This window comes from Orcinus orca, chromosome 1, assembly GCF_937001465.1.
Source record: "Orcinus orca chromosome 1, mOrcOrc1.1, whole genome shotgun sequence".
In the NCBI taxonomy this organism is placed as follows: Eukaryota; Metazoa; Chordata; class Mammalia; order Artiodactyla; family Delphinidae; genus Orcinus; species Orcinus orca.
The window spans coordinates 203,892,505-203,962,989 of NC_064559.1; the positions used below are offsets into that span (position 1 = coordinate 203,892,505).

The 70,485-nt window shown below is 53.9% G+C and overlaps 1 protein-coding gene across 1 annotated transcript; it reads right to left on the minus strand.

Moving 5' to 3' along the window:
• Positions 1-2,271: 2,271 nt before the first annotated feature.
• On the minus strand, positions 2,272-54,670 carry DISP3 (dispatched RND transporter family member 3). The gene is made up of 21 exons (XM_033432935.2): positions 54,411-54,670; positions 33,836-34,934; positions 32,679-32,898; positions 25,177-25,313; positions 24,132-24,266; positions 23,550-23,710; positions 21,938-22,077; positions 20,154-20,302; positions 19,764-19,925; positions 18,689-18,850; positions 16,635-16,745; positions 15,338-15,474; positions 13,995-14,179; positions 12,059-12,189; positions 11,809-11,981; positions 10,683-10,809; positions 10,016-10,161; positions 7,892-8,051; positions 7,211-7,324; positions 6,613-6,779; positions 2,272-5,718 (listed from the first exon to the last, which is right to left on the minus strand). Exons 2-21 carry the CDS (start codon positions 34,929-34,931, stop codon positions 5,356-5,358), a joined length of 4,176 nt encoding a protein of 1,391 aa, XP_033288826.1. The 5' UTR covers positions 34,932-34,934; positions 54,411-54,670; the 3' UTR covers positions 2,272-5,355.
• Between the last annotated feature and the right edge of the window lie 15,815 nt (positions 54,671-70,485).

Below are 70,485 nucleotides of genomic sequence, written 5' to 3' on the forward strand. Positions count from 1 at the left end.
TTATAGCCACAGAGTATCCTATTGTCTGAACGGACTGATCATAACTTATTTCATTTGTCACTGCGCTGATGGACGTTTAGGAGCTCCCAATCCTTTGATATACTAGACAAGGCTTCAGGGAATAACTTGCCCTGTGGAACTTTATCCGCAGGATAAATTCTCAGCGGTGGCACTGCTGAATCAAAAAGATCGTGCCATTGTGATATTTACTGCCAAATTCCCCTCCACGATGGTTGAACCAGTTTAAGCTCCTACCAGCAATGCTTATGAGAGCCTGTTTGCCTACGTAGCCTTGTCAACAGAGTGTGTTACCAAACGTTTAGATTTTTACCACTGAACAGGCATAAGATGGTCTTCTGCTTTAAAAACCCTTCACTGTGTCCCCATCCCCCTTGCATAGAGTCCAGCTTCCTTGGACAGTGTAGGGGTGAGCTCAGCCCTGTCCTTTCTCGAGGGCTCTTTCCCAGCCAGGGAGATGGATGTAGACAGAACTCAACCAGAGCACGGGACTCAGTGTTCCGGTCAAAGAGCAGTGAGAAAAAAGACGGAGGCTTCAGGGAGGGGGTAGCATCTAAGCTGAGCCTTTAGGGACAGGTCAGAGTTTGACAGGTGTCAGTGGGGGAAAAGAGAGGGGGATTGTGTGGGTGTAGACCTCAAGGGAGATGGGCAATGTCTGGGGAGGGTGAAGAGCCCAGGATGGCTGGAGGACCTAGAAGGAGATGAGCCTGGAGAGGGGTCGGGGACAGGTCACGATGGACCTTGAATGTCACGTGAGAGAGAGTTGGGGATGTAACCTGTAAGTGATAGGAGCACAATGAAGGCTTTTGAGAGGGTGTGTGAAGTGGGTGGGTGGAGGGAGTGTTTAGCTAGGACTTTCGACTTAAAGTCGGAGAGAATATTACTCAAAGTGGCTTAAGGAGAAGGGGAGTTTATTGCCTTATTTATGAAAATAATCTAGGGATACATTAGCTTCAGGCATAGCTGTATCTAGGGGCTTAAGTGATGTCATCAGAAATCTGTCTTTCACCCCTGGTTCTGCTTTCCTCTGTGTTGCCTCGTTTCCAGGCAGGCTCCAGTCTTTCCTCCCACAGCCTAGAAATATAGGTCAAAAGAGAGTGTATCTTTCCCAAGAAGATGCTCATGGGACTGATTTGGGTCAGGTGTCAATTCCTCAACCAATCACTATGGCCAGGAGGATGGAATGCACTGATTGGCTGGGTCTGGGTCACATACCTACCCACCTGGTGGAGGAGGCGGGGAGGGATAATGTAAGGGGGTAACGGGAGGAGTGTGTATGGCGAGTTTGCCTCAGCTTCACCCGCATCACAAGGTCTGGATTGGGGGAGGATTCCCAAAGAAACCTCAAGGTGCAGTGTCCAGAAAAGGGAAGGATGGGCTTATGTCGGAGACAATTAAAGGTGGGGAAACCCAAGCAGAGGCTGTAGAGCTCAGGAAGAGGATGAGGGAACTAGAAGAGGTTCCTTTTGAGCTCCTCCCTTGGAGGTGTGGTGCGGGGCCCTGAGCGCCTCCTTGTGGCCGGGAGGCGCACCCCACCCCCTGCTGCAACCGGGTCCCAAGGTGAAAACTGCAGAGCTAGTCTCAGGCAGAGCCAGGCAGCCTTGGCGGGCAGGGCTGGGCAAAGACATCAGGCCCTATGCCAGCCCGAGACCTCCAGGCACGGTGGTGTGTGGACCCAGGGCCTCCAGATGCTGGGCTCCTATTTTAAGTCCGTTTGGAGTGGCTGGGTTTTCACATGACTCCACTGAGCCTTGAATGCCAAAGGCAGTGGTACTTAGCCTGCTGGAGAGGACATGAATGCCACTCTGAACTCCTCTGGAGGCCCCAGGAGGAAAAGGAGACTCGGTTCTATCTGGGCAACTTTCTCTGCAGTGACCGAGGCAGGACTGAGAACTGTGCAGGCCATTCCGTGCCTCTCTCTCGGGTCACCGGGTGGGGGGTGTGTGTGACTCTGAGCTTCTAGAACAGCCAGATGTTCTCTCCTGACCCAGTGTGTTGCCGCTTTCCCTGTCCGCTGCCCCCAGAAGCTCCAGCCTTGTCCCCTAAGATACAACGGAATCCCTCCTTTTATGCCTTAGCATCAGCCTGCGGTAGGCCGTCCTGTGGCTCAAGAAGGCCTGTGTCTGGTGGAACCAACCCCCAGAGGCAAGGGAACTGGTCCTTATCCTTTATTTTATTTATTTATTTTAAGGCATTAACCTTCTGTTTATTTTTTTATACATCTTTATTGGAGTATAATTGCTTTACAATGTTGTGTTAGTTTCTGCTGTACAACAAAGTGAATCAGCTGTACATGTACGTGGTCCCCATCCCTTCAATCCAGGGCAAGGACCCCCCTGCCAGCCCCAGACACAGGGCTTTGTGCCCCTACCCCTCACTCTTCTCCCTCACAGCTCTCTGGTTTGTGGTTAAATATCTGAGGGGTTCTTTTATTAAAGATTTTCCCCACCTCGACTGTAAGGTCCACGTGGTCAGGTCTGGGTCTGTTTTTGCGTTTTCTTGGATGGCTGAGGCCTGGAACAGTGACTGGCACATAGTAGGTGTTCAATAAATTGTTGTTGAGCAGACGACAGCTCCAGTGGGCATCCTCCTGCTTATTGGATGTGAACATGACGAGAACAGGAGAGACTCACAGGAGAAGACGGCCACCGATGGCGGGCACTGGGGCAGCTTGATTTAAGGAGACTCAAATCCTGGCAGCATAGCCCTGGAAGGAGGCAGAGCCCCGGACATCACGCTGTCCCCTGCCCCACTTTGAAGGGCATTGAATCAGTGTGCAGTGGCTTGCTCTAGGTCACCCAGGCAGGGCTGGAACCTAGACTTGGATGCTGGACTCTCCCCTCTAGGCCTGGACTCTCCCTTCTCCAAGTAGCACACAGGTGGGTGACCGTGAAGGAGGGAGGACCCTGGTTGCCCAGTTGGCCTGGGGCTGGCTGCTTCTGTGAGTCAAATCTGCTTGCAGGAGAGGCTGTATCAGAGAGCGAGCACATACTCAGGAGCCATCAGCCTTGGGTGGGAATTCCAACTCTATCTCGCACAAGCTGTGTGACCTCAGGCCAGCTACTTCACGTCTCTGGGCTTCAGTTTTGTTAGCAGTGAAATGGGGCAGAAACACTCCCTGCGAGAATCCCCAAGAATGCATGGGCGGGGCCTGGACACGGCCAGCACTTCAAAGCACCCGGCTCTCAGTGATTTCCTGGCTTCCAAGTGAAGGAGGAAGCAGCAAGGGCTCAGGGGACCTTTGTAGGTGACAGGGGCCCCTCTCCATGGGCTCCCCTCATCGTCCTCTGCCCCTCCTTAGCCCACCAAATGCCTGCACACCCTCACAGACCCCAAGCTAACTGCTGTGCCTGAGCTAATGAAGGGCATCTCATTAATGCTTGGCAAAAGCTCATTAAGACCATGAGCTGTGGACTTCCCTGGTGGCGCAGTGGTTAAGAATCCGCCTGCCACTGCAGGGGACACGGTTCGAGCCCTGGTCCGGGAAGATCCCACACGCCATGGAGCAACTAAGCCTGTGCGCCACAACTTCTGAGCCTGCGCTCTAGAGCCCGCAAGCCACAACTACTGAGCCCGCGTGCCTAGAGCCCGTGCTCCGCAACAAGAGAAGTCACCGCAATGAGAAGCCCGCGCACCGCAACGAAGAGTAGCCCCCGCTCGCCACAACTAGAGAAAGCCCACGCGCAGTAACGAAGACCCAACCCAGCCATAAATGAATAAATGAAGAAAGAAAGAGAAAGAAAGGAAGGAAGGAAGGAAGGAAGGAAGGTCCATCCTCCAGAAGGACCCATGCTGCCAACACCTTCCTTAGGAATTCCAGCCTCCAGCAGTGTGAGAGGATAAATTCCTGTTAGAAGCCACCCAGTTCAGGGCACTCTGTTATGACAGCCCAGGCAGACTGATACAAACCCTGAGAAGGGCGACTGGCACAGTAAGTGCTGTGTCAACTTGTACCATTAATCGCGTTTGGTGTCTGTCTGATGCTCCCTCAGCAAATACTGAGCACCTGCTGGGCGCCAGGCATGCACTGGGCGGGGACACGGTGCTGTGTGTCTGTCGTGCACGCCCAGCACCCCCCGACCCCGGTCAATATTCACAGATGACCAGGTGAGCTGATCTGGAGACAACCCTCAGGGTTGTCTACCCCGCCCTAAGGGTTTAGTCCCAGCTCAGTCTGTGCCCAGCTTCCGAAAGCCCAGGGGCCAACGTCTGTCCCGAGGAAGAAGGTCACAGCACAATACCAGACGCGCTGAAGGGGCCGACGGACGTCCCTGTGGGGAGCCAGACGGGCCCCCTCCCACGGTGCTCCCCCAGTGGTACCCAGCCTCCTGAGCCTGCACAGCACTCTGTGACCCTGCTCCCCAGAGGGTCTGGCACCTTCCACCCCACCTCTATCTCCTTCCAGGCCCGGCCCCACCCCTCGTGCCAGGTTCCGGCTGGGCGGCATGCAAACACTTAGTTATTTCAATTTTAAGAATACGATGGAGCCAGCGATGCTTAAAATGCTCGTGTTAATGGCAGCGGTCTGCAGTTTCATTTCACTTTAATAAGAACCATCTGCTGTGAGCAGGCGGCAGGCACGGCCAGCTCCCCCTCCCAGGGGCTGCCCCCCTCCCCCAAATTCCAACCCCAGAGTCAGGTGGGGGAGGTAGGGGCTCAGATCTGTAAGGAAGGCTGTGCTGGGGCCCCATGGCTTCCAAAGAGCAGGAGCCCCTTGAGGCTGGGGCCAGGGGTGGGACATGCAGTACCCCAGGCCGGTCCCTCCGTGCTCCCCGGCCAGGACTAAAAGCCCTGGGGAAGATCACAGGACCACCCAGCACTGGCCGCTGTAAAACTGATGGGGAGGCGGGGGCAGGGAGTGCGAGGCCCTGCCCTTGCGCCCACTGTGCTCTTCCTGCAAAGTCCCCGAAGGAGGCAGCTCTGGCTGTGCCACCACAGGTCAGTCACTTTGCCTCCTGATGCCTCGGTTTTCACATCTGTAGAATGCGGGAACTGTAACACCCACATCAGAAAGTTCTTGTGAGCACTGAGGCAGTGTGCGAGGGAAGCCCCCTGAAAAAATCACCTGACCCTCACGGTGACCAGGCACAGGGGGATGGCTGGTCTCTTCCGCCGCCAGGCATAGTCCAGGGCGGCTGCCAGCTTGACCACCCAGCGGTGGCTGGCACTGAGATGAAGGCAGTGTGCGTCACACAGGTGAGTGTCGCCTGGCCCAGGCCTGGGAACGTAACTAGCTGTAGCCAAGCTGGGAACAAAGTGCCCCTGGGGTCAGAGAACGAGCATCTCGTCCCCGACCCACTGGACCAAAGGTGTGCAAAGCCGGACGTAGTGCCAGGGCTATAGGGAGGTCCCATCGGGCAGGGGGATCTTATAGCCGCTCTGGAGGAGCAGCAGGCAGGCGCCCAGCCCCAGGGCCCCTGCCAGGAGCACGGCACCCAGGGCTTTGAGGAAGGAAGTCCTGGTCCGGGTGAAGGAGCCGGGCGCCATGATGCCGAGCAGGGCTGTGCTGACCGTGAGCGTGTACAGGATGGAGACTCCAGTGTTGAGTGCGACGATCTTGCCAAACTTGGCAAACGGGGCGATGATGCAGAAGAAGAGGGGCACCGTGGCGATGACTGTGGTGAGGGCGCTGGAGACGATGGCCACGCCCACATGCCGCACAGCCTCCAGCGTCCGCCACTGGCGCTGCGAGTGAGCATCCTGGGTGTGGGTGAGAGAAAGCTGGGGGCCCAGAAGCAGGAGGGGGTGCCTCCCTGCCTGGGGCTTTGGAATGGGGGCTTGGACCCGGGATGAACACGCATCGCTGTCCAAGGCCAGCCTTGCCCTCACGGGCTCCCCATTCCACCTCCGTGAACGGGGGTGATAACAGCACCTGCTCCCTGGGGTTGGCGTGAAGCTGAAGCGGTTCCCCTGCAGCAGCTAACGGTGCACAGCACACAGTAGGGCGTGTTAAATGTGGCTATGACAACCAGAGCATTGATGATCTATCTGCACAGGAGGTCCTCAAACATGTGAGCCGTGATTGGAACTGATTTCCTTCTTCTGACCAAGAGCAGCTAAATGTATAACCGATTTAATTTACATATTTATGAATGTTTCACACCAACACAATTCCAAACTAAGAAAAGCCAAAAACTTTACGAGACCCAGAGCTAGTTTTGGCACTGGTACACGGGCATGTCCTCCCTAAGCCACAGGGTCCAGTGGGGGCAGGGGTTGGTGGCCTCAGGGTCACGACTAGAAGGGCTCAGACTTGCTTCCCGGGCTCCAGAGTGAGACTTAGACTCAGGGAACCGAGAAGCAGGAAGGGCCCTTGGACATCGCCTGGTTCAACCCCTCATACTCACTCAGGGAGACAGAGGCTGGGGGGAGTGGGCCTGCCCACCACCCACCACCCACAGCGATGCTTGGGTGGGGCTGCTTTAGAACTTGGGTCCCCTGGATGTGGAGAATGGCCCTGGAAACTGAGCCTCCTGGAATACATCCTGGCTGGGCATTGGGTACCAGGGGTGTCCAGCTACCCTTGGGGGTCCTCATTGGCACCGAGGGGGGAGAAGATTTGCTGGGGAGCGGTGGGGCAGGCAGGGTGCTCACCTCGGCCTGGTGCGGGGGCAGGTTCTCTCCGGCCAGCAGATAGCCCTCGACCAGATGCACGCAGTAATCCACGGAGGAGCCGACGAGGATGGACAGGGAGATGGCTTCCACGGCGCCCATCTCCCAGCCGCTCCAGTACATGACGGTCACCACGAGGCAGACGCTGCCTACGGGGCGCGGGAGGCGGCAGGGAGGCAGCTTGGACCTGGTCCCACCCATACAGTCCTGGAGGATTGCTGGACAAATTCTAAGGGCCCCTGGGGAAGGTGGTAAAGTCTACAGTGGAGGCCCCAGCTCTGGTGACAGGTGCGATGAGTAGGGATAGGGCCAGAGAGAGCTGGGTTGGGGGGGGGGCTGCTGAAAGAGGGGACAAGTGTAGCAACACGTCCCTGGGACGAGAGCTACCACCTGGTGACACCTGGCTCCCCTCGGGGAGCACATGGTCCTATGAATGACTGTCACAGAGGCGTTTTTTGCTTGGGGTGGGGAGTCGGGAAACCTTCACTGAAAAGACAGGACAGTTAAGGGTGGAGAGAAACCTCCTGACCGGAAGCCACCAGCGAGACCCCTGCCCTCTCCCAACACCCGGGCCACTTACCCAAGATGCTCAGGAGCACGGGCAACAGGAGCAGCACGTGGGTGGTGAACACGGTCACCGCAGCCACGCAGATGAGCAAGGAGAGGGCCAGGCCGTACAGGGCGCTCTGCACCCCTGGAAGGGAGAGGAGGGGGCCCTCAGCTGGGCTGCACCAGGGGGCACCCACAGTCCCCTCACCCTCGTGGACCAGAGGTACTGGGGCTATACAGACGGGCACCGTCACAGCCAGCTGTGCCATTCTGGGTGAGCCGCTTGACTTCTCTGAGCCCCCATTTCTTCATCTGTAAAATGGGGTAATGATAGTACCCACTCCCTAGGCCTCGTTTGGAGTTTAAAGAGATGACATAGGTCAGGCCTCAGCCAGGGCTTGGCATCAAGAAGGGCTCCAAATGAGAGACCTCTGCCGTGAGGGTCATTACCGTTACTTTTTAGATGGCCAAATTCAGGATGAGAGAATGTGGCCCCCAAGCAGGAGGGGACCCAAACTCTGGTCTCTGATCAGTGTTCCCGGCCACTGTGTCATCCCAGTTTCTCCAGGGCTCTCGGCCAGAATTGAGAAGACAAGTGTGGCTCAGACAGGCCAGGTCGTGCCCTTCCTGCTCTAGGTCACCTCCCCGTGTCCCTGCTGCCAGCGCCCACCCCACCGGGACCCCGTGGGGTGCGGGCTGGGCTGCCGCTTGCCTATGATCTCCATGAAGATCCGCTTCCAGTGCTCACAGGTCTGGAAGCCGCGGTGCAGGGCTGAGCCCTCGGGGACCGTCTTCAGCTGCTGCTGCAGGAAGCTCTCCCAGCGCAGGTAGTCCGAGTAGGTCTGGAAGGAGGACTTGCCCTTGTACGTGGTCTGCGGGGACATGAGCCAGTGAGACAGGCGGGCAGCTGTGGCCCACGCTGCTGCCCTGGTGATAGCTGGTCTGCTCTGTGACAGCTGCAGCTGGCCTCTGGCCACTTGCAAAGAGAGTGCGCTGTGTGAAGGGTGAGCCCATCTGAGATCACTTCCCACCAGCCTCTGGGTGCACGTGTGACTCTCACAGCAGCGGCAGGTCCCCATTCAAGCAAAGTCCCTGTCCCTTTCCAACAGAACCACCTCCAACTTCCAGAGCCCCCCAGCTCCGCGTCCCACCCTCGGCCCACGCTGTCCCTCTGCCCTCTGCACAGCTTGCTCCCACCCCTCCTTCAAGCCTCGTAGGTTTCCGTCTCCTCTAGGAAGCCTTCCTTGATGCCCCAAGATGGTCATCTTCTGGGCTCTGCGAGTCCTCGGTGCTTCCCCATCACAGTTCTCGTCACTGCCCGGCAACCTGCCCCTCCTCTCCTGGCTGGACTGTGAGTCCGGGAGGGCAGGTGACCTGTCTGGTTCACGGCGCCCAGCTCTGGAACGTTTATATATGTTACCTCGCTGGTCCAATCCTGCTCTCCCTGAGCACAAACCAGTGTACAGCGTGTCTGTGTGCACGTGTGTGTCTGCGTGCTGGTGGGGGAGCCTGAGCAGGGATTCTCTCCTCCAACTGTCTGCGGCTTCGGCCTTTTTGATAAAGGAGGGAAATTCAGACGCCGGCTACAACATGGATGGATGTGAAGAACGCTGTGCTACGTGAAACGAACCAAGCACGAAAAGAACAGCGCTGTGGGATTCCGCCTCTGTAGTCAAATCCATGGGGGCAGAAAGCAGTGGTGGCTGGAGGGGGTGCCTGGGGAGTCCGTGTTTCATGGGGACAGTTTCAGTGTTGCAAGATAAGAAGTTTTATAGATGGATGGTTTTATAGATGGATGGTGCACAACGTTGTGACTATGCTTAATATTACTGAACTATACACTTAAAAATGGTTTAAATGGCCAATTTTATTATGTATATTTTACCACAATTTTAAAAAGCTACGTGGGGCTTTGAAGTGGTGTCTGCGTTAGCCTGGGGCTCACTGAGGGCTTGGAGGGGGTCTGGGTTCTCCTCGTGGTGGCCAGGGGTTTGGCTGCTCGTGCAGTGAGTGGCACAGGTGGTGGGACAGAAAGTAGGGCTGGGGCCGAAGAACAAGAATCGCCCTTGTCACATGAATTCTCGTTCCCCAACACCTTCACGTGACTGACCTACCCTAGCTTCTCGATGACTGCCAGAGGGCGGGCAGGGAGCCGTAACCCTCATCTTTAGAGGAGGAACTGGAGGCTAGAGGGGATGAGTGTTGTGCTCAAGGACACAGAGCGCAGCAGGATCAGAGCCAGGACTGGACGCCGGGGCTCAGCACGGAGACAACAGGGGCAGACCTGGCAAGTCTCACAGTGCCAAGTGCTAGGGCCAGGCCCACAATGCCCAGGTCGGGGATGTGCGTGTGTGCAAGTGTGCATATGTGTGTGCACATGTGTGTGCATGGGTGTGTGTGCATGGGTGTCTCCTTGGCAGAGCCTAGGGGGTGAGAGAGGAAGCAGTGAAGTGTCGAATGGCTGGTCCCCTGTCTTCCGATCTCTCCTGGGGGGGCCCAGCACGGGGCCTCTGTGGTCCCAAACCTGCCCCCTCACAGTGGCAGAGGGGAGTGTCCTGGACTGTAACCTGCCCCCGGAAAACGATGTGGACCTCGGGCTGTCGGGGAGGGAGGGGGGTGGGGGGTGGGTGGCGTCCCGTGTGGCAGAAAGGCCGAGCTTGGCGCTCACCAACCCCGTGGCCTTGGACAAGCAATTTCACCCCTCTTGGCCTCAGCCTCCCCTCTGAAGAACAGCCACTCTGCTCTGATCTGGGATGAGGTCCGGGGATCCGTGGTGACACTGCACTCTGTGAGGTCAGCACACTGCCCTGCACCCGGTGGCCCACCCGGGGCTCACCGACTCGAAGGCCATGGAGATCCACTGCACTCGGCCATCCTTGACGCCCACGGCCCCGTGTGACAGCTGCCCTGGGAGCAGGTGGGGCTCAGGCAGCTCCTTGCACTCGGGGTGCAACATCTGCAGGAAGGAGGAGATGCTGTAGCCTGCGGGGAGAGGGGAGAGGTGGGTCGGGGCGAGGACCCGGGAAGGGAGCACCTCTTCCCCCGATCCTGCCTGCGCATGTGTACTTACCCATCTGGGTGTGTATGCACAGGGGCATGCACCCTTCCCCCAACCTCCTAGTTTAAAAAGTGTCTGGAACCACTGGCAATGCCATCGAGAAACCTACAACACCTATTAGCCATCAGGGCAGAAACTGACATCTCGTGCCTTCTCAGGAAGAGCCCTGGCCAGACCCAGGTCATTGTCTGTGCCGGCTCCTGGCCTCGCTCCCAGTTCTGGAAAAGCTCCTCCTGCAGGTGCCCCCTGCACACCACACCCCCGCCAACGCCCGTGCGGCTCTGCACCAGTTCACCTTTAGGCACGAGCCCGCTCTCATCTGGAAGATTCGCACGCCCCCCACCCTAGCATGGACACACATAAGCTTGGACACATGTCTGCAGATGCCCTCACGCCAGGCACGTGCGCCCTCGGGGCTGTCCACCCTCGGGTCCCCCACACGCACCTGAGGGCAGGCACTGGGCCCCGCCCGGCTTCACCAGCTCCGAGTTCCCCGCGATGGCCTTGCAGAGGCGACACAGGTGCCCGATTTCTTTGAAGAGGTCAAAGCTGCTGTCGTAGATGACGCTGCCCTTTCCCAAGGAGACACAAGCCAGTGCGACTGCTCAGTGAGTCAGGAACTCAATCCTGGGCCCCACCCCCGGGGAGGAACCTCCGGCAGCTCTTGCTACCGTCATCGCCAGCACTTGGAGCCCTCTGCCTGGTCACCCGCGGTCCTGCCGGAGCCTGCTCTGCCCTGCCCCTGGCAGCACCTCTGCTGCCACTGCTGCCCACCCGCACGGGCCCCCTCAGCCTCCCCTCCTTGATCTTACTCACCACGCGCTCACCTGGGCTCCCTGCCTTCCCCTCTCCCTCGGCACAGCCGAGTCCCACCTGTCCTCCAGCGCGGGCCTCCTCTCCTCCCTGCCTCCCCAACCCTCCTCTGAACACCTGCGGACTCCCGATCCAGACTGGACAGATCTCCTCTGACCCCACCTGGCTCCCGAATTACTTTCTGTCTGAAACCCTGTACACCCAGCCAGGCTGACTTCCCAAGGCAAGGGTCATGACCAAGAGTACCGACGTCCACGGTCCTTCCCACCATGTCTCAGTACCCACCAAGTGCCAGGCACAGACCTAGTCACACCTCCGTGTCAGTTCCTCTCCCGTCCAACGCCCTAGAGCCCAACCCTGGCACAAACACGTACAAGGTAGGGAGACCACCCCGAGCGAGGGCACCATGGCCGAGGCACGCAGCAAGGGCTGTGGGCACAGGGAGGGCCCCGTGCAGGAGGAGGAGGGCAGGGAGGCTTTGCACACCTGTACTGCCCTCACCTCCGTGCCACCCCTAATGATGCAGGGCCGCTGGCTCAGGCCCCACTGTACCCAGATTCCTGGGCGATTCTAAGAGCTCAACGCTGCTCAGTCCTCAAGAGAAATGGTGCCGCGTTGCGGAGCCTGTGGGCCAGGTGAGCAGCCAGGGAGCCGAGAGGGGGTGTGCGGAGCCGGGCCGGCGGGCCCTGGGCTGGCGCTAGCTTGCAAGTCTGGTGTGGCCGGGCCCTCTGGCATCTGCCCAACGTGGGCACGCGTACCAGGTCTCCGATGACATGGTTGTCCACCTGCCGCGTGCGGTTGATGCCAACGATGCCAAAGACCACAAAGACCATGGCCCCCGTGTCCACGAGCGGCCGCACCGCCGGCTTCCCACAGCCCGTGTTCACGCAGGGGTTGAAGCCGAAGGTGGCAGAGGGGCGGGCCTTGGGCGCTGCGGAGGGAGTCACAGCTGTATGGGAAGGCGGGACCCAGCCTCCCAAGGCCCCGCCGCGGCCTCCCCGCGTGTACCTTTCTCGCTGGGCACGTAGAAGAAGCCTTTGGTCGGCCCATCGGGGCTGGAGCCGAGCAGGCAGCCAGGAGGGGCCGCACACACACGCCCGTGGAAAGGGGGCTTGTGGGACTGGGCAAAGTACAGCTTCCTGTGGAGGCAAAGGAGGCGAGGCCAGGACTGAGGCCAGGAAGGCCAGGAGCAGTGGGGGAGGGGAGGCACAGGCGGCTGTGAGCAGGGGCTGGAAGAGCGCAGGGGACGGACTCGGGCTCCCCCAGCACAGGGATTTAATCTTAGGTTCCAGCCTGGGGTTTGGACACCTGTTCTAGTCCCGCCCCTGCCAAGGCCCACCCTGTGGTCCTGCTCAAGGCACTTGCCCTCTCTGCATGTGTCTCCTCGCCTGTGGCAGGAGGGGTGGAAGAGACCAGCAGCTTCCAAACGGTCCTCAAGGGGCCCCAGGGCTAGCCTTGGGGGTCGGTGCTCAGAAGCCCCCTGCCCCACTTTAATCTGAACAGTGACAGAGCCTCAAGATTCTGTTTGAAGAAAGGATTCCACGGTTAGCTTATTCACCACTGGACTTGATGTAGCTCAAGGCTCTTTCTAGAATGTTCTAAGCTCAGCCAGGCAGCCTGACCCCAGTGGCTACTGTGTATGTGCAGCGTGAGCCCGACCATGGAGGGGAGGCAGAGGGACCCCCTCATGCCCCGAGCCGAGGTGTGCCAGGCCAGAAGGGCCCAGCGAGCCCATCTTGGTCATCCCCCTGCCCCAGGCATCAGCCTCGTGTGGGCGTTCAATGTCCCGAGGCCAGGCCCTGTCAGAGACCATGGGTCCCTGGTGTCACCAGTGCAGGCCCCGCGCTGCTGTTCTCTGGACCACAGCAGCAGTGCGCTCTTCCTTTCAGAGCACGTATCGTAATTTGCAATGACACTGTGCTGTCTCCCGAGAGCAGGAGTCACATCTGTCTTGTTTCCCATCCCCAGCACTAGCCCCGTGCCCGTTCACAGTCGGTGCTCAGTGTTAAATGAATGAATGGATGAGAGACAGGCCCTCGGCTGACACAGCCTCAGTGGTCAGAACGTGGCGGGGGGAACCTGGGAAAAGATGGCCCCAGCTGGCTCAGAGACCCCCGGGGCACGGAGTGCGGTTGATCATTAGGTGTTCATGGGGACTTACTTCATGCCAGGCACCAGGTAGGGCGTGCGTATTCAGTAGGTAAAGACAACAGACACGGTCTCTCTCCCATCACCTTACAGTCCAAGGGAGGGGGAACATTCAATAATTGTTTTCTGAATTAACTGTAGGTATCGAGAGCGTGGATAGTGCCTTGGAGAGGAATGCAGAGTGTACTCATTCATTCATTCATTTACTCAGCCAGTGTTTCCTGAGCACCCGCTACCTAGCACCAGGTGAGGGGACACAGCACAGAATGGTAAGCTGCTCACGCAGGATGCCTGCACGCTCCCGAGCAAGGACAGGTACTAAACCAGTAGGTCAGTATGATTCCAGGTGGTGGTAGAAGCCAGAACGAGAGCAGCGGGGTGATGTACGGGGAGAGGCGGGTGCGGCTATTTTCCCCAGGGAGGGAAAGCTTGTTGGGGGTGGGTAGGCATCTGGGTAAGGACCTGAATCTTGAGAACAAGTCAATCCCGGGAGGAGCTAGGGGCAAGCAGCCTAGGCCCAGGGAATAGCAAACGCAAAGGCTCTGCGTTGGGAACTGCTTGGCGTGCTGAGGGGCCAGACAGCCGCTGCGCCTCCCGCGGGAGCCATGCAGAGTGAAGGCAGCACGTGGGGGAGCGAACTGCGGGCCTGGCGTCTTGGCATCCCCGATCCCCAGTCCTGGGCGAGAAGCATCTGAACAGATGGGTAGAAATGGACTGGGGTTTCTGAAAGGTGTCGTGGGAGGGGCACACGAGTGGGCCAGGCTGGTGGAAACCAACTTATCTGCGAGGCTGTTACCGGGTGTGCTGGTGCTCCTTGGCGGCCACGTAGAAGCTAAAGTCAAACTTCCAGCCCCGCTTGGTGTCGCAGGCCAAGGTCGTCACCATCCACCTGCCGGAGGGGCTCGCCGCCTGGAGCAGCCCTACTGTAGACATACAAGCGGTCAGCTTCTTGGTGAAGTTACCAAAAGGCGCTCTATACACCTAAGCAGTGGATTGACAGAGACAAGACAGGTGACTCTGGGAGGCTGCCTTGGCCTGGGCCCAGCCTCAGGCTCGGTCCCCTCCCTCCTCAGAGTGCTCGCCGCCCCCTGCCCCCATTCCAGCCCCCAGAGTCGGGGGTAGAGACCTGGGCAGAGGCGCAGGAGGCCTGGGTTCAAGTTTAAAGACGGAGCAAATCCTTCCCTTCCTCTCTGAGCCTCAGTCCTTCCTTCAACTGAGGATCTACTCCAAGCCAGGCCCTGAGCTGGGCTCTGAGGATGTGGCTGTGAGCCAGACAGGCTTGGTCCCTGCCCTCCTGGAGCTGCCAATTATGATGGCTTCAGATTCTTTGAAGGGCTTTGAATTAAGTATTAGGCCGATAAGGCACAGGACGAATGGGGCAGTGGAAGAGGAGGCCAAACTGGTAAGGATGGTCAGGATAGAGTCCTAGGAGGAGGTGACATTTGGGCTGAATGGGGAGCCAGCCACGCATGAAGCTGGAAGGAAAGCCCTCCAGGCAGCGAGAACCGCAGTGCAAAGGTCAGAGCCAGGGAATGCCTCACACACCCCATCTTTCGAATGGAAATATAAACCCCGAACAAATGAGTTGACATGTGGAACTGTCACCCAGGAGGTGTCACATGTTAAAGAAACACAAATTATTCCTGAGAGGAAAAATCAGAGGCCTGGGTTGGCCCTGGGAGCCCCTTTTCTGGGGCGCTAGAACAGACGGCTGAGAACAACAACCTAACTAACAGCTCCCATTTTACTGGGCACTTACTATGTTCCAGATGTTACAGAACGCACAGGCCTTGCCTCACGTACCTCCAACATCCCTGGCTGGTACCTTTCATGTCCCTGTATCAGATGAGGAAACTGAGGCTCAGAGAGACTGCATAATCTTCCCAAAGACATACAGGTTATAAATGGCAGAGCCAGGACTCGAACCCAGGCCTGGCTGACTCGGCAGCCCGTGCTCTCACCACTCTGCAGGTCCCTGCCACAGGCCTGGCTGACAGTGGGAGAGGGTCCTCACCTGCCTGGAGCAGCTCCATCCTCGCAGGCCCTGCCCCCACCCCCATGTGGCCAGTGCCCACCAGTGTGGCACTGAGGGCCCCCTCCCCTGGTAGTGGCAGCTCACTTAACGACAGCCAGGCTCACCTGGAAGGAGGGCACCTCCCCGTCCCCAGAGGACACGGTCTGCCAAGGGCCAGGCAGGCTGGCGTTGAGGGAGAACCTGTAGACAGCCGGGTGGCCTTTGCTCTTCACCTTGGAGACGTACACAGTGCCTGGGGAGTCTAGGGACAAATGAGGGGAGGAGGAGGGACAATCACCTCGACTGGCTTCCCCTAACCCTACAACAGCCCAGCCTCTGCTCTGTTGACTGAGGAGCTGAGCCTGACCTTGGGGTCATCTCTGAATGGTGGCTCTGTTCCTCTCTACCGGACCGAGCCCATGGCAATGATGGGGGACTGGTTGGTGGTGGTGGACACTGGATGGGGTGGAGGTATAGATGGAGGGGAGGTGGTGGTGGACACTGGATGGGGTGGAGGTATAGATGGAGGGGAGGTGGTGGTGGACACTGGATGGAGTGCAGGTATAGATGGAGGGGAGGTGGTGGTGGACACTGGATGGGGTGCAGGTATAGATGGAGGGGAGGTGGTGGTGGACACTGGATGGGGTGCAGGTATAGATGGAGGGGAGGTGGTGGTGGACACTGGATGGGGTGCAGGTATAGATGGAGTGGAGGTGGTGGTGGACATTGGATGGGGTGCAGGTATAGATGGAGGGGAGGTGGTGGTGGACACTGGATGGGGTGCAGGTATAAATGGAGGGGAGGTGGTGGTGGACACTGGATGGGGTGGCAGCACGGGTAGAGGGAGTGACAGTGATGGTGGGAGCCATGGTGTGGTGTGCCAGTAGGAACTAGGGTAGTGGAAGTGACGCCAACAACGATGCCCAGGCCTGGCATGAACGGTGGGGGTGTGCTGCTGGTGAAGATGGTGGGCACAGAGGGGTGACGATGGCCATGTGATGACAAGGACACGCAGAACTGCCCCATGTGGGGGGTTTATTCCCACATGCATCCTGGCATCCCACATCTGATGGAGACCCCAGCAGGGGTAAGCCCGCCTCCAGTGTTCAGGACGCCCCGCCCGCCCCCAGACACTCAGGATGGATCTGCCACACAAGGCGGTTCACAGTGCACCACACGCCAGGCTGGGGTGGCGGCAAGAAGGGACCGCCCTGTTCTGGCTGAAGAGAGCTGGTGGGACGAAGGACAAGGGCCTCAAGTTCACCCCCGCACCGACCCTTCCACGGTGACCCAAGAACACAGGCTTTTGTTCCCGAAGGAGAATCAAACCATGGATTTAATGTGCTCTCCCCACAGGGCCCCTGCACCCTTGTACCAGGACCTCCCACTGCCCCACCCAGCCAGTGCACACTCCCCACTGACCCTGTAGGGCGGCCTCAGGCCGGCCGGCCCAGGACACCCCTGAGCCCCGCTGCTTCTTCTCCAGGGACGTCCGGATGTTCTGCAGGCTGTGGGGCTTCTCCTGGAACAGACCTACCCACCCCCCCCAACCCCCGCACCGTGTCAGACAGCAGGGCCTCCCTGGCTGGGCCCGGCCAAGGCTGGGAGAGAGACGACCTGAGGGACATGGGCCCCAGGGCCCTCAGCTTGGGAAGGGGGTGGTATCAGGGGTCTGAAAGAAACTAGATGGAACTGAAGAAAGGCCAAATGCTGAATTTACAAGAATCTTGAGGCAAAGGAAAGAACCTGCCAGCCCCGTCCAGAGAAGGACACTCGCAGCCCACCCTACTCATCCTCACCACGCCTCACTTCCCTCCTCTGTCAGGTGGGATGACACCCAGAGGGTACCTCCAGAGGGTGGGTGAGGGACAAAAGGGGATGCTGCGTCTCAGGCGCTTAGCAACGTGTCTGGCTTGCGATGAATGCTTGATAAACAGGAATAATTAGAAACGGCATGTTATCAACCAGCAGAGATAGGGGAGACCTCCTGTTTTGCCCCAAGCAAGCAGAGGTTCAGGGAGGTTACATGACCTTCGGGGGAAGTGAGAGGCACAGCCCCATCAGGATGGGTCTTGTCTGCCCCTAAAGCCGAAAATCTTTTTGCTACAGCCTGAAGGGCCCCTTTAAGAGGCAGTTCAGAGGCTAAGAGATACAAGGGGCTGGGGCTGGACTCTGGCTGGGGTCCTGGCCCTTCTCCAGATGTTTCCAGGAACTTCGGGACCATCCCAGGGTTTGTCCATCTGTGAAGTGGGAGCAGAAAGGCCCTGAAGGACGGTGGGAGGCCCTGCAGCGGCAGTGCCATTGGAGCGAAATTCGATGCCCAGGCAGGTGGGAGAGGAGCGGGGATGTGGCCAATTTAGGAGGGGCTCCTCGGGCACCTCTCCGAGCTGCAGCCAATTATCATGCATTCGGCTAATGACATTTACCAAGGGGAAGGCCAGGTTAATCTGAACGCCACCCTAATTACATGAAGGCAATTACAGCAGTCAGCGGGTCTTCCCCGGGGAGCTGGAAGCAGTCACCCAAGCGTCTTCTCATTTGGTTTCTAACCACCCGGCAAAGCTGTATGACCTTGGGTCGACTTCCCCCGCCCCAACTCCAACCTCAGGCTCCCCTCTGTAAGACGAGAGCCTGGATCGGACTAACTCTAAGGCAAGCAGACATCTTTATCTCACCTCTGAGCTCATCCCCGGCACGCGCTCCATCACCAAGTCCTGTGGGTTTCACCTCCTAAAAACCTCGCGTCTTCACTGTCACCATCGGCCACACAGGCTCCAGCCCCCACTGTCTCTTGTCTAGATGACTGCACGAGACTCCCACCTGGGCTCCCAGCCACGCTCCACGCTGGCCCTCCGACCACACAGCAGCTGGCCCTTCTCTGCTTAAAGCCCTCCACTAGCTTCCAGCGCCAATTACGATACAATCCAGACTCCTCACTGTACCCCAGCAGGCCCTGGCCCAGCCCGCCTGGCTAGCCTTAGCTCCTGCAACTACCTCCATCAGACTTGGCCCTGGTCCCTCCCACTCTGGTGCTCGCCTCTGCCTAGACCGCTTCTCTCCTCTCCCAGCTTGGTCAACTCCTTCCCTCCCTCCCTGCCACCCAGGCAGGCTCAGTCTTGCCTTAGACATTCCCTCCTCCAGGAAGAAGCCTTCCATGATGCTGAGCTCCCCAGTCACCCTCCTTTTAGTCCACCACAGCTCAGATCTACTATTATATGGCTTGCCCCAGCAGTGGAATGAACTCCCTGAGCTCGAGAAGTCTGTCCTGCCCACTGCGGCCTCCCCAGCACCAGCACAGCTGGCACCCAGTAAGTATTCGTTTAATGAAACGTGAAAACACTGAGGCTTAGAGGTGGGGTGATTTGCCTGAGGTCATACTGTGATGGGGAGCCTGGATCTCACATCTCTCGTCTTGGAGACATGGACTCCAAAAGGGGCAGGGGCCCACAGGGGACACCCTGGCAGGAAACCCTCACCTGAACAGGTGATGCAGGAGATGCCCTCGGCGCTCAAGTTGTACTTGAGGTCTAGCAGCACCTGGATGTTGGTATCCGGCCGGAAGAGCAGCGGGGCCCGGCTGGCGGGGCGGAGCCGGCTGGCGAACACCAGGGACAGGATGAGGATGGAGACAAAGAGCCCTGCGAGGAAAGGATGCTGCGCTAGGCAGGGCTGGGGCCAGGGGTGGGGTGGGGTGGAGGCATTCGCAGCTGGGGCTTCCAGAGCCCTGGGAAAGAGCTGCTCCCTCTATGGGGACGGGATGGGGAATGGGGGGGTGCAGGTATCCCAAGGGAGCAGGCAAAGGCCCAGCGTGCCAGCCTGTGGGTGAGGCTGCTAGGGGTCCGTCCCTTGGAGGTAGGGGCCGGTTGTTACATGTGTCATTGGTGGTCAGACTGTAAGCTATAAGCTCACATCCCTGGACAAGAACCAGCCACCACCTTAGAGCCCTTAACAGTTTGTAAACAGCCAGCATATCCACTCGATCTTACACAGACCTGAATACAGGCAGTGATGATAATAATGCTAATAACAGTAATAGCAGCACTTAACTTTCATTGAGCACTTACTACATGCCTTGCGCTGGGCTCAGTTCTTTACATACACTGTGGCTTGCCTCACAGCTGCCTTAGTAGATAGATACTATTCTTATCCTCACTCATAGGACAGGGAATGGAGGCTCAGACTAACTGGCACAGTCAAGGTGACACTGCTAGTACACAGCAGAATTAGGATTCCAACTTAGCCAAGCTGGTCGAAATCCAGAGCCCAAGCACTGGGCGCTCTGCTCTGCTGCCCAGCCTCACGACTGGCACATAGTAGGTGCTCAATAAACAACAGCTATCGTGGAACCAGCTTTATTCTACACAGGAAGCAGGGTAAAGCTCCGAGAGTGAGGGACACCAGCCCAGGTTTCTGACCTCTAGCTCATCTGGGGAACAGGAGTGGGCTCCCAATGCCTGCACGTTCTTTGCATGGGGTGGGGTCTGTCCCCCACGCCTTAGGCACTGGGAGAAGCTGCAAGATGGGGGAAAGGAGAGTGCAGAGCCCACTTACCCACAATCACCCAACGGCTCTTGACGGCCGACCACAGGACCCAGTGGTGCAGCAGCTCCTGCAGCTGGGCGATGAGCTGCCCCCGGCTGCCCCCATCGGGGGCTGGCTGCAGGCCCTTGGGGGGCACAGACACCAGGGATGCGTCTCCCAGCTCCAGCGACACTGCCAGGGCAGAGCAGCGGCCTGTCAGAGGGCCAGCCCAGAAGCGGGTCAGAGCCCACCCTGGTCCCTGCCCTCTCCAGGGAAGCCCAAACGCTCGATGGGGATCTCGTCCTGCCCTCCCCTCAGGACCAGCCTGTCCTCATACCAGCTCGCCAAGGGCTACTTCCCCTGGCCGAGGCAGCCCCTGGGTCCCGGCAGGCTCAGCGGGAGGCCCGCACCAGCTCTCACCTGGCTCCTCCTCCACATTGAGCAAGGGGATGTCATCATCCAGGTAGGGCATGGGGCCCTGAGCAGGGCTGCCCCCAGCCCGCTCAGCAGCAGCAAACACGTCCCCGGGGAAGTGCAGGGAGCTCCTGCAGCCGCACTTCTGGTGGCAGCTGTGGAGACAGTGGGAGGAGGGGGTGAGTCCTGGGCGTCCAGGGAAGGGGGCGAAGGTCCCGGCTACATGTGAACCCAGGTATCACACCACTGCCGACAGCTCGCATAGGACACGCATCACAGGTTTCCAGGAGCCTGCACCTGAGTCCTCTCTAGCCCTGGGGCCCTCGGGTGCCACTCTTCCTCTGGGGACACAAATGGTGACAGCAGCCATTACCCAGGGAGAGGGGATGAAGACTCGCAGCCCAAGCATCAAGGTGACCAAAGCAGGGGAATCATGTCTCCCACATCGTGTGCCCAGGGCCCTGACACCAGGAGGACGGGGCAGCGGGGCTGGGCTGAGGACGTAGCTGAGGCCTCGGCTGGAGTGAATGTGAGGGAGACAAGGCTCACCCTAGGGACTGGGGACAAGAACAATGCACACGGTGAATGTGCCAGGAATACTACGTGCCAGGCGGTGAGTAAGATTGTCTCATTAATCCTCACGGGGTGACATGTACCCATTTTATAGAACAGGAAGCTGAGATGCAGAGAAGTTAGGTAACATGTCCAAGGGTCCGCAGCCGCCAGGCAAAGAGGCTGAGGCTGGAGCCCAGGACTGGAAGACTGCTGCGCCCACTGCCCCCAGACTGGGGGGCGGGACAGGGCGGGCTTAGTTGGGGTCTCTGTAGAGATTAGAAACAAGGAGCCCTTTACCCGAGACACTTTGCTTCTATGTCACAAAACTGTCACAGAAATAGTCAAATCTGAACGTCTATCGTGCAGACCGCTGTGCCTCGGCCAGAGTGCCCTTGTCCAGTGCCCAACCCGTACCACCATACATGGTGGCCCTGAAGCAGGGGGTGTGTGTGGGAGAGCTGAGTGTGTCCCAGGCCCGAGTCTGAGCTCCTCGCTGCCCCTCCTTGGCTCACCATGGTCAGGTGGATGCTGTCGTGGACCCCTGACAGTCCTGCCCATGCATGCCCTGCCCCAAGCCCAGACCCTCCATCCTTCCTCAGGACTCCCAACCCAGGCAGCCACCCAGGCTGGATTCCATTTGGTCACTGTCCCCGCCCCCCCACCCCCCGCCACTGACCACCTGGCCCACGAGACCCCCAACCCCTAGACCTTCAGCAGCGGCTCCGGGCTGATCCATTCAACTCTGCACACCACTCACTGCACCTAAATATTGTTCCTCTCCCAAGATGAGAACCTCGAGGACATTTAACGTGGCGGCTAAGAGCATGGGATCCGGAGTCAGATTATGTGGTCTAAATCTCAGCTCCACTGCCTATTAAATGGGTAACCTTGAGAAAGTTGCCCAACTGCTCCAAGCCTCTGTTTGCTTGTCTATAAAATGGGTGAACTAAGAGGACCCAGCTGCCAGGGTCTTTGGGGAGGGTGGCAGTCAGATCTCATACGAAAGCTCATTGCCCACTTCCTGGCACATAGTAGGTGGTCAGATGTAACTACTGGACAGGATTCTCTTCTTCCTCTGCTCCCCCAGTAGTGCCCAGCATAGGACTGGGCATACAGAAGGTGCTCAATGGTGAATCACGAGGCTCTTGGGAGATAGGAGGGTGTGCTGAATGGCCCCCCAAGGGCCTGCTACGGATATTCTGCGAGAGGAGGACGCGCCCCCCTGCCTGGCTCACCTGGTCTGGCAGGCAGTCTCCAGCGGCGCCATATAAAGGCTCCAGATGCCCAGGGCAGCAGGCATGGTGAAGAGCACAGCCAGCCAGCAGCAGGACACGATGAGAGACATGAACAGGCCAAAGTCGTGGACGGCCGGGATCTGGCAATGGGGAAGTAGAGGGGGGATGTGGGACCACCAGGCCTGGAGCCCAGGGGGCCTGGGGGCTCTGCAGCGAGGCACTCAGGACCCCCGACCACCCTCAGACTGAGGCAGGATGAGGAGGCCGGGGCTGCTGGACCAGAGGCACTGGCCTAGGAGGTGGTCAGAGGGCCAGGCTGGTGCCAGGGGCAGGGCAGGGGAGGAAGAGTCCCACCTTTGGTCCACACTGCAGCCCTCTGCCCGGACCAGTGCTCAGCACAGAGCAAGCGCTCCATAACTGTGATTACATGAAGGACAGAGGAAGACGTGCCCTGTTGGAGCAGGCCACGGCTCAGCGAGGGGGAAGGGAGGGAAAGCTGCTGTGATGGGAATAGGGAGGTTGGGTGTGCTCCCTGCGCAGGGTCACAGGGACCTGCACAGGGCGTGGCAGTCAGAAGGAAACTGTAGCCCACAAGCAGACAGGCCTTCACTGTTTGTGAAACACTTTCACAGTCATCTCATGTCAGTCCCTGATGATCCACACATGAAGAAAGCGAGGCTCAGAGAGGTTAAACAACCTGCTGAAGGTCACACAGCCAGAAAATGGCAGAGGTGGGATGTGAACCCAGCTCTGCCTGTTTTCTGGATGTGGTTCTCTAGGCAGGCCTGGAGAATCCCAAAGCACCTAGTGGTTTCTAGACAGGATCCTCAGCCCAGGTCACAAAACCTCTCAGATTCAGGCAGGCTCACTGTCCTCTAGGCTCTGTTGGCACCAAGGACCTGGCCGAAGATCCTTCTCCTGAACCCAACTCAGACGTGAAGGAGCGCAGGGTCAGCGAGAGAAAAGTGAGTGTGAGGCATGACCCTGTGGCGTGAAGCCAGTGGGTGGAGAGGGCCCTGGACCCCGCTCAGGAGACATGGGCAGGCTCACCACTTACCAGCCGGGGGCCTCTGGAAACCGCCAAACGCCCTTGAGGACGGAGGTTGGATTATCATTAATGAGCATCAGTAAGAAACACTGTTTGTATTATTATAATCCTCCCATTGGTTAAGTTCTGGTAATGACGACTAGTAGCAAAAATGGACTCTAAGCGGGGGAGGGGTAAATTGGGAGACTGGGATTGACATACACACACTACTATATATAAAATAGATAACTAATAAGGACCTACTGTAGAGCACAGGGAACTCTACTGAATACTCTGTAATGGCCTATATGGGAAAAGAATCTGAAGAAGAGTGGATATATGTAAATGTGTAACTGATTCACTTTGCTGTACACCAGCAACTAACACAACACTCTAAATCAACTCTACTCCATTAAAATTTGTTTTAAAAATGAGAAAAGAATGGACTCGAGGGACGTGGCAGGAGCCTTGAGGCAGAGGCTGCGTGGCCCCAAGAGAAGGGGCGGGCAGGAAGAGCAGAGACCAGGGGCCAGGTGTGCACGGGAGGGACGGGGAGGTCAGGGCGGGGGCAGGGCGGGCTCCCACCTGGGAGAAGACGTTAGCTGCATAGGCGGCGGCCGTGGTCAGGGAGGTGAAGAAGGTGGCCTTGCCCGCCGTCTGAATGGTATGGGTCATCCGCAGCTGCGGGTCTTCCAGGTGGGTGGCCTGGCGGTAGGTGTTGATGAATACAAAGACGTCGTCCACGCCTGTGGGAGGGAGCCCCGGGCCAGCAGGGCTCAGGGTCACTCTGCTGTGTCCACGGTCAGACCCAGCCTGGGCCAGGAACCCAAGCCCCACCCTCCACGCTCCGTGCTCCTCACCCCCATCCCCACCAGCACCAGGCCCTTTCCTCCAAACCTCAGCCCCCTTCCCACCTTTCCCACCATTCTTAACCTCCACCCAGAAGAGCTACCCATTCCTTCCAGCCCGTGGGGGCTCCACCTATCATATGCCAAGGATCCCCCACCACTCATATTCTACCCATCCACCACCCCAATTCCAAGGCTCCGAGGTCTGGAAGGGGACTTTCTGGAGCCCCCATGGAAGCCAGGCTTTGCCTCCTGGAAGAAGGCCCTTTTGGGGACAGAGTTCCCAAGGCCCATTACCATGGCAACAGAGGCAACTCACCAATGCCCACTATCACGAAGGCAGCCACCCCATTGAGGATGCCCAGGTACTGGATACCAAAGACCACATGGTACAGGAAGAGTGCCACCAGGCAGCTGAGGCCGATGCTGGCAATTCCGAAGAAGGACAGGAACACTGGGCAGGGCAAGAACCACAGGGGACGGATGGAGTGGGTGGACCCAGAGGAACGCACCTCTTCAGTGTCCCTGGCCCCTGCTGGGTCCTGCCTCATCCCCCCCCCCAACCCCAGGGAGTACCTCTACCACCCCATCTGAGCCCAGCACAGTTTTCTGCACCCAGAGAAGGGGCTGGGCAGGAGGCCTGAGGGGCAAATGAAGCCATTTTTGAGTAGGTTCATCTTTGCAGAACTTGTCTCAAGTGCTAGTGGGGAATTATTACATATTTACATCTGTCACCCCAGTAGACTAGAGGTTCCATGGGGTAGGAAATGTGTCTGTGATGTTCACCACGTGTCTGGATCCCTGGCACCTTAGAGCGTCTGGCACATAGTTGGTGCCCAATTAATATCTGTTACATGGATGAATGAATGTCTTTTCCATTTTTGAAGGTACGACCAATCTCTCATTCACTTGAGCAACCGGGAGTACCTACTGTATACGCAGAAAGAAGCAGCTAGGGTATATGGGGAGATGGTGGTGGAAAAGTAAACTGGGGGACTAAGGGCAGCTGACTGGGACTATAGAACAAGCTACAGAATAATTCATAAGGTGTCCGATACTCCAAACTCCCCAAAACTTATCAGCAAGTTTATCGGCAAGAAAAAGATGGTCAAAGGGAAACAGGTTCAACTGTGGGAGGTCATGGGGATGGGGGCTCTTGGGCATGGCCCAACCTGCCTCTGAACCTCAGTCTACCTGCCTGGGGTTAGAAGGTGATGTCTGAGCACCCCTCCCCCCACCAGTTCTGACATAGTGGATTCAAGACCATTTCTGGCATTCCTGAGCAGGAAGGCTTTGTCCAGAGAGAAGCACACTGGAAGAAGAGAAGGGGCTGGCTCCACGCGGCGCTTTCGAAGAAACCCTACCTGAGCAGGAGGTGAGAATGTAGACGAGGGCGGCAATGCAGCTGCTGCTGATGAAGGCCAGGAGCATGTCATTGTTGAAGGTTCTGCGAACCTCATAATCAAAGAGGTCCGTCCCCCCATACAGAACCTGCACTTTGCTGAAGGAGGGAGGACACAGAGAGAGGAAAGACGGAGTGGATCAGAGATAGAGGAGGTCTGGGAGCCATCCACCTCACCAGTGTCTCTTTACCTTGGCTGTACCATTATGATCACCTGGGGGACTTCCAAAACTCCTGATGTCCAGGCCATACTCTAGACAAATGAAATCAGAATGTCTGGGGTGGGACTGAATTATCAGTGAGGTTGAGGCCACTGCTCTACACAAATAATAATCAATTATAGCCAAATTCTATGTCACCTTCCAATTCTCAATTCTCCACAGCAAAATTCTAAACTCAAACCAGCTTTCAGATACTGTTTTACACCGCTAGTGTGCATTTAACAGCAGTTGTTCTTAATAAGAAAAACTTCACCAAGCCGGTCAAGTTGGGTTTGACAATACAAACAGGAATGAGATCTGCTTCTGGCCAAGATGGAGTAACAAGGTGAAATCTAGATTTACCTTCCCAGTGAAACTAGTGAAAACCATAAGAAAATACATGAGACATGAGATAACAAAGAATGGTGATCGCTGAGAAGTGAGAAGCAAAATGGACCCTAAGCTTACCCTGACTTACTGGCTTGAGAGAGTTTCCAGGCTTCACTGCAGCCTAATATATGGGTTACTGACTTCTCAAAAGAGGCTGAAAGTTTTCCAAACTTGATGAAAACTATAAACCCACTGATTCAAAAGGCTCAAGCAATGGACCCCAAGCCTCCCAAAACCATGAATAAAACAACAACAATGCACATCATAATCAAATTGTTCAAAATCAGTGACCAAGAAAAAATCTTAAAAGCAGCCTGAGGAAAAAGATGCATTACACACAGAGGAACAAAAGTAAGGATAACAGCAGATTTCTCTTCAGAAACAATGCAAGTGAGAAGACGATGGAGCAAGGTCCTTTACCAACTGGGGAAAAAGTCAACCCAGAATTCTATACCCAGAATTCTATATCTTGAAAAATATATTTCAAAAACAAAGGCAAAATAAAGACTTTTTCAGTATACAAAAGCTGAAAGGGGGCTTCCCTGGTGGCACAGTGGTTAAGAATCTGCCTGTCGATGCAGGGGACACAGGTTCGGGCCCTGGTCCTGGAAGATCCCACATGCTGTGGAGCAACTAAGCCCGTGCGCCACAACTACTGAGCCCGCACTCTAGAGCCTGGGAGCCACAACTACTGAGCCTGCATGCCACAACTACTGAAGCCTGCACACCTAGAGCCTGTGCTCTGCAACAAGAGAAGCCACCGCAATGAGAAGCCTACGCACCACAACGAAGAATAGCCCTCACTTGCCACAACTAGAGAAAGCCCGCACATGGCAACTAAGACCCAACGCAGCCAAAAATAAATAAATTTTTTAAAAAGCTGAAAGAATTCATCTCCAGTACACCTGCACTACAAGAGATGTTAAAGGAAGTCCTTCAGGCAGAAGGAAAATGATTACAGATGGAAATATACATCTACACAAAGGAATAAAAAGGACTGGAAATGGTAACAACATGAATAAATGTATAAAATTTTCTTATTCTTATGTAAATCTTTAAAAAAGATAATTGACTGTTTAAACAGAAATAATAATAATGTGGCATGGGGTTTATAACATATATGAAAATAAAATATATGACAACAATAGCATAAAGGCCAGGAAGAAGGAAATGGTGGTATACTATTCATATATAGTATACACTATACATGAAGTGGTTTAACATCATTTGAAGATACACTGATAATTTAAGGATGTATACTATAAACCTTAAAGCAACCACTAAACTAAATATTTAGAGCTAAAAAAAACAACAAAGGAAATAAAATGGAATAATAAAAAATTCTTAGTCTAAAAGAAGGCAGAAGAGAGGAAAAAGGGAATGAGAATATATGGGACAAAGAGAATAAAATAAAATAGTCTTAGGTCTAACCATATTAACAATGCATTAACTGTAAATGGTCTAAACACCCCAATTAAAAGGCAGAGACAGTCAGATTAGATTTTAAAAAATCAAGACCCAGCTGCCTACAAGAAACTCACTTTAAATATAGACACAAATGGTTAAAAACAAAAGTGCAGAAAAAAATATACCACGCTGACATGAATCAAAAGAAAGCTGGAGTGGTTACATTAATAACAAATGAAATCAATTTCAGAGCAAAGAATATTACTAGGGATAAAGAAAGTAATTTAAAAATGATAAAGGGCTCAGTTCATTAAAAGAATACAACAATACTACATACTTTGGACCTAACAAGAGAACTTTAAAATACATGAAGCAAAAACTGATAGAAATAAAAAAAGAAATAGATAAACCTGCAATTATAGTTGAACATTTCAAAACCCCTTTTCTCAATGATTGCTAGAACAATTAGACAGAAGATCAGTAAGGATATAGAAGACTTGAACAACATAATCAACCAACTTGACTTAATTGACATTTATAGAATACCCCACCGAACAACAGCAAAATATACATTCTTTTCAAGTGCACAGGGAACATTTAGCAAGACAGACCATACTCTGGACCATAAAACAAAACTCAATAAATTTAGAATAACTTAGTCATACAAAGCATGTTCTCTGACCATGATAGAATTAAATTCAAAATGAGCAACAAAACACTATCTGGGAAATTCATAAATATTTGGAGACTAACACATTTTTAAATAATACAAGGGTCAAAGAAGAGATCAAAAGGGAAAATTGAAAGTATTCTGAATTGAATGAAAATGAAAGCATAGGTCAAAAAGTGTGAGATGAGCTAAAACAATGCTCAAAGGTAATTCTATAGCAATAAACACCCATATTAGAAAAGGAGAAAGCTTTCAAATCAATGACCTCAGCTTCTACTGCAAGAAAGATGAACAAGAGGAAATTATATATAAAGTAGGTGTAAGAAAGGAAATAATGAAGATCAGAGCATAAATATATAAATATATAAATAAACAAACAGAAAGATACTAAAGAAAAATCAATGAAACCAAAAGCTAGTTCTTTGAGAAGATCAGTAAGACTGATAAACTTCTAGCCAGACTGATCATGAAAAAGGGAGATAAAACACACATGAAAGAAGGGACGTCACTACAGTTTTTATAAATACTCAAAGATAATAAGGGAATATTATGAATCACTTTGACATTTTAATGAAATGTCATTTGACAAGTTCGTTTGACAATTTCAATGAAATGGACAAATTTCATGAAATATACTACCAAAGCTTGTGCAAGAATATAGAAATGACTTTAACAGCCCTATATGTATACTTAAGAATTGAATTTGTAGTTAAAACCTTCCCATAAAGAAAACTCCAGATCCAGACAGTTTCATTGGTGAATTCTATCAAATGTTTAAGGAAGAATAATACCAGTTCTACACAAACTCTCCAGACAGCTGAAGAGAGGAGAATACTTTCCACCTCATTCTGTAAAACATTTTGATACCAAAATCAAACAGAGATATTACAAGAAAACTACAGCCTAGTATCCGTCATGAACATATACCAATGAACAAATAATACAAATAGAATCTAACACTATATAAAAAGGATGATAGATCATGACCAAGGGGGATTTACCCTAAGAATGCAAGGATGGCTTAAAATTAAAAACTCAATCAACGTAATTCACCATATTAAACTAAAAAAGAAATACTGTATGATCTCTCTCTAGATGCAGATAAAACATTTGAGAAAACTGAATATTCCTTACTGATTAAAAAAAAAAGACACCAGCAAATTAGGAATAGAAGGGAACTTCCTTAACCTGACAAAGGACATGTACAAAAAAACCTACATAATTCGGTCAGGGATAATAGAGGGTTCTCCATTCTCATCACTTATTCAACATTGTACTGGATGTTCTAGCCAGGGCATTCAGGCAAGAGAAAGAAATAAAAGGCATCCAAATTGGAAAGCAAGAAGTAAAACTGTCTTTATTAGCAAAAGACATAATTAACTATGTAGAAAATCAAATGTAATCTACCAAAAATCTTCTAGAACTTATAAGGGAGCTTAGCAAGGTTGCAGGACCCAAAGTCAATTATATTTCTATATGCTAGCAACTAACACTTGTCAAATGAAATTTTTTTAAAAATACCATTTACAATAGCATAAGAATATGAAATAGGGATAAATCTGACAAAAGACATCATATACACCACATTCATTAGTCATAAGACTAATATTGTTAAGATGTCAGTTCCCCTCAAACTGACCTTTGACACAATCATAATCAAGATCCCAGCAGACTTTTATTTGGAGAAATGGACAAGCTGATTCTAAAATTCATAGGGAAATGCGAAGGACCTAGAAAAACTAAAACAACTTTGAAAAAGAACAACAAAGCTGGAAGACTAACACTTGGACAAGACATGGTATAAAGCCACCATAATCAAGACAGTGTAATACTGGTGTGCAAATAAAAAACAGATCAATGGAACAGAGCAGAGCATCCAGAAACAGACCCAGAAACGTATATACGGACAAAAGATTTTTGTCCAAGATGCAAAGGCAATTCAGTGAAGAAAGAATGATCTTTTCAACAAATGATGCTAGAACAACTGGATAGTCATATAAAAATAATAAATAAATATCGGCATGTTACAATATATACAAAGTGTTTATAGTGTATGCCTTGCACCATATACAAAGATTAATTAAAAATGGAATATCACAGATCTAAATGTAAAACCAGTTTTAAAGTGATCAAAAGACCTAAATAGTCACCAATGAAGATAAATGGATGTCAAATAAGCATGTGAACATCACTGGTAATTAGGGAAATTCAAATTCAAACTGCAATGAGATATCACCACACACCTAGTAGAATGGCTAAAATTTTTTACACTGACCATACCAAGTGTTAGAGAGGTTGTGGAGGAACTGGAGTTCTTATACACTGGGTGGGAATGCAAAATGGTACAACCAATCTGGAAAACAACTTGACAGTTTCTTAAAAAGTTAAACACACACCTACCATATGATCTAGTCATTTCACTCCTAGGTATTTATCTAAGACATATGAAAGCAATTGTTCACACAAAGGCTTGTTCATAGCAGCTCTATCTGCAATAGCCAAACCTGGAAACAACCCAAATACCCATAAACAGCTGAGTGGATGAACAAAAGGTGGCATCTCCACACAATGGATACTACTCAGCACTTACAAAGAATAAACCATCTACACATGCAACAACATGGATACAATTCAAAATAATTAGGCTGAGTGAAAGAGAGCAATCAAAAGTGTGCATACTATATGATGCCATGTATATAAAACTCTAGAAAATGAAAATGAATATACAGTGATAAAAAACAGAAAGTGGTCCTGGGGTGGCAGTGGCAAGGCAAGGTGAGGCAGGATGGAGTGATTATCAAGGGGACATGAATAAACTTCTGGGGGTGACGGGTCTCTTCATTATCTTGATTGTGGTGAAGGTTTCATGGTGTATACATGGGTCAAAACTAATCAAATTGTAAACTTTAAGTATATGCAACTGGTTGTATATCAATTATACCTCAATAAAGCTGTTTAAAAAACCAAACAGGACATTTAAAAACCAAGTAGAAAAGATCTTTGGATTATCTACTTTGTTGAACTAAATGGATTAATTGATCTTTCATTAGAGTAGAAAACTGAAAGTTCAATCAATTGTTTATTCATTCATTCATTTGTATAGCTTTTATAGAATGCCTTCTAGGTTCCAGGTCCTGTCTTAGTTACTGGCTATAAAAAGACATGGGCCCAAACTTTTACTCTCAAGTAGAAAGGAATAGCTCATGCAAGAACAATATTCTTGCCTAGAACTACTAAAAAGTCAGATAAAATTGAGAAATCATCTGTTTAATTACATTAGAGACTTCCTGAAGCAACGAGAACTAGAGGGCTAAGACTCCAGAAAGCAAAGAACCTACAAAAGGTAAGCTTCCCTTCTACAGCTGCATTTACCCTAGAGGTATTTGCTGATTCTGAACACAGGCATGAGGGTAAAAATCTAGGCGGGGAGTCAGAAAAACTAGCAGAGTTTTGGGCAGAGACTTGCAGACCAGCATAGCATAAAGCCAGTTTCTTCCTCAGCACTTCTGCCAAATACTGGGGCTGTGTGGAGTATGAGGCTACAAAGCTAAGCAGAAAGGCTCTGAAAAACCAGAGTAGAGATATTTTTAGCAGTTTCGAGAGACAAAGATTAGGGTCTGAAACCTGTCAGGGGAAGGGGCTCTGCAGAATACTCCAGGCTCTCAGTTGAACATCTTAGAGAACCAAGGGCAAACTAGAGGTAGGCTGAGAATTTTCAGTATTGCAAACCTGCCTCGACTTTGTGTAACTGCTGACTATTTAAGGTGATCAGTCACAACTCCATCTGCCTAGTGGAGGGAAGGATAAACTTTCTCTGGAAGAAATAACATCATCTGGACCTCTATGTTTTTATATATAATGTTCATCACTCAGTAAAAATTACCAGGCATACTCACAGGCAGGACTACATGACCAAAAACCAAGTGAAAGAACAGACCAAAGAAACAAATCCACAAGTTATCCATAATAACCTAATAACTTAATATGCTTAAGATGCTTATGGTGTGTATAAGGGGCTCAGAACAGTGTGTGGCACAGGGTAAGCACTCAATAAATGTTAGCTCTGATTATTACAGTAGTTGCTCAATAAATGAACGAGGGTATTTCAGTCAGATTCATTCCTCCTGTGCCGGGGGATGACTTGTCAGGGCAGAGGACCAAGAGGCACTGGAGTTACTGCCCTGCAGGACTGACAGATGAGCTATCCAATGGTCTTTCCTGGTGGCGAGAGGCCCAGTTGTATTCTCAGACACACATCCCAAGGGCTGGAGGATGATCAAAGCACCCACTACCCAAAAGCTCTTTCATATCTCTTAGTTCGTCTCCTCCTAATGACTGCAGAAGGGTAGCAGGAGTCATCATCCCCGTTTTACCAGTATCAGAGGCCCAGAGAAGTGAAGTGACTTGCCCACTATCTCCCTGGATAGTAGAAGCAGAGAGGAACTCCTTATGCCCTGGTCAATACTCTTTCCACAAAGCCTTCTAGCACCACCTCAGGAGAAAATCAATACCAAAGACCTCAAGGGCAGAAGTTCCTCCAAAGCTGTCATGTTCACTAAACCATCAGCACTGATCAGGAAAAGCGTCCTTTCATCTGTCAGAGTGATGATGAGGATGTATCTGGCTCTGCCCCTGATCTGAAAAGAAAGATCTCCTAGGGAAAAGGTTGCAGGTAAGGGGATCTGGGGTTTATGAGAAAAGAACCACCTGGAAACCAATTCCCTATGCTAATACAGCCCTTTCCTGGTACAAACAAGGACAGGCCAGGCACACACCGGGTGCAGCTGGACTGCCTACCTAGTGGACTGCTTGGCCAGCATGGCCACATAGGTGACCACAAAGCTCTGAAACTTAGCCCGCTGCTCCTCCCAGCGATCGTCCACCGAGTAGTAGTTGGGCAGGGGCGCTCCAAAGAGGATCTCGCTGCGCAGGAGGGAGCTCTTGAGGTTTTCTGCAGAGAGGCCTTCGTCCACATACCAGTAGAACTCCGGGTGAGTCATGGCCAGCTCTAGGGAGCCTGCAGGGGCAGAGGTCAAGGGGTCCAAGGAGCTCAGTGGGTCAGCTCCCAACAACCCTCCATCAGGGTCATCCTGCCTTCCTCAACACCTCACCCCCTTTCTGAGGAAATGGAAAACTGTCCCAGCTTGGGCTACCTCCAACTGTCTCTAATAGAACGGATGGTTTAGAGAAATCACAGCTGTCCAAGGGGAGCAGCCCCCCAGATATGCTCAGGCGGCTCCCACTAAGTTTACACCTTCATTTCAGCTTGAACCTCACCTAATTCAAAGGCTCAGTCTCTGCAGTCCTGTAACTCCTTCCCATCCCAGTCCCACCTCCACCTGCTTAGAACCCCGCCCATGTGCCCCTTAAAAGGCAAACCCAAGCCCCGCCTCCACAGCCAACCTCTGGCCCCTCCCCATCCTTTCTCAAGTCCCATCCCTAACGTACTTCAAACTAATGCACCTTGATCTTCCTGCAACCCCAGCCTCTCTCCAGATGCCCAGTTCTCTGTAACCACACCCCACCTTCCCTCTAACCAACCTCACGCCCAAGCCCCACCCCAAGCCTAACTCTGGCCACAGCATAACTCCCAGTCTCCCTCAATCCAGGTGTGCACACAAACCTTCCTTAACTCCCTCAGATCCCATCTTACACCCAACCCCAGCTCCCTGCCCTTCCTCAATGATGGCCCCCAGCACTGCCCAGCACTCAGCTCCAGCCTGACTCCACCTCACAGCCAATTCCGACCCCATCCTCCGACCAGTCTGTAAAGTACTGAGTCAAGAATCAAGGCTTCCCTTAACCTCCAAGCCCCGCTCCCAGCCTCATTAACCACCCCCTTCCCTTACAAGCCCCACCTACCCTCAGCCTCCACCCCTTACAAGCCCCGCCTCCAGCCTCCTTCAGACCTGGTCCCTACAGGCCCCACCCCACCCACACCCAGGGCTGCTCACCCCGGATGTCGGCCAGGTCCTGGCCCATGCCATCATAGTAAATCTTGCCACCCCTCTCAGTGGGAAAGAAGTAGGTCATGAGCGAGCTGGGCGGGGAGCAGTAAGAGTAGGAGCCGAGCGGCAGGTCTTTCAGCACTTCACGGGGCTTCCAGCAGAACTCCCGGAAGCCCGGGTGGTCCATGATCTTGCGCTCAATCTCGTGGATTGTGACCAGCCTCTCACTCGTGAAAATGTTGCGCTCTGCGTCGCCACGCGCCAGGAAAATGAGCTCGATGCGCCAGTGCGCGTGCGTCTGGGTGTCGGCGCTCACATAGGAGCGTGAGTAGTCCCAACGCGAAGCGCCGCGGCGGGCACGGCTCTGATTGGCCGCAGCCGCCGTGGGGGGAGGGGCGCTGGGTTGGCGCCGCCCATTCTTGTCCAGCCCCTGGTTCACCTGGGCTTCACTCTGGTTGGCTGCCAGGCTCCCCAGGGGTGGAGTCGCTCGCCGAAGACGCCCGCTCCGATTGGCTGCTGGCTTCTGAGCGGTGGAGGTGTCCCACAGTCCTGGGCCAAGCCGCAGCGCGGCAGGGACCTGGTACGGGGCCCGGGTGGCCGGCCGTGAGCGATTGCCTGGATGTAGCTGCTGCAACTGCTCTGTGATGAGGCGTTGGAGCGTCTCAGAAGTGAAGTCGGCCAGGTCGCGCCGGTTGCGCCCCCAGGACCCAAACTGGGATTTGAGCGCCAGCGCGAGGGCGTCGAAACGCTGGGAGGCCTCATGGTTGCGGATCTCAAAGGCATTGTAGGAGATGTCAATGTCCAGCGGCGGGTAGTAGAGGAACATGAAGGCTGAAAGAGCCATGGGGATGCTGCAGCCGAGGAAGAGCACCAGCCCCGCACAGCACGGATTGGTGAAGGCCCAGCCCAGTGTATTCCAAAAGCCTGACGCTGGGGGCCGGGAGGGCAAGGTCCAGGGCCGCCAGCAACACTGCCCCCCTGCCCCAGCTTGGGGCCCCGGCTTCTGGGCCCTCCTAAAGGCCTCACCCGTTGCTTCCTCCTCCTCTTCCTGCGCCTCCTCTAGCCACACATCCTGCAGCAAGGGGTCATCCTCCGGGTCCATAGCCTACAGGAGAGGGAGAGGGTCAGCAGGCTGCAGAGAAGGAGAGGATGGTGCCCTGTAGCTGCAGTCACCCACCCTGAGCGTTAACACTGCCCACTCATAACCAAGACAAATACTACAATGGAATTGCATCAAGCAGGCACTTAACTGAATTCAACCACATGTGTACAAAACAGAAAGAAAAATCCTATTATTTGCCCATCTACCAGCTAGATCAGGGCTTTCAAGGTCACAGAAAAAGGAGAATCACAGCCCAGTTGCAAACAGAAGAGAAATTCCTCGCCGTGTAAGGGATATTCGAGGGGAATTTTGACGATGTATGATTTGCCAATTTTTGCTGCATCCTCTGATTTTAGAACTCAAAGCCAATGTGAGGTGTGACTTTGCTGCAATCACTTTTATTTAACGAGCAACTGTAAAGGCATCCAAAAGTATCAGGGTAGAAGGGAAAGAGCATGCTCTTCGGAGTCAGACCCTAGTTTGCATCCTGAACCTCAGTCTTCATCTGTAAAACAGAGGTGGCCATTCCTGCCTCACATGGCTGTGGGGCGTGTCAAGGGTGGAAGCACTTTCAGTCTGTGGAGTATATTATCACTTGAGCAGATTTCTTTGCTCCTCTCTGGGGACTGTAATGTGCTCAGCCAGTGCCCATGCGGCTCTTCCAGGGCTAGATGCCTGTCATAGTTCTGCTCAAGAACTCTCAATAGCTCCCCACCCCCTCTTTGGGACACTGCAGCTGTGGCCACTGTTTGTCGGGCTCAGACCACTTAATATGCAGCTCCAGGGACGTCAAACCTTTAGGCACAGACAGGGGCCGGGCATCTGTCTCCCCAAGACGTGGGCACAAGCAGCAGGAGGGCCTGGCAGGAGAGGGCAGCCTGAGGACTCCAGCAGGGTGGTCCAAAGGCAAGAGGCCTTCCGGCATCCCCGGGCATGGCCCGTCCCCTTGTCCTGCCTGCCCTCTGTTTGGACGGAGAGAGACTCATTATCCAGTTAGAGGCCAGGCAGTGAGAAGGGGAAGCTAATTATGCCAGCGCTGGCTAATTAATGCTGTCTTTCCTATTAACATTCTCTAGAATGCTCCACTTCAATTAGACTGTCTGTCCGGGAAGAGAGGGGGCTCCCCTCAGCCCAAAGAGAGTGAAGGAGAGAGCGCAAGGAGAAGGAGGAAAACAGAGACTGAGAGACAGGACTTGGGAGAGATGCAAGACAGAGAAAGATGAAAACTGGAGAGGGACAGGAGAGTGGAGTTAGGGGACAGAAGAGGAGGGAGGGGGTGCCGAGGGTGGGTAGGAGAGGAAGACCTGAAAGGGAGAGAGGCCTGGAAGGGGTGGGAACTGCTTCTGTAATATTCGAGATTCCTACGGATGCAAACATTTAACTTCCCATTTCTGAGGCCCTAACACAAGCCTGCCGAGGGGACGCTACCTGCACTGAGGCCCAATTTGCTTTAGCAAAAACTCGTGGGAGTGAACCAGAGGCAGCTCAGACTCACCCCATCTCCAAAGGGCAAACCCAGGTCTGCATGTGGAGGTGGGGGATTGGGGGAACCTCCACCCCATTCCCAGCCGCTGAAGGAGGAAGCTGATGGTAATACGGTGGAAAGGGACAGGGGCCAATTTTGCATTTTTTTTCTGGGGACTAAGTTCATCCACTGGCCGCCAGCCTCAGCCTGCCTTGCCCAGGGCACAGTTTACAATGTGTTGGTGTGTGAGTGGGTCTATGACCAGGATCCCGAGTCATGTCAGCACTCCCTGTGTGATCCCTCTATCCCATTGCTACTCCATCAGGAATGCTACTCCCTTCCCCAGATGTCCAAGTTTAAAACATCTTTCAAGGCCTTGCTCAAGTGTCACCTCTGCCAAGAAGCCTTCCCAGATCTGAACACCCCGCACCCCCCACCCCCAAGCTACTTGTCTAAGCTTCTCACCACACTTCGGGGGTAAAAACTACTTAGGGACAGGGAGGGAGAGGCAGTGTAGCAGATTGTTAAGAGCCATGGTTTTGGAGGCAGACAGATTTGGGTGCAAATCCCAGCTGTATGACTTAGGGCAGACAGTGTAGCATTTCTGAGCCTCAGTTTTTCCATCTGCAAAACGGGGCTAACAGTACTCACCATCGAGGTTGCTAGATGATATACAGAGCAGGCTGATCACAGTGCCTGGTAGGTATAAGTGCTTAGGAAATGACAGCTACTATTCTTTAACACTCTGCTTCTCCCCAAAGGCTGTGAACTCCTAAAACACCCACGGGGCCCATTGTATTTGCCAAAGATGGCCACAATATCTCCCACCTCACATGTTCTTCTCATGTTGTGACTTTAAGACTTCTCCCATCAAGAAGTAATGTCTGCATTCCTTGCCTTGAATCTGGGTGGGCTGTGGCCACAGCAGAGTGATGCTCTGTGACTTCTGAGGCTAGCTAAAAGGGAGATGCCGCTTCCACCTGGCTGTCTCGGGACACTCATCCTTGAACCCCACCACCATGCTGTGAGGAAGCCCAAATTAGCCCATGCAGAGAGACCACATGTGGGAGCTCCTGCTGACAACCTGGCTGCCAGCCAGCATCAACCACCAGGCATATGAATGAAAATGCCTCCAGTGATTCTGGGCCCCCTGCCATCAAGTTTCCCCCAGCCTTCTAGTCTTCCCAGCTGAGGACCAGGTACCGTGGAGTCGAGCTAAGCCACGCTCTCCTGTGCCTGCCCTATCCTAACCCACAGAATCCACGAACATAATATATCAGCTGTCATACATCACTAAGTGTTGGGACAGTTTGCTCCATAGCAACAGTAACTGGACAGTTGCAGTGGAGCCCTGTCGCATATGTATGACTCTGTGCCCTGCAGGCTGTACTTGCTCGATTTAAGTGACCCATTCTGCCTCCCAGTGAGAGCCCCACAGCTCGGTGGACATGAGCGCCAAGGGAGCAGGGACTTGGCTGTCATGTTCCCTGCTGTGTTCCTGTGGCCTAAAATACTCTGGGGAGGGACGTTAGTGCCTAGCAGATATTTGTTAAATGAAGGAAGGAAAGGGAATCTCTGAAGAAGCTGGGTTTGATATTAGGTAGAACTTTCCTCTGGACAGAGGACAGTCAGACACCAAACAGTGTAAGCATAGGGCAGAGAGTATGGTTTCTCCTGCCTGGGGTGGGAAGGATCTTGGAGAGGATGAGATGGAAGAGGAGGAAGTGGACCTGATGAGTTGTCTAGCACGCCCCTCCCCGCCTCCACCACCATGCCCGCCTTCTCAGTCTACCCCTGAAAAGGAAAGTTGCCAGGTGGGAAATGACACATGGCTCCAGACCCAGCTCAGCTTCCAGCTGTCTGTGTGGCCCTGGGCGTGTCCCATCCCTTCCTGGTACCCTGTCTCTGCCATCTGGCAGTGGGATGGTAAAAGCCCAGGTCCCTCCAGCTTTGACACCTCCAGACTCTCTGAGAAGCCCTAGTCTGCAGGCCAAGGGGAGGGTGGGTGCAATCTGAGAGATTCCACCAAACCAAGGGAGGCCCGGCTGGCAGCTGGGGTCTGACACCAATGCCTCAGCTGGCAACCCTGTCCTCAGCAGCCCCTCCCAGGATGGGCAGCAAATCGCAAATGTGTTTGCCTTTCTCAAATTATGGGAATTGATTAGCTTAGTGAAGAGCTCCAGCTGCACCATGCTGGAGCTCTTCACTAAGCTGATGGTGCCTTCAATACCTCTCATTGACTCAGACAAAGAGCCCAAAATAGGGCTGTGATCACAGGGGACTGTCACCCTGCCCTCATGATCTCCCCTTAGGGTGCCCCTGCTCAGTGACCGACAGGTTTGCTCTCTCCCTCCATCTCCATCTGTCTCTGACACACACACACACACACACTCAGAGACAGTCAAAACTCTGGGCCTTCTGGGGGCCCATGAACCAAGGTGGACACACATCCTTGGAACATGGTTTCCCTCCTCTTGAGAAAAGCAAATGAGACAGCAGCCTACAAGGGAAGAGCAGACCCTGAGGAGCCTCAGAAGAAAGAACCTGGCCCAATTTCAAGGGCCAGGCTTGGGGCAACCCAAGGCCACATTTGCAGCATTATCCCAATTTTATAACAGAAAAAAAAATCTACATATATATGCATTAAAAAACCCCATTAATAGGGCTTCCCTGGTGGCGCAGTGGTTGAGAGTCTGCCTGCCGACGCAGTGGACGCTGGTTCGTGCCCCAGTCCAGGAGGATCCCACATGCCACGGAGCGGCTGGGCCCGTGAGCCATGGCCGCTGGGCCTGCGCGTCCGGAGCCTGTACTCCGCAATGGGAGAGGCCGCGGCAGCGAGAGGCCTGCGTACCGCAAAAAACAAACAAAAAACCCCATTGATAGTGGTTATCTCTCTGTCTGGGAGGATTATGGGTGATTTTTATTTTCTTCTTTATACTTGTCTATTTCCAATTTTTCTACAATGATCAGGTACAGCTGGACTTTTAGAATCAGAAACAAACGTTATTTAAAAATAGAACATGTGTGTGTGTGTGTAGAAGGGATTTTGTTAACAGCCTTCAACTCTTTGAGGAGTTACTATAACAGGCATGGGAGGGTGGAGGGTTCTGTCCTCCAAGGAGAGGCAACATGGAGAGTTGCAGCAAGAAAGATCCTGGTTAGAAAGCAGAAGGACCTGGGGAGAGCGGGAGGTGGCAAATGCCCAATGAGTGAGTGAGTGTGGGATCTTCTATTCCCCTGAGATGGACAGAGGAGTCTTTAAAATGACCAGGAAGTAGATCCTGTCTTATCAGACTCAGAAGGGCCATCAGAGCACACCAGATCCCACTCCTTCATTTTCACCGCTTAGAAACTAAGCCCAGCAAAGGGTCTTACCCAAGGTCATGTTTCAATGGCAGAGCTGGGACACGTGGCTCAAAGGAGTGCTCTATCTGCTCCGGCACCAGATTCTGGAGGCCGTTTTTGGCAGCCCTAGGGAATAACCAGGCCTGGGGAAGATGACATGGGGACCCAAAGAGCCAACATAGGGAAGCTATTTTTAAAGTCGAGGAAAGAGGCATTCTTCAAGTCACAAGCCAGATGGACTTCCCCATCCAGACAGAACGGGGCTTTGGCGGGAGGCGGTATTGTCTCAGACACCCTCAGCCCCTCACGGGGCTCTGCTCCTCTCCAGAAAGCCTCCAAGGGATGTGGCCCCATGCCTGAGCTGCCTGTATCCCTGTTTACAACTTCCCTCCTTCTGACGAAGGGTAACAGAACCCTTCCTTCTTCATTTCCCCATCCCAGCCAGACTATTAAAATGTAATAAAAGGATCACATTAGCCTTGCAGATTCGGCTTAAAGCACGTATATGTATATATAATTTAATGGTAATTAGGAGCTAATCAGCGTTTTCTTCCCGTCTAGGGGTATTTTGCCTCCCTGGTTCAGCTCTGGTTCTTGGAAACATCTTGGGGTCTTTGATTTTCCTACTCTTGGGCTGAGAGATTTGGGCAGAAATTCAAAATGAGATATTTTGAGTCAAACAGCTCCATTTCCTCCTGATGTGCTGCAGTGGGGACATTGTGCCCTTCTCCACTCTCTGGTTATGGATCTAGCCCTCTGGTGAATTTAGCTCATCAGAGGTGCAGAAGAGAGGAAAGGAAAGACGAGGGCTTGGTCCCTACCAGGCGTCACTGTCCTAAATCCTAATACCCCATCTTCTAAGAGTCTGCCAGCCTCCATATGCCCCAGCTATGTGCCTGCTATCCAGAATTCCAAATTCTTCTTGGATACCTGAGTACTCCATCTCAGGCCAGGAGGATGCAGATACATTGGAGACATGGTGATAAAACTGGGTCAAGGGGCTTCCCTGGTGGCGCAGTGGTTGAGAGTCCGCCTGCTGATGCAGGGGACACAGGTTCGTGCCCCGGTCCGGGAAGATCCCACATGCCGCGGAGCGGCTGGGCCCGTGAGCCATGGCCGCTGAGTCTGCGTGTCCGGAGCCTGTGCTCCGCAACGGGAGAGGCCACAACAGTGAGAGGCCCACGTACCGCAAAAAACAAAACAAAACAAAACTGGGTCAAAATCACACAGAAGGGATGAAGCCGGAAACCCAACTGGCTCAATGCAGAAACTGACACCCAGGAAGAGAATCATAACATAATAATTAGCTGTGCACCTACCATGTGCAAGCACCTTCCCTCACATATCAGCCCTGCAAGGGAGGCTTTATAAGCATCCCCATCTTACAGAGTAATAAACAATCAGAGAGGTTAAGGGACTCTCTTGTGGTCACACAGCTAACAAGGCATGGAACTAGCGTTTGAACCTCAGGTCTACGAAGCCCGAAGCCTATGTTCTTTTCACCATTCCAAGAAGCCTTTGAGTTCCTTGAGAGCTAAGATGTAAATACTCACTGAGGAAACCCACTGCCCTTTAGCAAGCCTGTAGCATCCCCGTAAGACCTGAAAGCACGCAGGTCTCAGCAATTCTGCTTTTAGTAGGTGACAGGCAGTGCAGGGCATGATGCAAAGGAAGTCTCCACCAGCCTTGGGTGCTTGGCCTTCCCTTCAAGGAAAGCATGGATGTGACGGTTAATAGTGTGTGTCAGCCTGACTGGCCCATGGGATGCCAGACATTTGACCAAACATGATTCTGGATGTGCAGACTGAGCAAAGCAGACGGCCTCCCCTAGTGTGGGTGGGCCTCATCCAATCAGTTGAAGACCTGAATGGAACAAAAAGGCTGAGTAAGAGGGAACGCTTTCTGCTGACTGCCTGAGCTGGAACATTGGTCTTTTCCAATCTTCAGACTCAGACTGAAACATTGGCTCTTCCTGGGTCTCGAGTCTGCTGGCTTTCAGACAGGAACTTACATAATCAGCTCTCCTGAATCTCAGGCCTTTGGACACAGACTGAAGCTACACCATTAGCTCTCCCGGGTCCCAGCTTGCCAGCTGCAGATGTCGGGATGCCTCAACTCTTCTCAATCTCTCTCTCTCTCTCTCTCTCTCTCTCTCTCTCTCTCTCTCTCTCCTCTACCTAATCAACATCCTATTGGTTCTGTTTCTCTGGAGGACCCCCCACTAATATAATTTCCCCAGAGGGAAAGTGGGGGTGAAGCAGGGAGCCCCATCCCAGCAGCTGGATCCTAGGATCCTCCTGGACTCTTCTCTCAAGAAGCCCCAGGTCCTATCCAGAATCTCAGATGAAAATGGCAACAGAGACAGGGAATACCCTTCAAATCCACAGAGGAAGGAGTGTGGCTGGGTGGCTTTCTGAGCCTTTTCCCCAACAAGAAGACCCTAAATCTATCACCCCCATCCTCCCTGCCCCAGCCCTGAAGAAATCTGGCTTCACAGCAGCAGCTGAAGCAAACACCTGCACCTACTCCCCATTAGACCTCCTGCCCCCTAAGAAATACCATTCTATCGGCTAAATCTGCCAACAGAACGCAGGAAGAGGGAGGTACATGACCACTTCTGCCCCCAGAGAAAGTCTGGGCTTATTTATTGGGAGTCCAGGTCGGGTGGGAGAGGGAAGGGATCTGGGAGAGGGGCTCTGTGGTGAGCCCGTCCAGGCGCCTCATTTCTCAGAGAAGGGCAGGCTACGGAGACGGATCACAGGAAGGACGGTTGGCCTCCCCAGGTTGACAGCCGGCCAGGAAACTGTGGGCACTGACTCGGAAGCCCAACAGCTCCATATATATCAGGCAAACCAGCTTTGATCTCATCAATATATCACCCGGGGAAACATCCCAGCCAGCACCAGAGGAACCCAACATTAATGGTCACAACGGCCTAAGCGTCCCCCTTTCTGTGTGTTCTATCTCTGGTGGGCTCAGTGGAACAGAACTGGTCCCCAAACACTAAGAGGGATGTCAGGTATTAAGAGCACCAGGGCCTGATTTTGGGGGAGAGGGGGAGAGACAGCCCTGGGTTCAAACCCTGGCTCTGCCACTAACTGGGTACCTTGGGCAAGTCTCAGTTTCCTGATCTGAAAAATGGGGTGGTGACACCCTGCTGGCCGAGTCACAGCAGCTAGTATGGTCATGATGAGCTTCAAAGATGGGAAGAGCCCCAACCCTGGCCCCTGCTCGTGGCCAGGTCTACCAGTTGGCTGGAGCTGACTTTTCTATTCTCTGCTACGTCGGCCCTCACACTTTAATATGGAGCAGTCACCAGGTGCACTTGTTAAAAGGCAAACTCCTGGGCCAGACACTAGATCCCATCAATCAGATGCTCAGGGGATGGGGCCCAGGAATCTATTTACACCACCTCCCCAGGTGATTCTTTTGCAGGTACTCCAGGACCATTCTGTGAAAGACCCTGCTGCCCTGGCCACCCTCCCCTATTCCCAGTGGCTTCCTCCAGCAGGTGACCTTGCCTTTGGCCTTCCCCTTGCTGGGGCTCACACTAGCCTCTCCTCAGGCTTGTCCTACCCCCGGCTCTAGGGATGGACTCAGGCTCCTGGATTTCTGGCCAGGGCTCACTCCTCCAAGCACCCCTTCCTTCAGCCATGGGGAGGGGAGAAATGATGCCATTTGGGCCAGGAATAGTACTTTATGTCCAGAGAAAGGACACACACAGGCCGTCCAGATCTGCCACCCAGCTCTTTCTGGTGGCACAGGCAGCGAAAGAAAATAGAAGGCCCTAAGGAAGGGGCTTCCCATCCACCGAGCACTGCTGTGTGCCGTCACTGGTGCTTTACTTGTTTACGCCTTGTCTGATCCAGCCTCAGCTCTACAAGGCAGCAGGAGTGGGGCTGGGATCTGAGCCTCTGCAGGCCTGAATCAGAGCCCATCCTTTTAGCCACTGTGCTCCACTGCCCAAGGGAATTCCACTCACTGACCCACTCTTGTCCCCTCCCTCCCCACCTTGTTCCGCCTGCACAACTCAGGCCTCACAGCCCAGACCCATCAGCCCTGCCCGCCAAGCAGTCTTGCATTTCTGAGAAAAAGTCAATAAAAGCTTAATTGGGGACTTCCCTGGTGGCTCAGTGGTTAAGAATCCGCCTGCCAATGCAGGGGACACGGGTTCGAGCCCTGGTCCGGGAAGATCCCACGTGCCGCGGAGCAACTAAGCCTGTGCACCACAACTGCTGAGCCTGCGCTCTAGAGCACAAGCCACAACTACTGAGCCCGCGTGCCGCACCTGCTGAAGCCCGTGTGCCTAGAGCCCGTGCTCCGCAACAAGAGAAGCCACCGCAATGAGAAGCCCGCGCACCACAACGAAGAGTAGCCTCCACTCACCGCAACTAGAGAAAGCCCGCGTGCAGCAATGAAGACCCAACACAGCCAAAAGTAAATAAATTAATATTAAAAAAAAAAAGCTTAATAAACCCAGCGATACTTACAGAGCCTGTGAAATTCAGCCAGGGCCCCAGACACCCCTCACCCAAAGGATTAGAAGGTTCCTGGAAATCCTCACTGCATACCTTGGTCAACCTGTCCAGGCCACCCCTTCCCACCACCTCTCCCCCACCCCCAGTCCCAAGTCCTGGCTGCTGCCTGGAATTCGTGGGAGCAGGAGGGCCCACGGGGCCCAGCAGCCGGTCAGCTCCCCAGCCCCCAGACCACTGGATTAATAAAAAATAAAAAGATCCCCACAAAATACAACCAATGACAATGGCCATAAAAGCCAAATGGGATTCCTTCCTGGCTGACGAGCTCAGAGCCCTTCTCTCTCCCTGAGACCCAATTAACAAATATGTAAAACAACTCCCCTTGCATCTCCTCTCCGGCCCCAGCCGGCTCCTCCTGCGAGCTCAAGACCAGGGGCGAGACAGGAGGCGTCAGTGGGGGAGGGTCCTGGGGCAGCAGCAGTGGCCCTGGAGGCTGGGAGTAGGGACCTGCCCTGCCACCAGCCTGCTGTGTTACCTAGAACAAGTCACTTAACATCTCTGGGTGGGTGGTTCCCCATCTGTCAGACCGTGGGTTGGGAGAGATGCTCTCTAAACTCTCCACCTCTGATTGTTAGCTGCTGCCCAAGAGGGGGAGGCAGAGGAAGGGGAGGGGTTCCCCTTCATCCCTATTCAGAAGCTAACATATAACTGGATGGGGGTGGGGACACCCAGGCTGGGTCCTGATGTATCATCAAGCCAAGAAGCAGGAACAGCCGAACAAAGTGTGCTGGCTGGGTGCCATCGGCTTCGCTGGGACACAGCAGGTGGTAACCTGCCAGTCCTTAGCTCTGAGGAAAGCTTCGGAGACCACTACCCCTCCTCTCCCCCCACGTACCCAGACCACATCTGTGGGTCTGGGGACGTTCCAAGACTCTTCTTGGCCCCATACCACAAAAGCGAAGCTCGAGGGCTAATTGGAAGCTGAAAGATAGAAAGCAGACACGCAAAGTGCTCAGACACACCGACGGGCCACCACGACTGGTTTGGGATGGAGCTGTAGAAAGGGGCTGTATCCCCACCCTCACTGCCCAGAAAGAAAATGAGAAGGCTTAGGACAGATCTCCCCTTCTGAGAACCTGGGGCTCCCCCAGCCCCTGCTGCCTGGGCTCGTGGAAGGCCAAGGAGGCCAGCCCCAGATGGAAGCAGCTCAGCAAGGAGACGTTGGCGACTGCTGGGGCTCTCGTGTCCCTAAGCCATAGCCTTGATCCTATCCTTGATCCTCTCATCCTGAGGGATTGAATGATGCTTCATCTCTGTAGCAACTTACAGCTTGGAGGTGATTTTCATATAGGTTTTCTAGTCTTAGGAATTATTTCCAATTTGCAAGCAAGAAAACTGAGGCTAAAAGAAGTAAAGGGATTTATTGGAACCTGACTTCTGATGAGCTCAGTACTCGTCTCATTATACTAGGTTTTATTTGAGTCTCACGTGTTGGAAAACTCTCACTAGAGTCTGCCTTCCCAATCCCCACTGGTGTGTGCACATGTTGCCCCCCATCCCCCCGCCCAGCCTCTGCCCCCAGGAGTCATTCTGGCCACAGGCACAACCCTGGCTCCTGGGAAGGGAGGAGAGAAAAAGCACCAGGGGGTGACATCCAACTTCATCATCTTGGTTGGCCGGGTGGAAACGCACCTTCCGTGCCTGCATGGGGAAGTGCTTCCTGGCTACCCTGCTGATTGGCAGTGCAGGTGCGTATAGTTGGGAGGGAGGGGTCAGTCCAGGAGTTGCACTCAGAGCCCTTCCACAGCCGGGGCCAGCAGAGAGGCCCCTGGCAGGGTGGGGAGTCTGACCCTGGCCCTCAGCCCACCCTCCATGATGGTGTAGCTGCCTACAGAGACAGGAACAGAGGGCTGGAGCTCAGCTGCCGGAGCAGAGGGTCCAAGATGAAGATCAGACCCCAAGTAGCACCCCTCCCCAACTCTGCTGCCTTTCCCATGAAATGCTTGGGAGATTCAAGGCCCCAGGAACTCAGAACTGTTGCTCCTGGCCCTGCTTCAGAGGCCAGGAGAGACCCAGTGAAGCCGCCTGGGCTCCAGAATGTCGGGCCCCTCTGTCCCACCCCACCCTGCTCTGTGATGCAGTGTTATCCAAGGCCTCATGGGAACTTCCCTCAAATCCTCCCACGATGATAGGGCTCAGTCTCCTATTTGCTCATGACCTTGGGCTAGTCTTTCTTCCTTCCTGGGCCTCAGTTTGCCCTTCCATAAAATGGGAGGGCTGGACTCAATGAGATTTCAGGTATTTCCTAGTTCTGTCATTTGGAGTCCTCAAAAAGCCAGGACACAGAAGTGTGATAACAGAGAAGACGGGGTGGCTTAGGGCTAGGGAAGCAGCTGGGAAGGTGAAGAGGGCTGCAGATTTTTCGGGGTGCTGGGGCTGCAGCCTCCATCAGCTTTGCGGTCTCCTGGGTTCCAATCCCTGCCACGGCCAGGAGCCAGAGGAGCCCGGTGACCAGAGGGCCCTGCACAACGGGGTGGGGTGGGATATGCAGTGAGAGGGCAAGGTTCAAGGATTCAGACTCTGTCTCCCTGACTCTGAGTTGAAGGGTGTTCCAGCGGACAAGAACAGAATCCTTTGCCTTGTCAGTACTTGGTGTCAGTGGTGGCCAAATCCAGGCCCTGGCTGTCAAAGTCTCTCGGCCCCATTCACCAATTCTACGTTTATGCATTCATTCACTCATTCACTCATTCATTCATCGTCTTCATTCATTCACTTGTTGGTGCTTGCTATATAAAATAAGGACTTTCTGTTAAATCATCATTATCTTAACTTTGTGGTGTCTTGAGCTCCTTTCCTCCGTAAGGCTCCATGAACCTTCACATCCCAGATCTATTCTCATGAGCATTAATGCCCAAGAGTGCCTCTTGGCTGACTCGTCCCTGTTTATCACGAATTTCTGGCTCTGTTACTCTGGGATCATCCACTCAAAGCCTCTGGAAGACCAGGTCACCAAGTCAGGAACCCTTGCAGGGAACATGCAGCAGCTACTAACCTACAAGGCTCTTCGCCAGCCAGCCTCTTCCCAGCTTCTCCAGTTGGAGAAGGGAAGGGGGTTACTTTTCTTCTGGCTGCTGAGAGATCAAAGCCTGATTTCTCTCTGGCTTAGCTGAATGTCTCCCAGGCCTGGGTTGCAGAGAGGAACCAAACCCAGCATCCTGCCTTTGTGAAGTCACAAGATGATATTATAAAACCAGCAAATAATATTTCAAACAGAAAGTTCTCACATACGATCGTGTCCAGAGGTATGCAAGTCCCAGCTGTGTCTACACGGGATGAAAAGGGGAAACTTCTGGATGAAGCCAGAAAAGCCCTGCCAGTCTGCCAGATGTTGCCCACATCTGGATATCCAAAAAGTGATCTGTTCAGTGGCTTGGTAGTCAAGGAGCCAATGGTCAATCCACGTCACCCTGTCAACCAGGACGCAGACCGAGCCCATATGTACAAATTACCCAGATTACTGAAGGATCCAAAGGGTCGTTTGATTTCAATCATACTCATCTGTAAGGACCCAAATCAAGTTGATATAAAGGCCAAAGCACGAGCCACAGTCATCACACGGTGGTCATGACCGTGCACTGAGGCCAGCTTGCCTGGGTTTGGGTCCTGTCTCCGCGGCTTACTGGCAAGCTGTTCAGTCTGTGTTTCACATTTCTCATCCTTAAAATGGAACAATAGTGGTAACTCTCTCACAGAGCAGGTATGAAGATGCAATAAGATAATACCTATAAAGCCCTAAGCCCAGTGCCTAGCAGGTAGTAAACAGTCAAAATACGTTAGCCACTATGATAATCATCGTTATCATTGGGGTGATCACCCGGCAGACCCTCTCGACTAAGAACACGAGAAATCCTCCAGGACAGCGCAAAGGCCAATACAGTGGGAAGGGGGCGGGGTGAAACACATACTCCTCCCCAAACACCCCAGGAACTCCAGTTTGCCACAGCTGTTCCAACTCCGACCCCATTTAAGCTGCCTTCCTCCGAGACAAGATCACCACATTCTCCTTCATGACAGGAGTGGCTTCCAGCGGGCAGTCACGTCTCCTCTACTAACAAGGTTTGGCAAAGGACGCACCGTCCAGGTGCTAGTATGTGTGTTGGATGCCTCAAGCAGATGGCTGGGCGGAAATGAGCCTTCCCTACCGTACCCCCTCTCCCACCAAGACATCAAGCTGGGGAGGGCACCCGAGTGTACTGCAGGTACCACCCACAGGAAATTCCCTTCTCACTGTGAAATGACCACTGGCCTGGATCATGTTCTCCTGCCCCAGAGGGCACCTGGGTCCCTCTTCTACTTCTGGTGGGGGACCTGGGTGAGCTATTACTTACCATCCATCACCTCTGGTCCAGGTAGGCGGTGCTGGGGCAGGGATGGGAGACTCTGGGGAGCTCTACAAGGACAGAGACTGAGGCTTTCCCACTTCTGCATGTCTGGCGCACAGTGGGGCTGCTTAGGCAGACACTCGTGGGATGGGGGATTAAGGAGAAGGCTTTTTCTGGTAGAGGAGATTTAAGCCTCTGGACACTGTATCCCAGGACAGCATTCCCTAGTTCCAGAGAGTGCCCCCTATAAGAGACCCGGATGGTACCTGCTGATATCTAAATCCAAGCCAGTCCTTCCCACTGTCACCACTACTTCCTCATTCCCAGTGGTCAAGTTCAAATCTTCCACCCAACGGCCCTTTCCAAACTGCCCAGATTCCCAGTCTAGTTCCCTCAGAGGGAGGAGCAAAGAGAAAGCAGGACGCCAGGACTAAGGGCATCTCTGGGAGTCCCACATGCCTAGCGGGTTCTTTCCCTTGAGTTCAGGGAGAAACATACCCAGACCCTATGCTTCGCTAACGTCCCCCAGGGGCTGGTCCCAGGACCCTGCGCTGGGCTTCTTCCTTCCAGGTTTTGGCAGAGGGTCAGCCTCTGCTGGCACCGATGCCAGCAAGTGTGACGAGGCCTAAAGGTGGGATATAAATAGGCTGCTGCTGCCCACGAGCTCCTCCGTCCCCTTGGCTTTGGTTCCAAACCTTCTCCCTCCTCACCCCCAGAGTAAACCTGCTAGCAGGGGCTCTGCGGGGCTCCGCATGCCTCTTTCCTAGCTGTGTGGCCTTGGGCAAGTGAGTCGACCTCTCGAGCCTGGGTCCTTCAATTGCAAAGTGGAATAAGTACACACTTACCTTGCAGGGTCGTTGTGGGGATTACACCAATTAGCCCACGTCAAGCTTCTAGCACTGTGCCTGGAACATGGCAAATGTTCTGTATCTGTTAGTGCTGTTGTTCACAGTGACCAACGGGGGGGACCTGGGCAGGTCAGCAGGGTCAGTCTTGATATCAGGGGGGATGCGGAAGAGAGGGCTTGGCAGTGAAACCAGCTGCATCTCACCTCTGTGCTTGGAAGGGAAGTGTTAGGTTTACTGCCTGCACCTGTTCAATCCCCTTCACTGGGGCCATGTGGACGCTTCCCACATACTCAAGGAGGCCAGCCTGGCCACACGGCACGCCAGCCTGGGATTCTGAGATTCAGGCTCTGCCACCAACATGCTGTGTGATGCTGGGCAACTCACTTGCCCTCTCTGAAGTAACTTCCCCATCTGCAGAGGCCTCTCGCAGCCCTAACCTCTTATGGAGTTAAATTGTTTTTCATAGTCCAGGCTTCACAGCGGGACTCCCGTCTGAGCCCACCCCCCCAGGCAGACAGGTCTGGGCTCTCATGGTTGGGGACACAGCCCAAGATGCAGAGGTAAGACACCCAGTTCCAGCCCCAGCCTGGAAGCCTGGAGTACTGATCCTGGGATGGCCAGAGCTAAAGTCCGCCCTTTCCCCCTGGCCCAGCCGGCAGATGAATTTACATTCTTTTGAAAACCATCACATAAGTGGGTTTCTTGAAAAAAAAAAATGTATTGAATGAATGAATGAATGAATAGCAGAAACAATGCAGAGTACTGGGCAAAATAGGGGCTCTTGCTTCATTCAGATGAAAATCTGACCCCAACTTGGCCCCTTCTAGCTGTGTGGCCTTGGGCAGACCTCTTGACTTCTCCGAACCTTGGTTTCCCCTCATATTAAATCCACATGCCATGAGATGGTTGCGAGGTTAAGTGACCCCTTCCATTTACACGTGTAAATGCTTGGTGCCTGGCACATAGTAGGTGCTCAACAAATGACAGCTGTTATTATCAGGACTGTAATTACAAGCCTGCTGCCCCCATTGTAAGGCAGAGGAACCAAGGCCATCAGCCTTGCTTGGTGCCCATTTCCAAAGAGCTCTGACTACCAGAGACACATGATCTCAGTCCTCCCACCTGTGTACCTTCCAGCTGGTGAGGAACAGAGCGCCGTCTGGCCTCCCAGGGCCAGGCAGGGAGTGAGCTCGCGGGGGAGGCTCTGCCACCTTCCCTGGACCAGTCCTGGCAGCATACTTGCTTCCGGCCTTAGTCGAGCAGCTGGAGCGTGAGCAACGCTGTCTTGCCCGTGAAATGCAACTTTTGGAAAACATGCATATTTGTGAGTTGGTGCGTGTTTCTATTTCGGGCCAACCCTGCCCTCTTTACTTATTTTCCCTGGGCTTTGCATCTGGAACCCAGCTTGCAAGGGTGTTCTGACAGACTTTGACGCTGCTCCAGGCTTCTCTGGCTGGAGACGTGCTCAGGTGTGGGAAGGGTGGGCAAGAGAAGGAAGACTTCAGATGACAAGCCCTCTTCCTTGGCTAAGAGTGACAGATGATCAGACACCCCTGCCTCACTGTCCAAGCTCTCGGTTTCTCCAAGTATAGGTGGGGGAGGAATATAAGAGGTTCGGGTGGGGAGCAATTTCAACGAGGGGGAAGGGAACCAAAGAGGCAAATCACTGAGTTTCCAAGCATCGTAATGCTCACATCATGATCAATACCAATAACGTCATTATCAACCACTGCTGCCGCCACCACCACCCTTCGGGGGGCACCTCGGGCCTCCCACCGCTGCGGCCTCTCCCGCTGTGGAGCACAGGCTCCGGACGCGCAGGCTCAGCAGCCACAGCTCACGGGTCCAGCCGCTCCGCGGCACGTAGCATCCTCCCGGACTGGGGCACGAACCCGCGTCCCCTGCATCGGCAGGTGGACTCTCAACCACTGCGCCACCAGGGAAGCCCTGGGGCACCTATTGTTATGACTGAGAGCGGGCTGGCTGACTACCCTCAGGGAAAGCACCTCATCTTTCAGCATCTCGCTTCGCTCATCGGTAGAGGTGATTTTCGCAGTACCCAGCTCGTGGGGTTGTGAGAAGTGGTTGCTTAGCCAAACGGCAGCGATGAGTGTCTTCCCACCCGGCTGCAGATCCTGGCCAGCTGCCCGTGGACAGCCTACTCGGTAGAGTCTTCGGGACTTGGCGTTGACTGCCAAGCCTCTACCCACCAGGCATGGTCTCTAAGGCTGCTCTCAGCCAGCCCTTCTCTGTGGCCATTTGCAACCAGCCCAGAGTCTGCCTTAACGGGGGGAAGGGACTCAGACAATTCCATCCGCCTTTGAATGACCAGGTGAGTGGAAGGGGAAATGAGGAGACAAGGGAAACATGTCTAAACTATCAGAGAAAAGGGCTTAAACCATAATTCCAAGATTCCGAGGGGCAGGGGATCCAGGTTTTAGTCCTGACCCTTCCACTCATTCATTCATTCACCAAGCTGCCACCAGCACAACCAGTTCATGCAGAGGATATGCTGACAGTAGCATCAATGCCCCAGTGGAGGTGGTGCTTCAGTGGCGTGACCTCAAGAAAATTACTCGACATCTCTGGTCCTATAAAGGAAATCATCTGAACATCCATTGCTCAGGGGACAGGATGCCTTCACCGGTGGTGGGTGCTCTGAGGAAGGGGAAAGGTACCATAAACTCTGGGGTTAGAATCACAATTTTCAATCCCACCCACACTCAGGAGAAAGGAGACTCGGGAGAAAGCCAGTGTCCCACATTATTAGGGCCAAACTGGGACCCTTGAAGGTCACCTCAACCAGCCCTGTCCTTGTACAGATGGGGAAGCCTAAGGCTCAGAGAAGGGAATTTGCCCACGGACACACTGGGAGCCTGTGGCCACGCTGAATCTAGGATCTGCCTCGCCGCTCCCCACTTCCACTCCAGCGTTCCTTCCACTACGTCACTCTGCGGCTCTTCCTCTCTCAGCTCAGTTTCCCCGATTCCAGAACTGAGGAATCCTGGCCCCTTGGAGAGACTGTGAGGGATCTGTGTCATCTGGCCCTGGAGATTTTCCCGGGGAGGGGGCAGAAGCTCCCCATGGGGAGGAAGGTCAGACTTCCAAAGAGAGACGTATGGGGGCGTGGATTCTGCTGGGGGAATGAAGTCAGCTCCCCCTAAGGGTCAGCTGTGGCCACATTGGAGCAAAGACCGACTGGATCAGACCCCGGCTGCAGGAAAGTTGGGGAGAGAGTGAAGGCAGCTGGGAAAGAAGAATTGGGAAAGACAAAAGGTGTGTGTGTGTGTGTGTGTGTGTGTGTGTGTGTGTGTGTGTGTGTGTGTGTGAGAGAGTGAGATAAACATAAACATGGGGGAGGGAACCGAGCAGGGAAACAGAGAGACAGAAAGTGCGAGCAAAGACTATGCAGAGAGACGGATGTGGACCTTGGCTGCAGGAGCTTTGTCTGAAGTAAGAAAGGGGAGCAGGCATGAGGGTGGTGAGCTGAGAAAAATGGTCTCTGAGCCCAATACCAAGATTCTGTAAGGCTGGGGTTCTGTTTGCCGCTTCCACTGGGCCAGGCTACTCCTTCCATTTGGCACATACCCTGGTTCCTGACCAAGTCTGCACTGGGGTGGGGGGAGGGTTTTCTTTGTGACCCGCTGCTTCCCTCAAAGGGTGTGTGTGCATGGGGGGAGGGGGGGAGGGCTGAGGCTGAGGGAGGGAGCCTGAGTAGCTCTGTGAGTCACTGGGCATCTCTGTGAGCACCCGGAGGTGAGCTCTGAAGTCTGAGGCTCAGTCAGGTGTCCAGAGACAGCAGGACCCGAGGGAAGATATTGCTCGGCTTGCTGGTGCTTGTGGGAAGATCTGTGTTTGTTCACGTGCGTGTGGATCGTCCCTCCATGTGCCGATTGTGGAGTGTGGGTGGATGTATATCGCGTGAGTGGACTATGAATCTGTGGGGATTGTTTGCGGGTCTGTGGTTTGCGGGTAGACCCGTGTCAGTGTGTGCAGGGACTGTGGGTCTGTGTGCTCTTGGGCCCGTGGGCACGTGCGCGGGGGTTGTGAGTCTCCAAGGCCGCCTCCAGGTGCTGTCCGCGGAACTGACCCCGGGCGTGGACGGGCGGGCACCTGCGCCCAGTCTCAAGAGGAACCTGGGGCCAACTGTGGAGCAAAGAGGGGCCGAGGAAAGGACGCCTCCTAGGAGGTGCCTTCCTAGCCCAGCTGCGGGCCCCCCAGGGAGTTTGGAAAAGTTCTCCCAGTGGCGGGGTTGCTCCCAGGAGTCGGCGCCACTCGCGCCGAGAATCTTCCCCACACCCTCAGCGCCACCACTGCTGGCTGCCCACCCCATCTCCACACTCACTAGCGTTCTCAGCAGGGCCCGGAGACCCTCTAGTGCTCAGCTTCCAGAGCCTACCCAGTCTGCCCCAGAGCTCCCGCGCGCCCGGTTGGACCGGTTGCCAGGTTAATTGGGCCCCAGCACTCCGGGAAGGTCCAGTCGAGAGCATGAGTGCGCTAAGGTAGAAAGTGGATGGAGAGGAGGTCATTATCTTTTCCAGTCCCCTCCCTGAGCTCCAGCTGGGGTGAGAGACTGATCCCGGGCGGCTTCAGACTGATGCTCAACTTTTCCGGAATCAGTCATCCATCCGCAGGGACTAGCAGGGGACTAGAGGTCGGAAGCCTCGCCGTTTGTGGGCATCAAACAGGCTGGTGCAGACCCAGGCTGCTCGGGCCCCGCGGGGAGCTGGTGAGGAGGGAGCTCGGCCGCGGGGGGCTATAGCTCTGGGCTCTGCGCCCCACCAGCCGGCTTTCCCGGAGGGTCCGAGGCCCGCATCCCGGGCTGGCTGGACAGCGGGAGAACTTCACATACAGAGCCGCGCAGGCCGGGGTGGGGGCGGCGCGGAGGGCTTGCCCCCCTCCTCCGAGCAATGCATCCCCCTGCCCCGACCCGGATGGCGCCCACCGGCCGTCGCACTCACCTCGGCTGGCCAAGCTGAGCTGGCTGAGCCGCGGGCGCGGGAGGGAGGCGCGCCGTAGGGGGCCGAGGGCTGCGGCCACCCTGCCGTGCGGACTTGTCCCCTCGCGGGAGTCGCAGGGAGAAGCTCTTCGGAGCTGCAGGAGTCCGGCGTTCCCCGCTCCGCTCCAGAGCGCACAAACCGCGCTCAGCCAGCTGTGTGTCTCGCTCCCCAGCGCGCACCGGGAGTTCGCTGCGCCGCCGCCGCCTTTTATTCGCCGCCCGCCTTTGTTTGGGTCCGGGCTCCTACCACGGGGCGTGGGGGTGTGCAGGGCAGGCTCTGGGGCCACACCGCCCCCCAGACCCTGGCGCCGCCGGCCTCCGCGCCGCCCGGCTTTGAGTCAGTAGCCGGCGAAGGCTGGCACTCCGCCGCTCCCTGCTGTCTCCAAAGCCCGCCGCCAGGCGCCACGGAGGCCGCCGCACCCCCTGCGAGAGCCGCGCTGTGGTATAGCCGGGCTCGCAAAGCCTGCGGGCGGGGACTGCGAGGGGCGCAGCGACCCCTGTGGGTCAGTCCCCGCCTCTGCAAACGGCCCTGACAGGGTCCCCTGCCCCGCCCCCCCCTTTCCTAGATTCCCACCTCTCTCCTAGCCGCGCTTCTCTCCCCGTCCGCCCGGCCTTGGCAGGTCACCAGCCTCCTGGACACTGGAGGGCATCCTCAGGTCTCCTCCGGAGGGAGCTGCCAAGCCCAGGTTCCTGGCGCCGTCCCTTCCTCCCATCTCCATTCATCTCTCTGGCACCAGAGCCCAGAGCCATGCCAGCGCCTGGGACCGGGCATCCCTCCAGCCTTAGTACACGCTCTGCCTATATCCCTGGTTCGCGGGCCACAAGGAGAAGGGGCCAGGGAGCCAAGGCTATTATTGCCTGGCTCATTTCTCTCCATCAGGAGAGAAAGACTCAGAGGACATTAGCATTGGTGTCACCCAGGGAGAGCCAAGGGGGATGCCTTGAAAGAGGACCGGTTGCCAGCCCCCAGCAGCCGGATGGAGGGGTTTTACTTATAGAAGCCAGAACGAAGGGAGGCCATTGCTACTGTTGTGTGAGGGGTGAGCCAGGAGTTTACGATACATCCTCAGTGTGTGCTGAGAGCAGAACAGAGGAAATAGAGAGGGGGTCGAAATGCAACCCCTGTCTCTAGGAAGTTCCCAGCTTACAGGGCAGATAGAAACACGGTTGAATTCTAAAATGAAACACCAGGCCCCATACCCACACACGGATGCTCAATCCATGCCGCAGCCTTTCTTTTTAAAAGAGGAAAACTGGGGCTTCCCTGGTGGCGCAGTGGTTGAGAGTCCGCCTGCCGATGCAGGGGACATGGGGTCGTGCCCCAGTCTGGGAAGATCCCACATGCCGCGGAGCAGCTAGGCCCGTGAGCCATGGCCGCTGAGCCTGCGCGTCCGGAGCCTGTGCTCTGCAACGGGAGAGGCCACAACAGTGAGAGACCCGCGTACCGCAAAAAAAAAAAAAAAAAAAGAGGAAAACTGAGTTGGGAGCACCTCTAACATGGAAGGGCTGAGTGGAGCTTCTGTTTGCTCCTCACCTTCCATCCCTGCTCTGTCTCTCTGGTGTGCAGCCCCTGGGGGCTGTTCCCAGTGGCTGGCTGCCAACCGGACACATGGACGTTTATGATTCTGGATGCCCTGAGAGCTCATCTATGCAGAAGCGAATGGCCCGAGCCGGTGTCCCTACCCTGGCACTCACTCTCTATGTACTCAAGATCGTCATGGGAACGACTGCCAGGCTGGCCAAATCTATCAGGGTCCCATCTGGCCTCGAAGACATTAGGGTTTAGGACAGCTCCTGTGTGAAGGGTGCCTCCCTGAGCTGTGAGCGGAGAGAGAGACAGGAGACCTTTCCTGAGAAGTGGAGAGCACGTGTGTGACTGCCCCCAGATCAGAGGCCAAATCTGACACATGCGCACGGAGGAACAGACTCGGCATGGCCCTGCAAACGTCTAGTCTCTCTTGCCACATCCCAGAGGGAGGGCAGAGAACGTGGCACCATGGGAGAGGGTGGGAGGAAGGAGAACCAGGAGAAGATCTGTTTATAAGGGAGACACAAAAGCGTGTTCCCAAGCCCAGCTGAGAGCAAAGGGTTTTCTCTGCGGGCGAATGGCTGACGCTTTTCCATTGGCTGCTTCCAGGAGCCTCCTCAAAGCTCTCCAGGGCTCATTCACTGTTCCTCCCAGTTGGACAAATCCACAGGGAGCGATATTGATGTGCTCCGTGTGTCCCCCTCAGCCCATGCCTGGGGACACAGCCCTCACTTCCCTGGGAACTATTTTTAGTGGATTTGGGTCCTAGCTTCATGCTGTCTAGCAGGTCATAGCTGTGGCCCCTCGGCCACACCCTCCTTGGAGTCCTCCCTGGCCTCCTGGGACCTCCAGATGATCTCCAGGCGGGGCTGGGTTTGGTCAGCCCTTGATGTGGGATCTTCTGGGAACAGAAGGTCCAGAGGCAGAGGCCCGATGGAGTAAAGGAGGAGGTGGGAGTGTGGTACCCAGGAACACTGGAAGCATGCAATTTTCTCAGGCCATCAGCGGGGTTTTAAAAATGCAAATGGAACTAGGCCTTTGAAATATGCCTGCCATAAAGTGGAACTGGTGGTGGCAGCGGAAGCTGGCGCCGGTGTGGAAAGTCACAAGAATCCCCCTCCTAAAGCCTCATCCTCGGACTCCCCCCTGCCCTCTACTCCACGTTTTGCCTGCAGGAGAGAATGCCTGTTTACAGGGGCCTGGGAATGCTGGACTCAGAGATCCCTGCCCAAGCTCCGGGCCCCTCCCTGAAGCCTTCTTTCCCTCCAGGTGTTAATTAAAGATGACTCCGATAGTCAAATGATCCACCCAACTGCAGGGCTGCCGAGAATGAGATTCTACGTTCCCCTGGCCCCCCACTCCAGTGATGTCTGTTGGAAGTTCTCCCAGGGTCTGATTTAAATGCCTCTTGGTGCCGATAAGCTGCTTCCCCTGTTCTCTGTCTTCACGACTAATTGAAAGGCCTTCTTCTGTAAGAAGTTGGAGCTATAAAGGGCTGCTTTGTCCTTAGCTCTTATCCCTTTATTTCTATTTTCTCTCCAACCATGTCTGAAGCAGAGCCTCTGAGCCCAGCATCTGATTCCACGACTCCCAGTAAAGCCGTATTTCTGTTCCATTCCTTAGCAGCTATGTGACCATGGGAAAGCTCTAAATAAATATTAGCTGCTGCTTTTTCTTCTCCTTCTCCCCCTCCCCCTTCTTCTTCTTGCCTGTTGGGCAAGAGTGACCTACAGGTGACCATAATACCTCTCACTTCTTTGCCCCACCCCTGGCGAGGGGGACTGTGTGCAGATCAAGTCCTCCCACTAAATGTTTAAGCAGCTAAGGGAAAGAGTATATGGTGACGGATGGGGTGTTCATTTTTAACAGTGCAGTAGATTAAGCAATTTCTCCATTATCCCCCCCCATCAAGGAATAGAGTAACTATATTTATAGGTGTTTCCTTCTTCAGTCTGCTAACACACTGAGTTTGGTCCCAACACAAAGAGATTAGAGGTTTCCCTCTAATCTCACCTTCTCCAGGAGGCCCAGAGGCAAGTGAACTGGGGTGTGCTGTAAAGAGTTCTGGATTTAGGAAACTGAGTTTGATTTTTCTACGTGTTGTTTATTAACTGTATGACCTTGGGCAAGTCACTTCATTTCTCTGAGACTCAGTTTCCTCAACTGCAAAATGGGAGTAATAATGAACTCTGCCTATAATACTCCTGCAATTATCTTTTCAGCTGAGGTGGAGCACGGATTTATAGGTAACAGTTAGGTAATTAGTCATATATATAGTTATATATAGTCGGAGAGCCATATGCTAGATAGAATGAACAATCCCTGTTTCCATGACTTTCAAGGTCGATTGCTCATCATGTGATATAATGGACGCAAAAGAGCTCAGGAAACTTGCCCAAGTTCATGGTGAATGAATTTCTGACTCCAGGTCGTGTAGCAGGTCAGTGGAATAGTTTGGGTTGGACCCAGGCCTCCTTCAGTCTCGAGCTTCTCCCAAGACAGCGTCTTTCCTCTCCCCAGCCCCGTTCTCCCTGAAGTTCTGTTCAGGAGGTGAGTGTGAGTTTATGGGGGGAAGAGGATGGAGGGACCAATAATTCAAGAAGAAAAAGAGGGCTGGGGCAAGGTGATGGGGCCGGGCTGGGGTGGGGACGCTGCAGACAGGGCCCGGGGCAGGCTGGGCAGGCGGCAGCCCTTCACTCCTGCCTCTCCAGAATTTCGCAAGCAGCAGGCTTTGCACTGCTTTCCCAGCCTTGCCTGCCTCCTCCAGGGAAGCAGGCAACTTATGCCAGAGTGAATACGATCCAAGTTATTAGCTGCCTGCAACAATTAGCCCCAGCGCCTGGGCCGGCTGACACCTCGGCTTGGAAAGGGGGAGCCGATTACAGCATCATCAGCGTTCACGCTGCCACATAATCCTCTCCCAACACGCCGTCCCCTCATTCCCCATCCAGGTTTCTAGAGGGCTTTGCCCTGACTTCAACACCTGGAGAAGACCAAGTAGAGGCCGTCAAGAGTGAAAGTCAATGAGGGGTTAGACCCCAAGGGGCATTGCACACAGCGGGGCTAAGGCACCAGCAGGGAAGAGCAGGACCCTGCCACAGATGTGGACAGTGCGGCACTAGCCAGAGGCTGTCTCGTTGTGAGGGAGAAAGTATAACCTCCAGGTTGTGGGTTTTAAGTAGATTCCGTGCGGGTTTATTGTTAGAACTGGCTTGAAAGGGAGAGGTCAGAAATACCCAAAAAGTTCTCGTTTAAATCCCAGCTCAGTCACGTACTAGCGCTGTGGCTTTGGGAGAATCCTTTCATGTCTCTGAGCTCGTTTCCTTACGTATAAACCTGCCACAGCGGCCACACCTCCCCAGGGAGGGAGATACTGCACAGTAGCACATAGTAGCACAGCTAGTGGCACAGAGTGAGCTGGAAAGAGATGGTAGCTATTGTGTTCTATATGGAAGGAGCCCTGGAAGGAGAGTCTATGCTTCCCGTGAGTCCCCTGTCCCTGGGCAGGGGAGTGAAAGTGTGGGGCAATGGGGAATGAGGTAGCTGGGGAGTTAGGAGACCCGGATGCTGACCCCAGGTTTGCTACAACTTACAGTGTGGTCTCTGTGCCCTTTCCACTCTGGCCTCTTGTTCCAACCTGACAAATGAGGGCATGAGACTAGATGAGCTCTAGAGCCCCTCTCACTATGATCTTCCAAGAGAGTGTGGGTAGAGGGAATGAGTGTAGGGTGGGTAGGAAGCTGTGGGGAGTATGGAATCCCCAATTCTTCAAGAGGGTGAATGGCAGCAGTGGTAAATGTGATGGAACTGCCAAAAGAACATGAAACCAGTTACACAGTTAAGCCTAGAGTCTGCTGGTTCTGCATCAGTAAAAGAAACCACATCCCTTCGATCAAGACAGGAAAAAAAGATCACCGCCTGGTGCAGAGCTCCTGGGAGAGGCTGAGTAGAAGTCCCCAGTGCAGTTCTTGTCTTTGGGGGTGTTTAGAACAGCTAGTGGCTGATGACATCTTCCAAACACCTGAGCCGTAGCTGAGGCAAGGGCAGAGGGATGAGGACACTTTGGCCCCTTGGAGGTGGTGTGATGCTCAGGGTGAGCAGTGCTGAGGCTCCGGAATAACTCAGTTACACCTGATGGAGGTTTCTGAGCACCCAGTCGGGCTGTGCGAGCATTAGAGGGCGGGGTCATGTATAGGCAGGTGCACCCCGAATACCTAAGGCTCCGGATGCTCCCGCCTGTGTGTGAGCTCTTTCATGACTCGGCATGGAATGCCAGCCCCATCTTCCCACCCTTTCCTGACCTTTTATCCCTCTGGCCTCGGCTTCCTGGCACAGGCTGGTTAGCAGCTCCCCCTGCCCCTACCAGCCTGGCTGGGGCCAGCTTTAACACTGACCATCAGGCTCTACCTGGGCCTCTGCAGTGGCAGCAAGAAAGAGCTTTTCTGGCATTTTCCCAGTCAGGAATCTGTGCAGCTCTGATGGGCTGCCCCAGTGCCAGCTCCTATTCTAGCGCATCCAGTGTGGGCAGGGCAAGGAACATTCCATGCCAGAGAACTCTGTGGCCAGGGTCCTTGAGCTGGAATGAAGGGCTGGTAGACAGGTCATCAGTGCCCAGGCAATTAAAATACATTTTGGGGAGCTTCCCTGGTGGCGCAGTGGTTGAGAGTCCGCCTGCCGATGCAGGGGACACGGGTTCGTGCCCCGGTCCGGGAAGATCCCACATGCCGCGGAGCGGCTGGGCCCGTGAGCCATGGCCGCTGAGCCTGCGTGTCCGGAGCCTGTGCTCCGCAACAGGAGGGGCCACAACACTGAGAGGCCCGCGTACTGCAAAAATAAATAAGTAAATAAATAAATACATTTTGGGCACCAAGGGATTCTGCTAACAACATCACCACCAATAATAATGAATGGCTACCATTTATTGAGTACCAGGCCTTGTATGTGCATCACTTCATTTAAACTCACCCCATGAGGTGAGCCCTTTTATCATCCTCATTTCCAGGTGAGGAAATTGAGGCCCAGAGAATAAGCTCCTTTAGGTCACACAGCAGGTAAGTACTGAAGACTCAACCCTAGGCCGTTTGATTCCATAGCTCAAGTTCTTTACCACATTCTTATTCTCATCTTACAAATGGAAAACTTGAGAGTTGGGGAGGATAAGGGACTTGGTTAAGGTCACAGAAAGAGTCAGCCATGGAGAGGATTCGAACTAAGATACTACATTTATCTGCTCTACTCTACTGCTCCCCGATGAACTTGGTCCCTGTTAAGATACCACTCTCAGAGACCCCTACTGTGGCACTTAGGTCTTATCCTAGGTCTAAAACATAACAAAACTCACCTCCCTATTCATCCTTAGGGAGGTCACTGCCGCTCTCTGTGAGTCCCAATCTACCAAAAAAAAAAAAAAAATCCTAAGACAGAGCTTACATTCCAATGTGAGAATTGTTCTGTCTGCTGAGATTCTCCCTCACAAACTAGAAGGGCTATCCGGCAAAATGGCAAGACAGTTCCCAGGACCCAGGAGGGCAGGGTCATACCTATACCTTCCAGGACAAGATGTGGGGGCCAAGGTCTCTGGCTGTGGACACGTCATGGGATTGGCATCCCTTGATACGAAATGCCACGTCATCTCCTAGCTTCTCCTTTACCACTGGGGAGACTGAGGTCCAGTGCAGTGATCGCAGTGGTGTGGTTGCCTCCTGACAGAACTGTCCTCTTGGCCACCCCTCCAAGGCCTCTGTGTCCTTCACAACACCGCTGGGTCCTCATTTTGCAGCTGGGCACGTCTGGGGACAGCTGTTCTTGCTGGCATCCAGGGCCGCATCTGACAGATGTGGCAGAAGGATGCAGGGGGAATGCGTGAGTGGTCTTAATGGCCACTTGGGGAGTAGACCGGGCCAGGCTGGCATGGCTGGGTGTGTCTGGGGATGCAGACTGATGGCATGTTCCCTTACTCCCCCCTCCTCCTTTTCCTCCCTGTTTTCTTTCCTATCTCTCCCCCAGCACGCCCAAACTCCCCACCTTTCCTCCTTTACATGTCTTCCTTCCCTTGATAATGGCCACAGTAAACATATATCGAGCACTTACTGTGTGACAAGCCCATACCAAGTGTTTTACATGCACCATATTCTTTCATCTTCATGATAGCCCTTGGAGAGTAATTATTTCCCTTTTGAGGAAAATATGACTCAGAGAGGTCGGAGTCTGTAAGGCCCAGCTGGCTTCTGAGCCCACATTCTCCTGTCCTTCTGCTCTGCTGGGGACAATAGCACCTCATCACACGTCGGGCAAGAGGGCCAGATGCAGTGCAATCCGTTGAGTGATTGGCATTGACTGGATTGATTGGCAAATGCTTTTTTCCTTTAAAACTCTAAGCTGATTTCATCTCCCTCCCTGAATTGTGACGTTCTCTGTATCTTCTCATCCTTCTATTCCCAATGTATATTTGGGCAGCCCAGGGTCAGCCTATGAAGGTCCTGACTCTAGGCCCTGCCCTCTACTGGGCCTGGTACGGGAAGGCTGGGGAAGCCGGGAGAGCTCGCGGGGCTCCCAGGAAGCCCTGATGACACCTGCGACTCCCTGCAGGAGAGTCTGCTGCTCCATGGCCCCACGCCTCCCCACTGCCTGCACGACACAGTCCTGGCCCTGAATATGAACTCAAGGCCCTCTCTCCTCAGTGGCCTCTCTCCAACCTGCTCGACTGGCCGTCCAATCCTCCCCCGCAGCAGCCCTGACTCGGTCCTAGCTGAAGAGTTAGCCCCTCATCACTCAAGCACACCAGGCTCCTTTGTGTCTCTCAGCTTTGACTCACATCCCTCCCTCTGCCTGAAACATCACTCATACTCAATGCCAAACTCATCCCTTCCATGATGAGGCCACTCCCAAACCGACCCTCACCCTTTCCCCCAAAGAGTCTTCAACGCTCTCTCTTCTTTGCTCCTAGAACAATTTCACACATCTGTTTCTGCATTTGTCACAGTCTGACTTGTTTTCTATATAGAGTGTTGTGTGAGCACGCACAGAGTGCAAGGTTGCGTGAAGACTCCGCAGGGGGGCCGCTTCCCAGGCTGAGGCTGGGGGCAGGCGGGGGCAGATCATGAGAAGCAGCAGAACCTGGAGTTCCGGGACCATCTCTACCGGGACCTGGATGCTGAGCTCAGAAGTCAGAGTCAGACATTCTTCTGCTCATTTTAGAGATGGGACAATTGAGGCTCACTGAAGGAAGGGATGACTTTCCCATGATCACATGGCACTTTGTGGGATAGTACCATATGACCTAACGGTAGACCCCGGGGTCCCAAAGTCCGGTGGGGTCCCCAAAGTCCCAGTTGTAGGGCTGGGCTGTGGTGCGCACTCTCTCTCTGTCACCCAGAGCCTCTCCTTGCTACCTTTATCAGTCAGCTATTCCCACAATAATGCTGCAAAACAAACCACTTCAAAGTCTCAGTGGCATTTAACATTAACACTTCTATGTTGCTCACAGGTCTAGACGCGGCTGCAGAGCTCTGCTTCGGGTTGTGAGCCCACTCACGTCTGCTCCGTGTGTCATGTTGGGGGCCGTGGCTATCCCGGTTAAGTTCCTTTTCTGGCCATGGCAGGAGTGCAAGCGGGCAAGCACAACCACGTAAACACATCTCAAGCCTCTTCTCTCATTATATCTGCTGCCATCCCATTGGCCAGAGCAAGACACCTGGTCAAGCCCAAGGTCAAGTGGTGAGGAAGTAGACTCATGTAGCCTTGGCAAGGGTGTGAATGTGAAATACTACTCCGGGAGAGTGAAGAATTGAGGCCAATGATTCAGTCCTCTGTGCTGTGCTTGTGCCTCTACCTTTCCTCTTACAGATTCAAATTGATAACCAACTGCCCCCCAAAGCCACGAGACAGGCCCCCCAGCTTCCTTCCTGACAGCCACTAATCACAGAGCCTTCAGCTCACTCTCCACCTTCCCCATCAGAAACTTAGCCATGCGATTTTCAAAATAACAGCAGAGAAGAGATGTAAAGAGAACACTCAGTCTCCACGAGTTGAACGTAAAAGAAGAATAAAGAGGCATGTGGTTTGTTGAACCTGGAAGAGTGGAGTTATCTCCACCCTCACCTTCCAGCCCCACCCATTGTCCCAAATCTGAAAGGTGAGCTTTAGGGATCCCTCAACGCTTTGAGTCAAGTTCTCATAGGATCTCTAATCTACATAGCCTCAGAACCTCTTTTAATTTTTGCCTTCCTGCCTCTGTTCACCACGCTTTTGATAGCTACCCACCAGTTTCCAACAGAGAACGACCATTCCCGTTCAGCCCATGTGATTTCGGTGAGGGCAACGCACACGTGGCCCAGGCCTAGGCCAGAGCATCCCATCACCCCGTGGCTACAGGGATTGATTCAGGGACAGACTCACAGCAAACTAAGGCCAATGAGAATTCAGTCCTGGGCTTTTGGTCAAACTGCTGGGCTTGATATGAGGAGTTAGAGGAAGCCAGAAAGAGACTGCTTTTCCTGCAGGACTTGGAACGTAGAGGATATAGGCTTTGTGTTACCAGCAACCGCAATGCCACCATGTCAATTCCAAGAACAAAATGTGCCAACATCACCATGAACTGAGGGACAGAGACAGATTTGACTTGAGCTCCTGGATCAAGCTATGCTTGAAGTCCTAAACTGCTTTGGGGTTTTTCAGCTATGAGACCAGGTGGAACAGTTTTTCTGTCACTTACAACTGAAAGCGTCCAAGTAAACTTGGACTCCTTTAATCATAAAATACTGGACATCTAGAGCCAAGGATGCTTCGAATCATCAGTTTGTTGAATCCCAGGGAGTTGAAGTCCTTAGACTTTAAGCATGACTTAGAGGAACATGGAGAGGGTCCCGGAGCTATGGGTGTGGAGAAGGGGAGGAACCAAGGTATCTTTAGGCAACCCCACTGATGCCAGCACATTTGTCCTGTACCAGGAGCTCCTGCAGCACCAGACGCTAGACTATAGATTGGCCAGGGCGGGCTGGTTGGAATGAGATGCATAATCCCAGCTTCCTGGTCTCAGCAATGACATCAACTTATAGCCTTTCATGTTTGTGCTCCTACAAGGCACTCTCTCAGCCCTTCATTCAAGGAGAAGATGCGGTCTGAGCTGACCTGGGGCGATGAGAGCAGTGTTGCTAGGAGAGGCTGCCGCAGACAAAGGACTGGAGAGCACAAGGGAGGCACAGAGGGAGAGGTAGACAGTGAGGATGCCCCTTGGAAGGGTTGCGTTTGGCCGGCAGAGAAGCCTGCCCCAGACTGGACTCCTCTGTGCCAGGGGCCTGGCCCCAGTGTGCCAGCCTCCAGCGTGGCATCAATGCCCACTCTTGCTGGCTAACCTTTCTGAGCAGATATTTCAGGAAGGGAAATGAAGGCTCACACTCCACTCTGGCTTCCTTACCTGCTGAGACAATTTTCAAAAGTGCCAACGGCTGACCTGGCTCCTGGGCTATATCCCTCTGCCAGGGCTGAAGCTGCCACTGGCCCAGCTCACAGGGCCTCCTGCCTGGCCACAGCTCCTGGATCCAGCTTCACTTCCCGTCTGGCCACTGTTCCTTGAGAGCAAATGGCTCTTTTGCTCTGAATGAAGTTTCCTGGGTGTAACAGACCTGGGTTCTAGTTTCACTCTCTCCAGCGACTTGCTTCTTGTGTATCTTGACATCGGTTTAGCCACCTGTAACCTGGAGGCCTCCCCACTAGTGATGAGTCTCGCTACACTCTTATGAAACAGGCCTTACCACTCCCGTTCTACAGGCAAAAAACCGAAGTCTGAGAGGTCCTGACTTCACTCATTCAGCAGCACCATTTACCAAATGGATGAGTAGTCTACTTGCCAGGCACTATACTAGACTCTGAGGACACTAAGGTGACTGAAATAAGGTCCTGACCCATAAGCTGCTCAGTTAGGGTGAGGGAAAGACTTGCTCAAGGTCATAGAGCGAACTGTCATCCCCTTTGCACACAGTAGGTGCTCAATCAATGCATGAATTGGCTGAAATACCGTGTGGGCAACTGACAAGGAGGAATCATGGGCAAAAAGGCAGTAGGATACAAAGGATGCAAGAGGAGAAAGGGAGATGTCCATTTCCAGCCTCGAGGCTGGGCTTGCAAACAAAAAATCTATCATATCTGATGCTGTTTGCTAAAGATCAGAATGGAGATGAGGGGTGGCGAATGGTGTGCTTCGCTCCCGCCTGACAAAGCAGCGTGGGGTCTGCAGGGGCTGCACTTGGCAATGAGCTCTGGAGTGGTCCCCAGTTCCCCCCAGTCAGGGCTGAAGAGAGGATGGAAACAGTTCATTCAGCGTGGCATGCTGGTAACGCTGGGAACAGGAAGGGAGGATGCATTCACGAGAATGAACGCTTAACTGCCTAGTTAAAATATCCCGAAATGTGCCCAGCCTCACAGATGATAAGAGCAGGTTCTTCCTCTCCTCTGGACCTTGTTTCTCAAAGCGTGGTCCAGGCAGCAGCAGCAGCAACACCTGGGCATGTATTAAAAATGCAGACTCTCAGTCCTATCCTGGACCTACTGAACGCGAAGCTGCATTTTCAGCAAGGTCCCCGACTCTCTCCCAAGGCTGGCTGCATGTTAGAATCACCAGAGGAGGTTTAGAAAACCCTGATGCCTGCATATACCCTGGGGATTCTGACTTAATTGGTCTGAGCTGTGGCCTGGGCAGCAGGACTTTACTGAGATATAATTGACATCTAACATTGTGTAAGTTTAAGGTGTACAACCTGTTGATTTGATACACTTATACCCTGCAAAGTGATGACCACGGTAGCATTAGCTAACACCTTCATCACACCACATCAATGCCATTTCTTTTCAAGCAGGACTTTCTAATGTCCAGCAGGTGACCCAAATGTGCAGCCGAGGTTGACCATTGCTTTCACTTTACAGAGACATCCCCAACTTGACCTCCTATGCTCTTTGCTGTAACCCTAGGAGCTCAGGAGGGTATGGTTCTCCCCACTTTTCAGAAATGAGGTTATTCTCATTTTTCAACCCAGCAGGAGGGTGTGGAGCAGGGGTTCTCCAAGTGAGGTCCCCAGACCAGCCGCAGCATCATCCCCTGGGAGTTTATTAGAAAAGTAAATTTCAGGATCAGAACTCTAGGAGTGGGACCCAGAACCTGTGGTTTAACAGGCTTTTCCGGGTGATTCCTACATGTGCTCAAGTTTGAGAACTGCTGGTATAATGGAGAGAGCCCTGGACTGGGAGAGGAGATCTGGCATCTCCCCCCGCTCTGTGCGTCCTCGGGTTTCCATCTCCACATGTGGAAACCGAGGGGACTGGACCAGATCAGGGCTGCCCCGCCCACACAGTGTTCCCCTGGCAGACATTGCTAATCCATCCCAGCACTGCTTCCCACTGAGCCTCGGTTGACCAGAGAGCTTTTCTCAGCACATCCTTCCCCTGCCTCCACCACCCTCAGGGAGTGCAGCCCTCCCAGGTGGTCAGGGTTGGCACCCAAATTAAACTCTCTTTGCGACCCCAGATGCTCCCTGATCTCTGAGAATGCCTCCACCTCTGTTAATGGCAAGTGTGGGCCTCAGACCTTGGAACTGGTGCTTTTTCTGTCCTCCCCCTTCTCCTCCGCCGGCTCTAAGAAAGCTGTGGAAGCTGGTGCCTCCGCGTGGGTCAGAAGGCGGGTGTTGGAAGGCAGGTGACCCGCCCCCAGCTTCATGCCCCGTCACACCTCCACGCTTTGCAGAGTCTTTTGCCACATCTCACGCACTCTTCTTTGCCTCCTCCTCTTCTGGACTTATCTTATGCAGCCACCAAGGCCCAGGTCAAATGTCACCTCCTCAGTGACACCCCCTCCCCCCCCCGCCCCACGTCTCCAGGTAGGGACAACTGAGCTTCCTTGAAGATGGGTGCACTTCCCACCTGCGTTACGCCTCTGCATTACAATCTGTCTCCCTCCGTGGACTGCAGCTCCTGGAAATCAGGGAGCATCAGGATCCCTAGCACGCAGCCCTGAGCTTGGGAAGGAGAGCTGCTCAGGACAAATGCGACTGAATGAGGCACCCAGATTCCCAGTGTCGGGGGCAGGGCGTCCGCACGGGTCCAGTGCGCTCCCAGTCACAGTGTCTTCTGTGCCTCATTCTAACCGCGTATCGGCCGACTTCCCACATGCCAATCCTCTGGCACTCAGAGTCGAGCACTGGCCCTGGCACGGTGCTGAGAGGTGCACTGCCCAACCCATCCGGCCTGGCTCCTTCCCGGGAAAGTGGGAGGCAGGGAACGAGGCCACAGAGACATCCCCGCGTCTCCAGCAAGGAGCTAATGGGCAGGTTAGTGAGGCGCTGGCTGCAGTCAGATTATTCACCCCAGAGCGCTGGGGAAGTAGGCACCAGGACTGCAGTCACGCTCACACATCAAGGCCAGTTCCAAGGAGGTGGAGAAGCTGCCCTCTCTCTGCTCACCTGCACACCTCCCATCGCTGGGCTCAGTCCGTCTGGGAGGGAGGAGGGGCGAGGTCCATTCAGCCCACACTTACTGAGCACCTACTGTGTGTTCAGCCATGGGAGAGATGCACCGGGGCAGGGCAGTGAAGAGGAGATGCAGCCCCTGCTCTTAAAGAGGGATGAGAAGGGGAGAGACACGGGCATGTACTGAACATGGCCGTATACCGAGTCTTGTGTGAGGGCGACGTGCATCGAGCATCCGCTGCATACGAAGCCCTGTGTGGGGATTTAACCTTACAACGGTCCTTGCAGGCAGCTTCCGGACCCGGGTTTGCATTCCTGTGCCTCCCTGCCCTACAGGGATCCAGCTTTTCCTCTTCCAAGGCCCAGCTCAAATGCCATCTCCCAGGGGAACGCTATGGACATGCCGTCTACCATGAGGAGCCTTTCCCGCTCTGTCGGCCAGAACTCTTGGTTCTTTCCTCTGCCTGGGGTTATCGACAGCAGGCTGCTGTGTGTTCAGCCCTTCCCGGGGGCCAGAAATGATGCCCAGTACTGCCGTGCATCCTCTCTCAGTCCTCGCCACCCAGCTACCAGGTAAGTACTGCTGTTACCCATTGTACAGCCAAGGAAACTGAGGTCCTGAGAGGCTAAGGGACTTGCCCAGCACGGCACAGCCAGCAAGTGACAGAGCCAGAGCCTGACCCTAAGCCCAGCTGTTTCCAAGGCCACTGGATGAATGACCCAGGCCAATTCCTGGGCCCCTGTGCATGGCTGTCCCCGAGGACATCCACTGGCCATTTTAATAAGAGTAAACTGAAGCCTTTGTCCTAATGTGGCTGCCCCTCACCCCACTCCCCACCTGGCATGCAGACACCTCTCCCCTGAAGCTCATGGAGACTCAGGATGTCATATTTCCAAACTAAGAAACAGCCTCACGTTTCTGGGGGAGAAAAGACCAATCTGGAGAAGTTGGGCATTCCCCTCCTCCCACCCCCCGGGGAATTTGCATATTGCTGTTTCCCATGATGCTCTCCCTCCCACCTCACAAAATAATTGCTGAGCAGATTGCATTGGAAGGAGAATTCCTGAATTATGGAGTCATGATTCTAAATGGCTGTTTATCTGTGTTTTGCTTCATTTCTTAAAAAAAAATTGTTAAAATTTAAGTAAGTGAGTTAAATGCAAAGGCAATGGAGGCTGCATCCATCACCCTGTGGAGGATGGTGTTGGGCGTCACGGGAGGAAGAGACCGCGGGAGGCGGTAATGGCCGCCGTCGGCTGCCTGCTGGCTTTCTGGGCCTGCTCCCTACTTGTCTGTCACAGCCTCCCTCATTGTCTTCCCCACTGCACACCTGAGGAAACGACAGCCCAGAGAGCTCAAGTGACTGGGCCAGGGTCACACAGCTGATATGAGGTAGTGCTGGGCTTGAAACACCTGTCAGTCTGACCCCAAAGCCAAGCTTTCCTCCCTCCCATGGTGAGCTGGGGCGTTTTTCAGCTGCCTCTCTGAGCCTCACTGGTGGGTCGCTCTGGTGTGATGGAGAAGGACACAGAGGCCCAGCTGGTTAGGAACCACGCCTGAGATGCCAGGCTCTGCCTGCTGTGAAGTGGGCAGGGCTCTGTAAGAACCAGGTGGGGAGGTGCAGGAGGAATCACTGCCCTGACCTGCCCCAGGGAGCTCACAATCTCAGGGATAAGACGAAGGGCCCCAGCCTGGTGATGTGGGAGAATACTACCTCCTCAGTCCAGGGACACATCACAAACCGATGCTCCTGGGTGTCTCCTTGGACCCGGAAGTACGTGCTTCCCTCCCTGCTGCTCATCTGCGTGGTCCTTCAAGGAAGGGTAGGGTCCTCCCTCGTGCTGCCAGAGTCAAATCTCCACCTCTGCAGTTTCTTAATAATCATCAGACCTTGGACAAGTTGCTTAACCACTCTGAGCTCAGTTTGTTCATCTGTAAAATGGGGATAACAATAGCACCTACCTCGTAGGGTCATTGCGGGGGTAAACTGGGCTAATACAAATAAAGGGCTCAGGACAGTGTCTGGCATTAGGACCTCATAAGTGCTCAGTAA

Excerpts from the sequence above, each read along its gene's own strand:
- DISP3 (XM_033432935.2), bottom strand. The coding sequence starts at position 34,931 with ATGGACCCGGAGGATGACCCCTTGCTGCAGGATGTGTGGCTAGAGGAG. Across the intron at positions 22,078-23,549 it reads CAGCTAACGTCTTCTCCCAG|ATCCCGGCCGTCCACGACTT; the intron begins GTGGGAGCCCGC and ends CCCCATTGCCAG. Across the intron at positions 10,162-10,682 it reads GGCCCAGTGCCTGCCCTCAG|GCTACAGCATCTCCTCCTTC; the intron begins GTGCGTGTGGGG and ends CTCTCCCCGCAG.